The sequence below is a fragment of the Mustela nivalis genome (assembly GCF_964662115.1).
Source record: "Mustela nivalis genome assembly, chromosome: 15".
NCBI lineage: Eukaryota > Metazoa > Chordata > Mammalia > Carnivora > Mustelidae > Mustela > Mustela nivalis.
Window position 1 is genome coordinate 33,608,072 of NC_139034.1, and position 72,089 is coordinate 33,680,160.

The window sequence follows — 72,089 nt, forward strand, 5'->3', positions numbered from 1 at the left end:
ATATTTGAAGATACACATAATTGCCTTCCAATATTTCGACCTCAAAAACCCATGAGGTGCAACTTGGCTAGTCATAAAATTAAAACAATGGAATAAAGTCATTATCACATGCTGGTGAGGAGAATAAACATTGATAAAACATCTTTGGAAACATCTGTCAGTGGCAGTTTTTTAAAATTACTTCTGGGTTTTTGGTTGTTGTTGTTGTTGTTGTTGTTTTTAAGATTTTATGTATTTATTTGTCATAGAGAGCACAAGACCAGCAGGCAGGGGGAGAAGCAGACTCCCCACTGAGCAGGGAGCCTGATGTGGGACTCATTCCCAGGACCCCAAGATCATGACCTGAGCCAAAGGCGGCTGCCCAACTGACTGAGACACTCAGATGTCCCTCTTTGGGCTTTGTAAACAACTGGTAATCTTAAATATTAAAAAAAAAAATCTTTATATACAAAGATGTTCATCATGGGATACCAACAAACATTTGGAAGCAATTTAAGTCAGAACTATAGTAAACCTGTTTGATGGTCTACTAGGCAGTCATTTAATTTTTTTTTAATTTTGCTTATTTATATGACAGACAGAGATCACAAGTAGGCAGAGAGGCAGGCAGAGAGAGAGAGAGGGAAGCAGGCTCCCTGCTGAGCAGAGAGCCTGATGTGGGGCCTGATCCCAGCACCCTGGGATCATGACCTGAGCTGAAGGCAGAGGCTTAACCCACTGAGCCACCCAGGCGCCCCAACCATCATTTTAAACTGCTTCCATTTTACTTGTATTTTCTGTTTTTTAATATTGTTAAGTGTGTATTTGTCACAGTGTGCATATATTATTTACTCCTATATATTTTTATGTGTGTGTGGGGGTTGTGTGGGTGTCTTATAGGTGTGTGTTATAGTGTTAGGGATCTCAAACCATAACCAATTCATTCATGAACCCAACCACTTATTAAACATTTAGTGTGTATCTACTATGTGTCAGGCGTTGTGCTAACGAGTCTGAGTAGTCAATACTAAAGAACATTCCCTGCCTTCAAGGACCTTACAATCTAGTGAGAGAGACAGAGAAGTACTGGAAAGTACAATACAATACACGATTGTATAGATCATATATATTATTCCAATATATCATTGGAGTAAACATTGATGATATTATATAAGGCACTGAAGCAAAGCATCTAATCCATTCTTGGAAGGTAGGTTTATTTCCTGCAGGAAAGAACATCTAAGCACTGTGCTTGGCATACAGTAGATGCTCAATAAATGCATTTTGAATGAATTGGTATCAGAAGGGCAATGGGAACAAACAGAGGAGAAACCCTTTCAAGACAAAGGAAACATCACGTGCTCATGCCCAGAAGCCAGAGTATAGAACACTTTCAGGAAGTCACAAATTGTCCAGTATGGCTGGAAAGTGGAGTTGAGTTTAGAAAAGTGACAAGAGATGAAGCCCAAGGAGTGCATAGAGACAAATCTATAAAACCCTGGATGTCATGCTAAGGAGTCTGGCCTCTTCGCTGAAGAGAACGAGCAGGGAGGACATTGCCAGATGCATCATGTGGAAAGGTCCTGGACAGAAGGACACATGCAATGACAGGAGCCCAGTCGGGAGGTAGGGACGCAGCAGAGACTGTTTCAGTTGTCTAGAAGACCTGAATACAGGAAAGTCCATGGAGAAAGGCAGATGCCTGGAAGACATTTTAGGATAAAATCCACAGGGCTTGAAGTTTCACTGAGCGTGAAGTAAAATGGACAGGAGGAGAGGGGGCCTGGCAGTGGAACGTGGTACACAGGGGCACCATGGTTTCCACAGGATGGAGCACAGGCACTTGCTGGAGGCGTGAGGAGATGGCTCGGACTCCCCAGGCATGGGGTTCCGCTGCATGGCTTCCTTGCCTTCAAGCCACACCTGCGGCATCACTGGGATTTCCCTATGGCCAGAGGAAGGAAAGACCTAGGTCTGCTTATAGATGGTTTTGAGCCACACACAGGCACCAGCTAAAAGTGAACAGCTGCCAGGTGTCAGCCCCAGTCAGGAGCGTTGCTGGAAAAGAACTGGAGAAGAAAATCTTCTGACTGCTCAGACTTCCAACAGCACCTCTGTACCACCAAGCCTGGAGGTCTTGAATCCACGACCACAGCCCAGGTGGTTAGTCTTCATTGGTCCCCCCAGATCTTTTCCATCTCCTTGTGTCACGCTGTATTTGAAGAAATGTCTTTTAATCAGGTTTCCAGGGGCGCCTGGGTGGGTCAGTTGGTTGAGCGTCTGACTTTTGGTATCAGTTCAGGTCATGATCTCAGGAAGGTTAGATCAAGCCCTGTGTGGGGCTCCACACTCAGCTGGGGGTCTACTTGGGATTCTTTCTCCCCCTCCCTCTGCCTCTCTTCCCACTCATTCTCCTTCTGCCTCAAGTAAATAAATAAATCTTTTTTTTTTTTTTAATGGCAATTACTGGGACACCTGGATGGCTCAGTCAGTTAAGCATCTGCCTTTGGCTCAGCTCATGATCTCAGAGTCCTGGGATTAAGTCCTGCACTGGGCTCCTCACTCAGTGGGGAGTCTGCATCTCCCTCTGCCTGCTACTCCCCTTGCTTGTGTGCTCTCTGACACATAAATAAAATCTTAAAAAAAAAAAAAGCTTTAGTTTGTTTTGGCCACACAATGTACAAAGAAATTTGTGACATAAACAACCAAAAGGCTGAGGACAGAGCTGTAAAGAAGCAGAGTTTTTGTACATTATTAAATTTAAGCTGGTACAAATTCAAATTAAAGTGTTGTAATTTTAGAACGTTAAATGTAATCCCCATGGTAACCACAAAGAAAATTTCTGTAGAATATACAGAAAAGGAAACAAGAAAAGAAATAGAACATATTACTGCAAAAAGTCAAGTAAACATAAGATAAGACAGTCATGTGAGAAATGAGGGATAAAAAATTATAAGGCATACAGAAAACAACATAATGATATAAGTCCTTCCTTATCAATAATTGCTTTAAATGTAAATGGATTAAACTCTCCAGTCAAAAGACACAGATTGGAAGAGGGACGCCTGGGTGGCTCAATTGGTTAAGTGAATGCCTTCCACTCAGATCATGATCCTCGAGATCCGGGACTGAGTCCCACCTTGGGCTCCCTGCTTGGTGGCGAGTCTGCTTCTCCTTCCAAACCTCCCCTTCTGTGCTCGCTCTCTCTCTCATTCTCTCTCTTTCAAAAATAAATAAATATGTATATATTTAAGGGAAAAAAAAGACAAAGATTGGAAGAATGGATTGAAAACACAAGATCCAGGGCACCTGCGTGGCTCAGGTGGTTAAGCATCTGCCTTTGGCTTAGGTCATGATCCCAGGGTTCTAGGATCGAGTCCTGCATCAGGCTCCCTGGTCAGCAGGGAGCCTGCTTCTCCCTCGGCCTCTGCCTGCTGCTCCCCCTGCTCTGTCAAATAAATAAACAAAATCTTTAAAAAAAAAAAAAACCCACACACAAGATCCAAATATATGCTATATATAAGAGATTCATTGAGATCCAAAGACCAAACGAGCTGAAAATAGAAGGAAGAAGACAGTCCGTAGGAATAGTGACCGAGAGAGCAAGAATGGCTGTATTAATATCAGACAAAATAGACTTAAGTCGGAAGAGCTTACAAGAGAGAAAGAACATTGAATATTAATATAAGGTTAAATTTAGTAAGACAATATATAACAATTATAAACATTTACACACCTAATGACAAGCCATCAAAATTTTTGAAGCAAAAACTGACAGAACTGAAGGGAGAAAGAGACAGTTCTCCAGTAATAGTTGGAGATTTCAATACCCCACTCACGATAATAGATAAAACAACTAAACAGAAGATAAATAAGGAAATAAAGGACGTAACACAATAAAGCACTAGACCTAACAGGCATATATAGAACACTCTAACCAACAACAGAATACACATTCTATTTAAGTGCACATGAAGCATTTTCTAGGAAAACCGTCTTAGGTCACAAATTAAGTCTCAATAGATTTAAAAAAATAAATAAATGGCCATAGTAGGATGAAATTAGAAACCAGTAACAAGGGGTGCCTGGCTGCCTTAGTCAGTGGAGCATGTAACTCTTGATGTTAGAGTTGCAAATTCAATCCCCAGGTTGAGTGTACAGACTACATAAAATCTTTTACAAAGTAAGAAAGAAAGGAAAACAGAAAAATTCCTCAAAATTATAGAAATTTAACAACACACTTTTAAGCAACCAATAGATCAAAGAAATTAGAAAGGAAATTGGAAATACTTAGAAACAAATGAGGGTTCAGTCGGTTAAGCAACTGACTCGTGATTTCAGCTCAGGTCATGATCTCAGGGTCACGGGATCAAGCCCCGTGTCAGGCTCCATGCTGACAGGGAGCCTGCATTGGATTCTCTCTCCCTCTGCCCCTCTCTTTTGCTCCTCTCGCTCTGCTCATGCACACGTTCACTCTCTTTCTCTCAAAAGGACGGAAGGAAGGTAGAAGGGATGGAGGAAAGTAGAAAGGAAGGGAGGACGAGGGGAAGGGAAGGACTTAGAGATAAATGAAAGTGAAAATACAATTTGCCAAAACGTATGGGATGCAGTGAAAACAGTGCAAAAGGAGAAATTTATAGCTATAAACACATTCAAAAACAAGAAAAATCTCAGATCAACCACCTAACTTTATAACTTAGAGAACTAGAAAAGAAGAAAGAACTAAACTCAAAGCTAGCAAATCGAAGGAAATAATAAAGACTCCAGCAGAGATCAATGAAATTGAGACTAGAAAACGGGGCACCAGCCTGGCTTAGTTGTTGGAACATTCGACTCTTGCTCTCAGGGTTGAGTCTGAGTTCCACACTGGGCGTACAGTTTGCTTAAAAATAAAATTTAAGGGGCACCTGGGTGGCTCAGTTGGTTAAGCAACTGCCTTCAGCTCAGGTCATGATCCCAGGACCTTAGGATTGAGCCCGGTGTGGGGCTCCCTACTCCTCGGGAAGCCTGTTTCTCCCTCTCCCACTCCCCCTGCTTGTGTTCTCTCTCTTGTTGTCTCTCTCTCTGTCAAATAAATAAAATCTTTTAACAAGAATAAAAATTAAAAAAAATAAAATTTAAAAAATTAATTCAAGATGAACCACCAGCCTAAATCTAAAACAGTAAGACTCTTAAAAGAAACAGTACGGGGGCACCTGGGTGGCTCAGTGGGTTAAAGCCTCTGCCTTCGGCTCAGGTCATGATCTCAGGGTCAGCAGGGAGCCTGCTTCACCCCCCTCTTCTCTCTCTGTCTGCCTCTCTGCCTACTTGTGATCTGTCTGTAAAATAAATAAACAAAAAGTTAAAAAAGAAAGAAACAAACAAACAAACAAACAGTACAGGGGCGACTGGGTGGCTCAGTGGGTTGGGCCTCTGCCTTCAGCTCAGGTCATAATCTCAGGGTCCTGAGATCGAGTCCAGTATCGGGCTTCTCTGCTCAGCAGGGAGCCTGGTTCCCCCCCTCCCTCTCTGACTGCCTCTCTGCCTATTTGTGATCTCTCTCTCTGTCAAATAAATAAATAAGATCTTTCAAAAAATCATCTTTAAAAAAAAAAGTACAAAAGCTTTACCACATTGGATTCTGAAAATGATTTCTTAGATAGAACAGCAAAGGCACAGGTAACAATAAAAATAGCCAAATTAGATTTCATGAAAATTAAAAAATTTTGTGTATCAAAAGACACTGGCAATAAAGCAAAAAGGCAATTCACAGATTGGGAGAAAATATCTGCAAATCATGAAACTCCTGAAACACAACAACAAAAAACAACATAATTCAAAAATAAAGGACCTGAATAAACATTTCTCCAAAGAGGATATGCAAATGGCCATCAAGCCATGATATTCAATGTCACTAATCAGCCGAGAAATGCACATCACAAGATATCACCTCATACACAGTAGGATAGCTGCTCTCAAAAACACAAAAAAATAACAAGCATTAGCCAGGATGTAGAGAAATTAGAACCCTTGTGCACTACTGGTAGGAACATTAAAATGGTACAATCACCACAGTCTGCTGGCCTGTCCTCCTGATTTCGGACTCGGCAATCCCCCACAGTTGCATGAGCCTATTTCTGAAAATAAATCATGTATATATACATATACAGACATACACACACACACCCTGCTGGTTCTGTTTCTCTGGAGAACTCTAATACATACCCTTTAAATCCATTCCCTACAAACGTTAAGTTTGCTTTCTCCCTAAGAAGTGAGTTCATGGTATACACAGGAGCCTGCACCTTAAGTTTTTCCTACTTAATAATGTATTATGGATATCTTTCCAAGTCAGCCAGCTGAGATCTAATTCATTCTTCTCAAGAGCAATACAGTAAGCCATTGTATGGATTATTTAAGCAGAGGATATACAGACATAGAAGTTTCCAGGTTTTCTGTTCTTCATTCCGTTATTTGCATCAAACTTTCAAGAAACCTATTTATACACACTGTCCTTGTCTTGTATTCCTATTTTGCTTCAGAATGGATTTAGTTATACTCTACCAAAAATTTAGTGTCTCATCTTCCCAGTTGCCAGTTTAGAAATAAATAGCCTGGATTAAAAGCCAAATATGTCTTTTTTTTTTTTTTTAAGATTTTTATTTATTTGACAGACAGAGATCACAAGTAGGCAGAGAGGCAGGCAGAGAGAGAGAGAGGAAAAAGCAGGCTCCCCGTTGAGCAGAGAGCCCAATGCGGGGCTCGATCTCAGGACCCTGGGATCATGACCGGAGCTGAAGGCAGAGGCTTTAACCCACGGAGCCACCCAGGTGCCCCTAAAAGCCAAGTATGTCTTAACAGGTACCATAATGCGCATGACGGTTCTACTGTCCACAGGCCTTTGAGAAACACTAGCAGCCAGTGGTTCTTGCTAACCATCATACGAAGTCAATTGTGTGTGTCATTTAATCTCTCAGGTAAGAAAACTAAGAAAGTGCCCATTTTTCCCGGCTTTATTTTTTTTTCAATAAACCACCATCTTTAATTCAAAAGTTAGTAAGACAGGCACCTAGAAAAAAAGAAGTGTTATGTTTTTTATAATCTTATGGAGGTTTCTTTTTAATTTTTATTTTTGTTTAAGTAAGCTTTACGCCCAGTGTGGGGCCTGAACTCATGACCCTGAGATCAAGAGTCACATGCTCTACCGACTGAGCCAGCCAGGTGCCCCAAGAATATTTTTAGGTGAAAAATTTAATGAACTAGGTTTGTGTTCTAGCCCATGGCTCTTCTAAGCCAAACACAGGTGCCTTTGCCTGATCCACAGTTAATCAAACATCCCAGCCCGTCTCTTGCCAATGCCAAACGCTGGGAGGACAGAGGGAACCTGAAGGCTCAAGGCACCCATGCCATCACCCTGGTATTCCGCATTTCCAGAGGATTTTACCCAGCCAGTCCATGGATCAAAGTCACTGGCCTCTGCTGGGCTACAGAGGATTTCATATAGTGGGAGGTCACACAGATGTTCAGGCAATAAGGAGGGTGATCCTGGGGTACCTGGCTGGCTCACATGATAGAGCATGAAATTCTTGATCTCACGTTTTAAGTTCAAGCCCCACATTGAGTGTAGAGATTATTTTAAAATTAAAAAAAAAAAAAAAAAAGATGACTTCCCCCCCCAACAACTTCTCCATGAGGAGAAATGTCGGTAGCCACTTTCACAAGTGCCATTTATTTCTACTCCAACCTTCTGGACTCTTTGGAGCTTGTCTTTGCTTAAAGGTTTCTATTTATCCAAAATAAACACAAATCATTTGGATTGTTATGTATTATTCCAGTTTATTAAACAATGAAACAAAGCTTATGCCACATATGCCAACAATGCTTAAATAAAAGAGCTTGAGATATAAAGGCTTATGAAAAATGTATAGTCTTTACATAATACATACTATTTCTAGCTCATGAATAAATATGGAGAACAGGAGCCTTTTTATATCACAGATCGGCAACATTCAGCATCGATGATTATACAAATCCACGAGCAGACAAAAAAAAAATCCATGATCTTCATTTTAGTTATAAAAGCTAAAAATCCTTTTGCCACATTTAAGCAATATCCAAGGGGGCTGGGGGACTTGTAGTCACACCCCTGAAAATAAGGGCACTGACTCTCCAAGTCCTTAAGTTCTCTCTTGGTTAGAAGCTTAACAATTGCATGAACTCCTTCAGGAAGCAGAAAAACCAGAACAGGTGAAGATCCTGTTCTATATAACGTGTTTTATAAATCTACCCTGGAGAAATACTTCATTTTTGTCTTTAAAAAATGTGCTCAACTTTTATAGTGAGGTTTCCGTTTCTTTTCATCCTGGTATGAACATGTACATAATTTGAATAAATTGATACAATCAACATTGCATGACGTTGACTCTTGGTCTTCAAAATGAACTTGCTTCTACTATTTTAGAAATTTAATGTACACTTTAAAAATACAATGTTTTCTTCATTTAAAAAAAAAAAAAAAGTGGTTCTTAAAAAAGTAATCCTTTGAACTAGAGGAACCCAAAAGTGAAAGCCTTTCTGAGAAAGCCCTGACCAGGTCAATGGAATGTTTTGGTAAGAAGAAAAAAAATATCTGTCTAAAGATAATGGTTCAGTACCAGGAGCTAGGCCCCAGTGCGCCTGCTCTGCAGTCACGTCTAGAGTGGGCGAGGGGATCTGGACTTTCAACTCAGTCTTTAACCAAACACCTACACGCCACTCCACCACTTCTCTTCTTAATGACTTTGTCTCGAGTTTGGAAATAACCTTTCTACCTCACGAAATCTTTTTCAAAGTAAATGTTCATAGAGAAGGCCACGTGAAAGTGATTGGCAGGGAAAAGGCCCCATCCGGAAGAGAAACCTACACCCCTTCAATGCTGGGTACAAGGAAGGTGGTGATCCAGGGCGGGAACAAACTGAGAACCTGCCCCGCAAATACTTTAGTAGGAGGGTCCATCCCAGAGCCCCCCACGTCAGTGTGGCATGTTCTCGAATGGAAGAACTGAAGGTACCCAAGTAAATATGTCCCCTTCCCTGGGCTGTCTTCGAGAAGTGTAAAGTTCTTCGGGTTCTCAGAGTCACTTTGTAGTTTGAAAAGAACAAGACGAAGGTGAGAAAGAAGAGGGAGAACAATTTTTGTTGTCTTGGGGAAAGAAAGGAAGATGCTATATATTTTTTTCAGAAACCGGAAAACAGGTGCAGCACTGAGGAGATAGTTTCTAAATTTTCAAGCAAGTGTTTTCCAACCAAACTGAACAGGAAGTCTGAGGACTTCCTTAATATAACTTCCTTAATATAACAGGACATACCTTAATAGATAACCTGAACTAAAGTAAAAACTGAGAAATCCGGAAAAATCAACTCTGATTCCCTCACAACATCTTGCTACGGAAAACATAATAAAACTTAGACCGTGTTCTCTTTTTTCACAAGGCCTTGGCGAGGGGCTTTGCTAGGGATTCCAGTGAGAGTCCCATCATGAAACCACTCTCTCTTCTTTACACCAGCCTGTTGATGCTGGGATTCTGGCGGGACGACAGCAGGGCTGAGGTCCATCGCCGACCGCTATTCTTGTCTTCATTTGACCCTCCATATCAATACAGGTTATCGTCCCCATTTTACAGAAATAATAAACTTTGCTAAAAATCAGAGCAAACTGCTAGCATTACCTAAGACTGAACCCCAGCTGCCTCAAAGATCTTCCATCAACATGGACCCTGCCATGTTCAAAAGCCAACACATCCCACCGTCATGGATTTAGAGATTAATACTTCCTAACAATTCCTCACAAAGGTCAAGCCTTCAAAGGCCGAAAATCACTTATTTTAAGTGAAGGATCCTGCCAAAATAAGAAATTATAAAGCAGGGCAATGTTCCAGGGCTCTGTTTCCTGTACTGTTTCCACCTGGAGTTGAAAGGGCCAGGTCTCCATGTGTGAAGGTTCTTCAGCTGACGAGAAGGGACAGTCCCCAGTTCAGGAATAACAACACCCTCTTGGAGGCTCTATTCCATGGTTCCAATGAGCTTCTCTAGAGCAGCCTGGCATTCTCAGCTTTCCCCTGAAGAAAACGACACCGAGTTCCTGATCTTCTCGCAAGTTCTCTTTAGCAAGAAACGTATGTTCCACATGCGGTCTTTGATGTCGAAGGGCACTTGCATGGTAAGGACTCGTGTTTGGATGTTAGTTTCTAGCATGAAACAGTCAATGCACGGCGTCCACTGCCAACTCACAGCAATCTGAACTAACCCCTTCAGAATCTGTGGTGAACCAAGCAGTGAGAAGCAGCGTGACACGCAGGAAGCTTTATTGGTTCAAAAGGGAGTGTTTTCAGAGCGCTGTCTCATGCAGCCTTGACTTGTCACAAGTCCAATTTCTTCAACTGCTCATAGGTCACAAAGAACTGCGGTTACCGGTTAAGGCTCACAGAGAAGACGCCATCTTAACAACCCAGACCTCTAAAAACAGGGTCACAGACAGCACCTTTAACAGATACGTCTGGGCAGACCATGTGCCATGGGCAGAACTGAACACGAGGGACTCCATCCTTATCCATCCCATAAGAACTTCCCACCGGCCTCCCCAAGGTCAGCCTAAAACAGAACCACCACAGCAGAGATATCCAAATCCCTTAGCACCAGCTCCCAGAGCCCCTTTGTAGATGACATCCCCCCTGGCTAGCTCTGGTGACCACTGAGGTGGGCAGACTTTCCAGGACAGTAAATTCTGTGTGGAACAGAGACAGCAAGTCCTGGGAAGCTCTCCTCAAGGGTCACGGTGAGGCAGGCCTTCAGCAGGGGGAGGCACAGATAAAGAGAAAGGAGATGGTGAAAACCACATTCCCTTCTTTGTAATTCTGCCCTTCCCTGTCTGATGAACCTGCCTCCCACTTGGCATACAGGAAACAGTGCTAATCGGCCCAATAACTCAGGAGCTAATTCCCGTTTATCCTCAGGCATTCTCTAAAATAAGCTTTCTAGAACACCGCTGTCAAACCACATCCTTCCCCAGGGTGGCTTGGGATATCAAATCAATCCCTGTTTCTCCTTGTACTCTTAAGTATTCTCAGCTTCTAAAACAGAGTCTCAATAGAAATCTGTATTGATGTCATTCCCTTTCAATAATACCAGCACTAAATCAAGATTCATATAGTCCAGCCCAGAGATTTTATACCTGCTGAGATAAAAACTGAGTTATTATCTCTCAGAATCAGAGGAATTCAAAAGAAGCCACTTCTAAATTATCATGAATAACATGACAGTTTATACAATCTTCTTCGAGCTCCATCTTTCTTAAGATGTACTGGGGCAGAAAAGGATACAATGATATTCCAAGGACCAAGTCTCAACCAATTTGGCCAAAATCCTTTATACAGAGCAAAAAACCCTTCATTCTTCCATGTCTGTTACAAGGAGCGGGGAGAAAAACAAGTTAACTTGAACTTTCCAATTAGGTCAAATGTGTTAATAATTCATTAGGAGCCAGACCAAATTATCTGTGTTTCTTAAAAATAAAATCCTGTTTGAAAAGACTGTTTAAAACCTCATTGCCCCCTGCCCCTTTTTGTTCTTTAAAGGCTTCTGCGTTGAGGAAGACGTGTCAAACGCGCCCACACCCCAGCAGGCAGAAAGCAGCTGGAGGAGGGAGAAGGGAGACTGAGGCCCAGCTGGAGTCGCCTGCCTCTTGGCCACGTGGACTCACGAGCAGGTGGGAAAGAAGTGAAGCGATGGCGGTAAAGACCTAATTCAGAGCATCTACTTCACGTCTCTAGGTGGATAAAGACACGCCTCTCTGCTCTGCTACAGCAGCACTTGAAGCCTAGGCTGTGCCCGCATCACGCCAGAGAAAAGGAACAGCAAAGCAGACCCAGATGCTGGGCTGTTGGCAATCTAGTCGGGAGACAGCTGCGAACCTGCATCCCCTCGTGAACAGGAGCCCTCACTGTTCACACTGAAAAGTACAGTAAGAGCGACGTGTTCTTTTGAGAGATGTCTGAATGCGGGATATTCATTCCAGCAGCACTCGAGAGGAGGGAGGTACACTTTGGAAGGACACACAGTTCTACTATGATGGCAGAAAATCTGACTATTTTCTCTCCCTTTACAGCAGAGCAGCGGTATAAAGGAAATGAACTTTCATTTCTAAAGATTCATCAAGATTTTGTATTTATAAAATTAGCCCCAGTGTGGCCTAAACTGGGCACCTTCTCAAGGTTTTGGAGCATCATTCATGTTAGTTATAACACCCTGAAAATTTAGTCCCTTCTTCAGTTAAACAGATATATATAAATATGTGTGTGAATATGCAGGTCTATATTCACACACACACACACACACATTTGGGGGGCAGTTCCAATGACCGAAACAAACCACTAGAATAGTGAAGAGTAAGTAAAATATATTAGCTTATTTCATAAGAGTCCCTTATTATTATTATACTAACAAGGCTTACTACGCATAAATCCAGGCACTATCCTGTTTTGTAGGCATCATATCAATGATTTTTACAAGAACCCTATGACACACGTGCTATTATTGTCCCATTTCACTTATGAGGAAACTGAGGTAGAGTCTGAACCTCCGCCAAAGTCAGACAGTCACAAGTGTCCAACCCACAGGTTTGTCTTGCTTATCTAACCCTTGTTTTTTTCATGGTGATAAGAAAACTCTTCAGAGGGGAGCAAGGAAGCTAATAAGCCATGCAAGGACCACATGACCCTGCCCAGGGGCACATCCACTCTCACCTGTAATAAGCAGTCCAGGGTACCTGTGTAGCCAGAGCATGTGCCATCCCGTAGGACTCTCTGATTCATCATACGTGTTCTCACAACATCCACGGGGTTGGAGGCCAGGGCCCCAGCCAGACCACAGGTGAAACTTGAGCTGTGAAAAAAGATACCAATGGAAAAATGAACAGTTCACCACCACTGAGCCACAACCATCACTAGCAGAGGCAGGAAACAGCCTCCTCCCCAACATCGCCAAAGTGACATGTAACAGAAGGCAAGGTCCCCAGGAGGAGGCCCATCACTAGAGTGCTGCATCAACTTCTTAAATATGGCACTGACTATAGTGGCTTCTAAATTCTGGCCCCAACTAAGAACACCTTTGAGGTTCCAGAATGTCAAAGAATCATAGAAACATGAAGGAATGTCCTCCAATGATGATTTATCGCATCTGTTTGCTATAAGCAGGCATCAAAGTAATTTTAGCCCTATCATAACCATACTGTTCTGGGAGAGCAGAGAAAAAGTCCTCATTGTAATGCCTCCCCACCCCACCCCTCGAGGGGTCTCCGGGTCTACGAAACTTTCCATCTCACAAGACTAAGACCACACTTGGTATCCATCAACTCAGGGCAGTGTGTCTCAACTTTCACACTTCTAACATTTTGGGGATCAGGCAAGTCTGTGTCGTGGGGGGCTGTCCTGTGCACTGTAAGCTGTTGACCAGCTCCCTGGCCTCCACGAAGCACATGCCAACATCCTATCCATCTGAACAGTCTCCAGAAATTGCCGAAGATCCTTCGAGGGGCAAAAATCAGCCCTCAGTGGATGAAACCATGATACATCCATACTAACCTGCAGCTATTGTAAATTCATGAAGTCTGTCTGTATGTATATGGAAAGATAATTGGAGCATATTATTAAATTTAAAAAAGGAAGCAACCAACAAATACTGCATGGTACCACTTATATGTGGAATCTACGAACAAAAAATATAGAACCCTAGAAACAGAGTAGAAAAGTGTTGCAAGGGCTGAGGGATGGAGGAAATAGGGAGAGGCCGGTGAAGAGCCATAATCTTCAGCTCTAAAATGAACAAGGGCTGAGGATCTAATATGTAATAGGGTAACCATAGCTGAGAACACTGTCATATAACTGAAATTTGCCAGGAGAGTAAAAGTTAAATGTTTTCACACACACACACACACACACACACATACATGGATAAACATGTGAGGTAACGTCAATGAACTCTGGGGGCAGAGTCTTTCACATTGTGTATGCTATCAATCATTACGTCATATGCTTTTAATAGCTCACAGATTTGTCAGTTATAGCTCAATAAAACTAAAAAATTAAAATAATAAAAATAAAAAGAGAATGCTGAGCATGATCTTGCTTGTGTAATAAGTACACATGATATACATTTATAGACATATCTGCATGTGCCCAAAAACCAAGCTGTTGACCGTGGTTACCTATGTAAACAGATAATAAGAACTTTCACTTTTTCTTGGTTTACTTTTGAATTGTAACTTTTCAAATATGAGGATATATTCATAAACCTTCTTTAAAATTTCTATACATTTATAGCAAACTGCCACCCTGAATTAATGCATCCCTAAAATATCATTAAAAAAAAAATCTCTAGGGGGCCTGGGTGGCTCAGTGGGTTAAAGCCTCTGCCTTCAGCTCAGGTCATGATCTCAGGGTCCTGGGATCGAGCCCCGCATCGGGCTCTCTGCTCAGCCGGGAACCTGCTTCCTCCTCTCTCTCTGCCTGCTTTTCTGCCTACTTGTGATCTCTGTCAAATAAATAAACAAAATCTTAAAAAAAAAAAAAATCCCTAAACATACAGGAAGTGGGTATACACAGTGTCTCCCATGAGGCCCGAGAGAATCAGATGCTTCTTGGTGAGGTCATAGACGGGCAGCTCCACACCAACAACGATGGCAGCCCTCTGGGCCGTAAGGGACACGCCCTGCATAAAAATAAGAACAACCAAGTTTTAGACAGCTCTCCGTGGAACCAGCCTTGGGAAAAAACTACACAGTGACAGAGTAGAAAAGTCCAGACGATTAAGAAGTCCCACGCCCGGTTCTGATTCTGGCACTAACTGTACGACTTTGGCCAGAACTTGGCCAGGCCAAGTCGCCTCACAGAGGCTCCGGTTTCCAAGTACATACAGAGGACCCTACTGGATGACCTTTAGGGTCTACTCTGTGAACGGACGGGTCACTGGAATACCAGGGAGCAGTAGCCCATACCAGCACTTGCCTATTCACGGTCTTCACTTCAGGACCAAGAAATTACACAGATCAAAAAATCCACCATAACTATGACCTAGAAAACCCTACTCTATAAGAATTTTTTTTAAACAAACAAAAAAATGCTCCATCTTCACAGAATTTCTTATCCATGAATTATTCAAAAGGTACTTTGAAACTATGACATATTCCTTGTAATTTCCATTCTACAGACAATAAAATTAAGGAAGAAAGCAATTTTGAGTGGCAGACGTCACTCTTCTTCCTATATGCCATTTTGCCATTCGGATTAAAGATGATGGAAATAGGAAAAATAAATTCAAAGAAGGAAAACAGGGAAGAACGAAGTCAGGAAGTTGGCTCTGTTTTGCGGACGTACCTTCCACAGGCCCCTTGCTCCCTCTTGCTGGTAAATGTTAACGAAGTTGCCTATCATCCCTCCTTGAATCGTGCTGCTCTGTGCCTGCATCCGAATCTGGAGGTTATTTTAAAGACGAGCATGAGAAGGAAAGCACATTTCTCTCCAAATGTAGACTTCTCAAAACCATTCAATCTGTTGTTTACTAACCATTAAAAGAACTGCAGTATACATAGGACCGTAATGCTAGTTTAAAATGCCCCGGTAGGATTTATAAGGATTTCTATTTATGAGGATTTAACATTCATAAGGATTGGTTCTGAGACACTCTGGAATCAACAAAATGCATCCAGTGGAGTCCAGAGCTCATTAAGTGTCCCCAAAAATGGATTTTTTAAAGTAGTCTTTTGAAAAGGGAAAAAAAAAATTAGATTATTTTCTTCTAAGTTACTGAACAGGAAAGAGAATGTGATGGTATGCTAAGATTTCATGTAACTGGTAAGAGTATCCAGCATACGTGGCAGTACAAAGCATGGGCAAGGATATTCCTTAAATTAGTTACTTCAAGCCTCTACTCTTTCCAACCAGCTGAACCAAAAGGTATGCAAGCGAGCTGAGCACGAGATGACCACACAATGCCCATCACACTCAGTTACACCTGAATGTACAAATAACCTTGACAACAGCCACAGAATTTTTATGACCAAGATTCCAACATAAACATAATGTTTGATGTAGCTCTCCAAATTTCTTTAAAATTAAAAGGGATTTCCCACTAAAAATTTGTTCCTTACTTTTGTTTAGGGAGCAATTATCTCTAACTTCTAAAGGAAAGTGTTACTACCATGCTAACATGGGAAAATAAACCAAAATACAGGAACTGCCTTTCTACAAACCCGTATGTATGTCTGAGAGATTAAGGGACGTATGGATATTTCTCTCCATTCTTTCCCAACAAAATCTCAGCAAAAGCACCTTCACACATGCTGTACTCTACACACTATTGCACAAAACTCTGATGTCTATCAGAATCTCTAATTAGAATGAAGGCTCTGAGGGCAGGGTCCTTATCTTATTTGCTTTTGGATCCTAAACACGTAGTATGTCAACTAATAGAAGGCAGAAGCAGCGAATGCTGGTTAGCTAATAGGAACAAAAAAGGAGAGAGAGGGACAAAGACAAACATCCTGAGAGCCTTGACAAAATAAATCCTGGGGCACCTAGGTGGCTCAGGTTCAGCATCGGCCTTCGGCTCAGGTCATGATCCCAGGGTCCTGGGATTAAGCCCTGCATCGGGCTCTCTGCAGCAGGGAGCCTTCCTTTCCCTCTCCCCACTGCTCATGCTCTCTTTCTCTCTAATAAAAATCTTAAAAAAAAAAAAAAAAAGGAAAGAAAAGAAAAAGGAAGTTCTGACTAATTTCTATTTTGTTTAATTAATTTATTTCTTTGTCTTATTCCAGAAAGAATTTAAGGAGGCTGTACCCTGGTGTTGGCAACAAGGTCATCCAATACGTAATGTCTAACTGCAGTAAGGAAATACTTCCATTTGTATTTCCTGAAATCAAGTTAACGGATAACATCACGCATTCAGAAATGGTCATCAGTGAGCCAACTTGTGTAGAACCTGCAGCCCATCCATTTTAAATGAACCAATAAAACCTGGAAGATTTTCAGTGAAAAATGAAATTCAAATGTATCCAAGCCCAAATTCTTTTTCTGCTTAATCACCAAAAACCTTGTCTCCATGAGCTCTACTTTTGAGTTCCTTCCAGATCAGTGGGAAATCCACCTAGTGGAGGTTTCGAAGTTACAGTCTTCATGACATTTAAATTATAAACAAGTTCACATATACATTATGTTATATTCACAGCTTTTCATTATCTGAATGTTGTTGTCAATAAGAAAACGTGGAGTATGCCTGAAAGATATGGATTGTGGGGCGCCTGGGTGGCTCAGTGGGTTAAAGCCTCCGTCTTCAGCTCAGGTTATGATCCCAGGGTCCTGGGACCGAGTTCAGCATCAAGCTCTCTGCTCAGGAGGGAGCTGCTTTCTCCTCTCTCTCTGCCTGCCTCTCTGCCTACTTGTGATCTCTGTCAAATAAATAAATAAAATCTTAAAAAAAAAAAAGGAGAGATAATGGATCGCACTGCTTACTTTCAAAACATCAGTTGGATTAGCGATGGTTGAGGATATGACTCCAGAGAGAATTCCACACACCACATTTATCAGTAGAGTTTCATCTATAAACAAACACATATTATTCAGCTTTTCATATACACAAAGCTCTTTGTATCAATCGCTCAAATATAGGTGTAACTCGTTTACATACTGCTTGTACATCTTCAGAGAATAGTAAAATCTCTGCTTTACAAATAAAGCAATTTTTTTAAAGATTTTTAATTTTTTTTAAAGAATCTCTATACCCAGTGTGGGTCTTGAACTTATGACCCTAAGATCAAGAGTCACATGTTCCAGTGACTGAGCCAGCCAGTAGCCCCTGAATCAAGCAATTTTTAAAATATTAGGAATTTGGGGGCACCTGGGTGGCTCAGCGGGTTAAGGCCACTGCCTTCAGCTCAGGTCACGATCTCAGGGTCCTGGGATCGAGTCCCGCGTCGGGCTCTCTGCTAGGCAGGGAGCCTGCTTCCCTCTCTCTCTCTGCCTGCCTCTCTGTCTACTTGTGATCTCTGTCAAATAAATAAATAAAATCTAATAAATAAATTAATTAATTAATTAAAATATTAGGAATTTTGCTGGCTTAATGGGATTTTGCCTAGCAAAATGACTTGATACCAAAAAAGGAATGTGAATTCTCATGCAAAGTAGACAACCATATACCAATACACTCTTGTGTTAAATGCAGACCACTCTAGTAATTAAGATGAGGTACATCTCATAGGAGAATAAAAAAGATACACTCCTGGAGCCCCTAGGTGGTTCAGCTGGTTAAGCATGCAACTCTTGATTTCCGCTCAGGTTATGATCTAAAGGTCCTGGATCGAACCCCAAGTCAGACTCCATGCTCAGCTGAGCAAAGTCTGCTTGAGATTCTCCCTGTCCCTCTGCCCCTTCCCCCACTAGGGCATGTGAGCACACACACTCTCTCTCTCCAATAAATAAATAAATCTTAAAAAACAAAAACAAACAAACAAGCAAAAAACACTCCTAGAAGATACCCAGAAGATAAAGTTGTAAAAAAAAAAAAACAGAAAAAGTTGTATGGATTAAAGCAAAGTCACAGAGTCAACAAGCAATAGAGTATTAGAATTCAGTTCATGATACTAAGGAGGGTATTCACTGCTTTCCTGAAAAATAGGCCATAATTCCTGATTTTGGAAATTTTTAACTACAACAACATACCCTCCAGTCTGGGTGTTTTGGAGATGGGGACAACTAAAAATTTGTTGAGACTGCCCCTTCTTTAACCATCACCATCACTCCCCTAAGTTCAGGTAAGAACAGACTGGCTTTAAGCACTATACATTCAGACTTTCCATCCAGTTTTCTCCTCAGCAGTAGTAAAGTCACAATTAGGCTCAAGAAAATCTGATCTCACCTTGACTAGAGACACACAACCCACCCAGCTCCTATCCACAAGTGGAAAAAAGACTCCCCACTCACCTTCTTGGTGTTCCACAAACAGTCGCTTCAAGCTCTGGTAAGTGCCTATCTTGATAGTGCCATAGGAAGCCTGGCGTAACATCGCAGGGGCGATCCTGTCACACCAACATACAAAAGGACAAAGATCCTAAAAATCACTTTAAATCCTCTAGAAGACACACGCACACACACACACACGCACACGCACACACGCATATACACACACAGATGCAACCATGTGTTTGCCTTCTACAATCAAACTATGCTAAACCAGGTTTCTCACAATTCAAAATCCAACAAAAAATATAGTTGTGTTCAGTTAAATTTATGCAAATTATTAGTTTATTAAGTGAAAGCTCAACCCCTTGTAGTCATCCTTCCAGAAAAGGTAAGTGACCGTGGAGTTCTGTTTGCTCACCGGTGTTCAAGGGAAATGGGACCAAACTCCTGGTGAAACCCGCCCTCTGCAAGCAGCCAGCATTCTTCACTACTTCTCTGGAGCACCTCTCCCACCTCGTTGGAGGCCCTGTTCTAGTCCTTTCCCTCTCTTAGCCTTCTGGAGCCCAGAACCACCCGGGGGCAGTTGTCCACCCAGCTGTTCCTGAATTTCCCAGCTCCTCCTCAAAATGCAGTCCCCCTTCCTTCTCCATCAAAACTGCCCTCACCCAGGTGACCAGTTGACATCTCTGTCACTAAATTCATCAGGTGTTCCACTCAGTACCTTACATGACCTCTCTGTGGTATCTGCTACTGTCCACCCTGCCCTCCGGCCCCTGTCTCCTCCCTGAACTCCACAACATCCCCTTCTCGTTTGTTTCCTTTTCTCCTCTGCCTCCTACTTCTGTCCTCTGGGGGATCCCCAGAATTCCATCCTGTGCTTTCTTCTCTCCCCGCTCCACACACTCCCCAGACGATCTCATCCACTCCCACGTTTCCAGCACCATACAGACTCAGGACGCCTAATTCCTGCTTCCAACACTGATCCAACCATGCATTTCCAACCACTTTGCAGATTTCTCAGTGCACATCCTACACCCAGACTGTCTCCAGATCCAGAATTCCACAGTGGACTCAATGTTCTTCCACTTCAACTGATCAGCTCTCCTCTCTATTTCCCGGACCAGGGAAGGGATTTGGGCCCTCTGATGGACCAGATGAAATCAGGATGCCTAGCCCATCCGGAGGCTGTCCACGCCCTGACCCTTTACTATGGCTCCAGCTCTTCCTGCTCACTGCCTCCCACACCATACCCACACCACCTTACTTGCAGTTCCTAGAATGTACCGAGCTTTCCTGCACATTCTACCGGCTCTGTAGAAACACAATTCCCTTCTAACTACACCTGGTTAACTCACTCTTCTTGATCCTTCAAGCTCACACTGGGCACTACCTGGATCAAGCAGCCTTCCCGAAACACACCCTCCCCTGTCCTCATAGTCTGGGCTTGATGGCCTGCCTCTACCAGACCCTAGCACTCATTATGCGAATCCATCATACCCCCTCTTCACACATCTGCAGCCCCAACTAAGCAACAGCTCCTTCGCGACTGTGTATTGCTGCTGATCTCCTTCTGTGCTCCCAGATCCAGTCTCAGCCTTCTCGGTGATGCTCTGCACCCTGAGAGGGAGGTGCTCACGGATGAGTCATTCAGCTCCCCCGACTGACTTCCAGGTGGATTCCACCAGCCGACAGTGGGATGGAGGGAGCAGGAAGAAGAGGGATTCTCCTCTCCCTGGGCGCTACGGAAGCATCATCCCCCCACAACTACTGTTTGCTCCTTCAAGGCTCTCGTCCTAACAGGCTCTGCTAACACCATTCCTGTGCTTGTCCTTTTGGTCCTAGGGTTGGTAACAACTTCTCACTTTGATCATTTCTAGGTACCTCAATATTCTTCCTTTTTGTTCCCTTAACCCTCAAGTAACCCCTCCATTAAAGTCTCCTCACTGAAACCACCCAAGTGAATTCTGTTTTCTCCAGAACTCGGGCTGACAGAGGCACCTGTCTTACTTACTTTCCTATCCCCTGCCTTCAGCACACTGTTCCCTAAATGTTGAACTAAAGAAACGTTGTTCACAACCCTTACCCACAGAGAACACGCCATCATTTTCCTTAGAGCAAAAACCTTGGTAATTCAGAATAGCCAAGGGGAAGGGCTTTTCTCAGAATGAAACACTGAATTATGAAATTTTTTTGAAACTTAATTTTTGCATTAGTATCTGTATTTGAAAATAATAAAAACATACTTTCACCACAACGTTCACTACTTAAGAGATACACAGAAAATAAAATTGAAATGAAACATGAAAAATCTCCCAAACTACTCTTTTCAAATATACCTCAAATTTCTACTTTTTCTCAGTCTTTTCAGTCTATTTCATTTGGAAGATCAATAATCAAATATAAACGTACAGAAGTCTACTTACCCTGAGTACAGAGCTTTCAGCCCTTCTTCTTTGCCTATCCGCACTAACGCGTGCAACATTCCTCGATACCTGATTTCTTTGAAGTTTGCATCATTTGTCTGGCCTTGAATCTGGAGCCGGGTCTTGGTTAAGTCAATTGGAAAAGTACCTTAAAATTAAAAAAAAAAAAAAATATTTCACTCAATAAAAAGAAATTCCACTAAATAAAGGAAACATGATGACCTATTACTGAGGAAACATTTCGACTATAACATAAATAAAGAAACAGAATTAAGAAATAGCAAATACTTTTGCAATCTTTTCTCTATTTGGGAAAAAAACTAGGAACCAAAAGATTAAAAAGACCCCGAAGATTCATAAACATACCTTCCTTTTTTTATGTAGTTTCCCATATTATTCGACATGGGATTTGAGAAAGCTGCACTACTGCTGTGAAAGGTAGCTACGCGGAATGATTTACACAAGCAGGAAATTTTAAAATGTTATTATTTTTTTGCATCTCCGAAAGCTAAAATCGGGTTCAATATGAATGAAGAGAGAGACGTTCCTTTAGAAAGGAACATCTCACTTTGTATTCTGTAGTGTAAAAGCCAATCTGTTTCATGCAGGTAAAAATGTTTAACCCAGAGGCGCCTGGGTGGCTCAGTGGGTAAAGCCTCTGCCTTCATGATCTCAGGGTCCTGGGCCTGAGCCCTTCATCGAGCTCTCTGGTCAGCAGGGAGCCTGCTTCCCCCTCTCTCTCTGCCTGCCTCTCTGCCTACTTGTGATCTCCGTTTGTCAAATAAATAAATAAAATCTTAAAAAAAAAAAAAAAGTTTAACCCAGTGCCTCACGGAGAGTTCACAGAAACATGTAACACTCATTCTCAGCAAAGGTGACCCACCGAGGCCATGGGAGAGCCGACCCACACAGGCAGCGAAGTGGGTGGGTGGTTCAAACACCTTCACCCCCCAGCCCTGGTCCTCACAGACCCTTCAGGGGCAGCCCCTGTCCCAGGACGGCAGCGACCGAGCCTTGGGAGCCAACCGCGTGTCCAGCCCAGCACCTGGCACTCGGGAGCGGCTCACAATATGTGAGTGAATTATGCCAGGACACAGACAGTGCTAACCAGAATGCGACGTGGAGCTCAGCAGAGAAGGAAGTCCCAGACACAGTGTGGCTAATGGGCTCGGGGAAGACCAGGGGCTCCGCAAGGTTACTAGCCCCAGGCGCTCACGGGGGCACAGCGGGGAAGGACAAGGCACACCCAGACAGACGTAATCTACAAATGACTGATAAGACCTGCTGTTTGATTAACAAGTTCTACTTTCTCCACACTGAACTCTGAACTCTTAAACTCCTGGCAGCCAGATGACCATGTGTCGGAAAAACATACCAAAAGAAGACAATTTTGAAATCGGAGATTAATGTTTTCTATTCTCACATGCTGTGCTGGAACTACGGTCACATCAAACACCACAAAGAGGAGCAAGCAAGGGACCTGAGTGCCCCCCACCCCAGGGGGTTCCTTACCGCATTCCGCTGTAATGGAGGCCAGCCCTCCGTACACAAAGGGCTTCCAGTTGAGGGCAGACATCTTCACCACCGTCCCTTCTCCTGGATCAGAGAAACATAGCCTCCGACAGGGTCTTCCCTGGACACAAAAGGAAGGCATGTCGAAGTCATAACTCCATGCACAAGCAGTTTCTTCTTTAAAACCTGTGTTCCAGGGCGCCTGGGTGGCTCAGCGGGTTAAGCCGCTGCCTTCGGCTCAGGTCATGATCTCAGGGTCCTGGGATCGAGTCCCACATCGGGCTCTCTGCTCAGCGGGGGGCCTGCTTCCCTTCCTCTCTCTGTGATCTCTTCCCTTCCTCTCTCCTACTGTGATCTCTCTCTGTCAAATGAATAAATAAAATCTTAAAAAAAAAAAAAACAAAAAAACCCTGTGTTCCATCTGGAGACTGCCATCAGATGCTGTATGTGAACCACGCCCCTCACCCCCACCCCAGTAGCTCAGGGGAGCCTCACCTTCAGAAAGCAAAGCTCAGCTACCTACAAATCTCATTTTATCAGTTGCCTGAAATCGCATTCAGCCCTTAAGTAACGCAATATGCTGTTCCCATGATATAGTGAATGTATTTAGTGGAACACAGGGGAGGCTATTTTCTGGGTAGTCCATTTTATCTAAAATCCACTCATTTTCACTCAACAACTATGCGCCATTTGTCACCACTGTCTTTGTCCACTAGAGCAAAGAAAATGTTGCAACCCAGTGTCCCAAGATAAAATGACAATTACTCCAAAGTACCACAGTGTACTTCTAGTTCACACTCCATAAATGTTAGTTTTCTTTTCTTATCCACCTCACGTTAAGAGCTGGGAGGTGTCTTGGTTTGAAGGAAAGGGGTGGACTCTAGGGTCAGAGTCACCCGTCATCCTTCCTAGGGAAGTTCCTACTAACCTCTAGGGTTTTTCCTCAACAACGTCATCACCTTCCAAGCAGCGAACACAACCAGTTAGAGGTGGGGCCCACGCTTTTATTGACTACGCTAAGTAAAATGCCTAGTTTGTACTCCCATAGTGGGGAATAAATATACACCTTCAAACTAGCACAAAAAATACAGTCAACAATTGTCACCTTCCATCTGCCTTTCACTTAAAAGGTGCTCACACGCTGTGACACGTAGTTACACACCTGCAATGCCCGGTCCCACACATTTATTACACATTCTGCAGTTTTATGCACTTTCAGTTGGTAAATCTGGCCTCTGCCAATAACAGGAGAAAACATGCAAATTAACACATATTTGCATGTGTACCATCAGCCATAATTATTGTGATTTGAAATAAAATTCCTAATTTATTATAATCATTACTGGTGAGCGATATGCCCAGGGTTTTTACTGGTTTTACAAGTTTCCTAAGACTACATTTCTCAAGAAAGGCCTGCCACAAGTCATTATTGCCAAAAATGGCAGTTTGCAACAAGGCCCAGGGGCTTGCTTAAACTAAGAAAAAGCACAAGGAACCCAAAGGAGACTCTAAATACATCTACATTTACAGACATTAACCGAATTCAGACTGGTTACAAGTGAGTAAGATAGGGGCGCCTGGGTGGCTCAGTCTTTAAGCATCTGCCTTGGGCTCAGGTCATGTATGATCCCAGGGTTCTGGGATCAAGTCCCACATCCAGCTCTCTGATTGTCAGAAGGGAAGCCTGCTTCTCCCACTCCTACTCCCCCTGCTTGTGTTTCCTCTCCTGCAGTCTCTCTCTCTGTTAAGTAAGTAAAATCTTTAAAAAAAAAAAAGAAAAAAGAAAAAAGTAAGATAAAGGGCTCTATAAGCATGGAACCTGAAAAATCATCATTTGCTTTATGTTTCAGGACCAAGAACAAGTCCTGCCCCCAAAAACTCATCTCAACTCCCTATCATCCTTACAAACATTTAATAATATCTGTACATAACTAATTCTTAACCTAATGATATTAATAATATAATGATTAATACTATGAGCTATATACACTGTCAGAACACGTTAATAATAAATTTAATAACTCATTAAATTCCACTAGTACCACTCTTAATCCATTCTAGGATTCTGCTGAATTCAAATTAAAAAAAACAAAGCAGTAACTATGTAACAGTGACACGCGGAAGCACTATAATTTGCCATTATAAAAGTGTCTGATACAAACAATATCACTGGATCCCCCAACAAGTTTGGGATGGGAGAACAGAAAAACAGACTAGGAAACAGAGTCTCAAGCAAGGTGCCTTGCCCAAGGGCACACAGCTGACGGTGTAAGAATTGGGCCTCCAACCCAAGGCTTCTGATTCCAAATACAGTGTTCCTTCTGCTACAACTTGAGGCTGTATGCAACCATAAAGGAGCGATGATGTTTTAATTAAGGAGAAAAAAATGCTAAGCACCCTCAAAAAGGTAGTACTGATAAGCAGCATCTTATAAAAAACAAAAATGTACTTAATTTAAAAGTCTTAAGAGAGACTATAATATTCAGAAGGTAGGCAGTCAACCTAAACAGCAATAGTTGTTTTTTTTTTTCCAATACACAGTATACAAAGAGAGTATTCAAATAAATTTTGGGAGTTGTTCACGGTGGTGAAATTCTCATACTAATAAAATAAGCCATTTGGTAAACAATTCAGAGGCACATTACACATTCAGGATGCTGGTGGTGGTGGTGAGCGCCTGGGGCTCTCTAGTTCCAAAATCTCATCCCCAGAAAAGAAAACCATTACCCAGCTGATCCCCACTCCCCCCCCCCCCAACAGCCCCTTCCGGTCTGTGATACTATGTACCCGGTAAGCATCTGTGTGGCACACAAAACTCCTTATTAGGAGTTCCTAAGCTGACGACCAAGCTTCTGAAAAGTTCAGACCCTAGGGCCCCACCTAAGGAATGAGGACGTCGGGGACATCCAAAGCATCTGTGCTGTTACTGAAAATCAGAGAGTTATATCCGTGGTGCCCAATTCGCACCTTGGAACACTTACCACTTAGATGCCCACTTTACGTAGTTAATTCTCAGTGATGATGTTAAAGCTTATCCTTCTCCTTACTCATTCATTTATTTATTTATTTATTTATTTTAATTTACTTATTTGACAGAGAGACAGAACAGAGGGAACACAAGCAGAGGGAGTGGGCGAGGGAGAAGTAGGCTTCCTGCTGAGCAGGGAGCTCAATGTGGGACTTGATCCAAGGACCCTGGGATCATGACCTGAGTGGAAGGCAGACGCTTAACGACTGAGCCCCACAGGCGCCCCTTACTCATCTTATTTAGTAGTGACTCTTTTTCTACACACATGTATGTTCAGAAAGTTTCCTGCAAACTGTCAGCAAAACTTTAAAGGAAATGGAATCATAACTAATCTCAAATTTAGAAGCAAAACAAACATTTTTTTTAAAGACTCTAATGCCATATGGCCTCATGCCATCTCAGCAATTAACCTTCTGGTTTCCTGCCACTACTTATTTGTTTTACTAGCTTAGTTTTAATGGCTACTTTTGGTGACTTTGTCTTACATCAGTTTGTTTTTTTTTCCCCAAGATTTTATTTATTTGAGAGAGAGCTAGAGCAAGGGAGTGAGCAAGAAAGCACGAGTTGGGGTAGGGGGGGAGGGAAGGAACAGAGGGCAGAGGAGGAGGAGAAGGCGGCTCCCAGCTGAGCAGACGCTGGGCCAGGACCAGGACCTGAGCAGGGATCACGATCACGACCTGAGCCGACCTGAGCGGGGATCACGACCTGAGCCAGGATTATGACCTGACCTGAACCAGACGCTTTACCAACTAAGCCACCCAGGTGCCCCTCCCTGCCCACCTGCCGCCCCCACCCCCCACCTTCTGTCAGTTTTGATATTAACTTTTCGGTTAGATCAAAACCCAAAAGCTCTGGGTTCAAATGCAAATACTCAACTAGAACTCAAAACTGCTGTAGAAGTGCCTCTCCAGGGTTTTAAATCAAGTGGGCGGAGCACACACCCAGCTGTTCCCATTCAGATGCGCCTGGACCATAAACTCATCTTCCCCAAGTGAGTGTCCATTCCTGCATCCCCAGGTTAAACTCTGAGACAGCACTTACTTTCTATTCAATTACAATTTTTAAAAGTTAGCTAGGAATAGGGTAAAAATCTTTCGCTTTCCTAATGCTAGGACTAGATTACTGGGGAGTTAAGCCTGCTGCCTGCCTTCCCACGTTAATGTTTGCTGTGTCAAAGAAAGAATATCTTAGGGACGCCTCGGTGGCTCAGTCAAGCAGCTGCCTTCGGCTAAGGTCATGATCTCAGGGTTCTGGGATCCAGTCCCGCATTGGGCTCCTTGCTTCTCCCTCTGCCTGCTGCTCCCCCTGCTTGCGTTCTATCTCTCTGACAAATAAGTAAATAGACTCTTAAAAAAAAAAGAAGAAGAAGAAGAAAAGAAAGACTACTCTGGCTAATCAGACAGTATCAGTTGTTGATCCAACTAGAAAAGGTTCTAGTTAAAGCTGGAATAGGAGACATTATGTTCAGTATGGTATGCTGGCCACCGCAGGCAGAGACAGGGTTGCGGCTATCTCAAGCTGAAATCTCTTTTCAGTAAACTGAACCATTTCTTTGTTTTGGAGCACTCTTTGGAAGAGTTTTTCTTACATACGTTACTTAACTTCCTAGCACAATTCTTTGCGAAAATCCCAAATCTACTCAAGCCCCAAGCACGACAGTCCAGCACAGTCAGGGAGCCTTCTGTCCTTAGCAGTCACTAGTGTCTGGATGACATCTCAGCCTGAGACCCAGGGAAGGGATTACAACTTTGGAAAAACTCCAGTGTCGGGCATACCAGTGCCTGTGATCACTTCCCACCCTGCACTCCTCTTTAGGGCCATACCCTTTAGCCCTACTAAATCTTGGGACCACTTCTCTGCTGCGTTTTAAACACCATGCTAATAACCACAGCCATCTTTGCTGAGTATCTTCCATGCCAGACATTGCTATAGATTTTCCACACAAATAATTTCATTTAATCCTTACAACCCTATGAAATCGGGAACGTTAGCCACATTTCACAATTGAGGAAAGACAGCCTCAGAGAGGAAAAGTGAGTTTTCCTGGTCACACAGCTACCAAGTATGCTCCCTGAAGGAACACATGATCTTTCTCCTCTCTGTACTACAAAGCCAGATGTTATTTTCCAAAGGCTGTTAAAAAAATATTAGCGGGTGGCAGTGCTGAAATTCTGCACAATCGGAATAAATGTACGATTTTCCTGCAAAGGATATACAAACTTTCCACCTATTTTTTTAAAGTGTTTCCTGAGTGGAAATGCCTACAAAATTAAGGATTCCAAATCTTTAGATATGTACTAAGTTACTATATCCTCTCTCACTTAGTACTTATTCTCTCCTTACCTCATTTGCACAGCTGCAAAAAGAGGTAAAATATACGACAGTAATTGCTTCTGGAACTTCTGAAAGCTTTCCAAGTTTCTGTTTTATAATTAATTCTGAATAAGTTCTTTCAGATTTACTTAGGTTTCCTTTTCAGTCTGCAGTCTTAAACTGGAATCACAGTCTCTAAACTACTGTGCCCTCTTAAATCTTTGTTCCTCATGTTTGCCTTTCATAGACTTTCATTTCCCATTCTCTTTCAAGGTACAGTATGGAAAATAAACTCATTACAGCCTTATGAAACGTGGAATTTAAAAGGAATCTTAGAAGTCATACCTCATTTCATACGAATTAACTGAGCCCATGATCACAAAATTTGGCAGCGGCAAAGCCAAGACCACCGTTCAGGCCTTTCAATTTTTTCAGTACCCGAGGAAGACGAAAACTAGAATCTGTAGGACAGTCCCAACACTGTTCTGCTCTTCTGGCGCAGGAGCAGCAATGATGAACACCGCAAACGCTTTATACGAATTTACACCTAGAAAGACTCTAAGATCCAGACCTACATTAACCTTCCAAGCAAATGAAGTGCACCCGTCCCTACAAACGTGAGCCAACCTGCAGGAGCAATTCAAAGAAAGCCCAGTGTGCCCTTTCCCAGAGTAAGACGCTCTCGGGCACCGGTGCCGCACACTCCGAGTGAAACGCGAGTGGGAAGGATGCAGAGGCAGGAGAAACACACCGTGGGGACCAGGCCGCACAGTTGGGACCTGTGACGCGGGGGCATAAGTCACCCCCGCAGCCAAGTGATGAGGCCCTGCAGCCGGCGCTCCCGCCGCCGGCGCCCCTGCCGGAAGAGCGCGGCCCAGCCCCGGAACCTCGCGCCCCAGGGAGCCGGGCTCCGCAAGCAAACCGGGTAGCAGCGGCAGACGCTGAGCACGCCCGGCCCCGTCGGCGCTCTCCCGGGCCGCCTTCCGACCGCAGTCCCAGCCCCGGCCGAGGCCGACCGGAGGGGCAGCACCGCCCGCGGCCGGGCAGGGAGTCCCACGCCGACCAGTTCAGGACGCCGCGGCGAAAGACGGACGGGCCGGTGGAGGGGAGACCCGGAGCAGGCACTGAGCGGTCAGCGCGACCGCAGCGCGGTGCTCAGACACTTACCCAGCGGCGGCGACTTCCTCCAGCCCCGCTACCTGCGCTCCAGCGCGCCCGTAGCCAACCCGCACCGCAGCTGGAGAAAAAGCTCCCGAGCCGCGAGCGGCCCCGCCCATTTCACCCCGCGGGGCTCCGCCCTCTGCCGCGGCTCCCATTGGCAGCCCGGGCCGCGGCCACGCCCATGACAGCCGGCGACTGGCTGACCGCGGAGGGACGGGGCACTGAGTAGCCGGCTCCCGGCTGACCAGGCGGGGAGCTGTGGGAACTCGGTGACTCCCACGGCCTCCCGGGTCCACTCCGCAGTGCAAGAGAAACTTTAGGGAATGCACCGGGAGCCTCAGAACTGGAGACTTCTTGGGGTGCTGCTTCCCTATGTGAACCTCCGCAGTCGGAGAAAGGGAGAGCTCACTAATTTTTTTTTAATCCCAGTTTTTTTAATTTGAAAATTTACGGACCGATGAAGAGTTGCAAAACTAGGGGCGCCTGGGTGGCTCAGTGGGTTAAAGCCTCTGCTTTTGGCTCAGGTCATGATCCCAGAGTCCTAGGATCCAGCCCCGCACGGGGATCTCTGTTCACTGGGGAGCCTGCTTCCCCGCCCCCGCCTGCCTCTCTGTCTACTTGTAATTTCTGTCTTCAAATAAATAAATAAAATCTTTTAAAAAATTAAAAGAGTTGCAAAAATAGTACTATGAAGCGTATAACCTTCACTCAAGACCACCATTTCACATTTGCGTCCTCTCACAATGTAGGCCCCACCCCCAACCTTTGGAAAGTCGCACACAACCCTGCCTCGCCCCTAAACATCTCACTATTATCATGTATAAGAAACTTAATACCATTTCTGTCATATCATTCAACATACTGTCTTTATTTAAATTTCCTTTATTGCCCCAAAATGTCATACAATTGCACACTCGGGATCTACCCAAGATTCACCCGTTCCGTTTAACACTGTGCCTCTCTAGAAACTCCTTTTATCTACTAGGACTTTCACTTTGTCAAAATCTTTCGTAACTTCCACATATTGGAAAAGTCCAGGCCAAATGTCTTGTAGACTGCATCATTTTGGATTTTTCGAATTGCTCCCTTATGATCAGATTCAGACCAAACATTTTAGTAGAAGTGGGAGGTGATGTGTATCTCCCATGTTCTTTTGTCCCATCATCTGTACCACCAAGTTGGATCACTTGATCAAGGCATGGGCTGGCCAATCTCTCCACAAAGATACTGTCAGAAGCTCAGAAATGATAGAGGTGACACCAAGGAATCACTAAGCCAGTAACCAGTAAAAGTTTATTGTGTACACATCAGAAAGACAGTTTGCAAACTGGGAGCACTCAAACCAGAACACGGAAGGAGGCTCAGAATTACATTATAAACAGCTTCTATAGCCAGGAAGCAGTGGCTATTCTTCACAGCGATTGGTTATAATATTAGAATTTTCTTAAACAGGGAGCTGGTCAGTGATTACCTCTTACCAACCTTAACAAACAGCTCAAGACTTGCTTAGGATTTTCAGAGGCATAAGCAAGACATTATCCAGGTGAAGTTAGTCTTGCAAATTAAGCTTTGTATGATTAAACTGGTTTTTTTCGTTTTGTTTTGGTTTGGTTTGGTTTTTTTGTCCATGCAGAGAATTTTCAGGCCTGGGCTCCCTTTCTTTTTTATTTCAACCATACCTCTCTCCTACTGCAGCAGAGACTGTCCATAGCGATAGGCTGAACCACATGAATTGTTTTGCGCAAGGGGTATAAGCACACACCAATGAATGCTTATTGAATTGTTTATAAAATGGTGATTTTCTAATGCTATCTTTCTTCTACCCATCTAAAGAAGAGTACCCCCTTTTTTCTCCTTTTCTCATTTTTTCCCCTGCTTCTCATCCTTTTTCCCTTCCCAGCTCCCCTTCCTGACCTTCCCCTTTTTGAGTTAACAGTGTCGACTCAGTGTGGACTCCTGCATTTTGAAATCCAACTTAATTCACTTACTATAATTACTATTACTATTACTGCACCACTATTATTACTTTTGGTGTTCAAATTCCTGATATTTGATCAGTGGAAGCCCCCTCACCTGGTTCCTTTGATTTTACCTGTATAATACCCTATCAATCTTTGAGCACTTCCTTGTTTCCTGACCCAAGACCTACTAACATTTCATTGAATCTTCTCTGCCCTTGGCAGGAAAACCCTCGCTGCTTTTAGGAGGAAATGGCACTTAGAAAATTAGATCAGGGGTGCCTGGGTGGGCTCAGCGAGTTAAAGCCTCCGCCTTGGGCTCAGGTCATGATCCCAGCGTCCTGGAATCGAGCCCTGCATAGGGCTTTCTACTCAGCAGGCAGCCTGCTTCCCTTCCTCTCTCTCTCTCTCTCTCTCTCTCTCTCTGCCTGCCTCTCTGCCTACTTGTGATCTCTGTCTGTCACATAAATAAAAATAAAATCTTAAAAAAAAAAAAGAAAATTAGATCAGAGTTCTTGTGCTCACTGTCACTGGGATGTCATTCTTCCAGGCCCTTACAATGGACAAAGATATATATATTTGCATAAATATATCTATGGAGATATAGATGTAATGCAGTAAACAGTATACCTTTCACTCAGATATAGTTTTAAATCATGAATTCATACCTCCATGTCAAAATCCAACATCAGAAAGTCTCCTTCTTTCCATATTTATATCTTCCTTCTCCCTCAGTGAAAACCCTAGTTCATGACAGCATCAATGTATTTGATCATTTGTTCTATAATATACAGAAACCAGATGAGAATCACATACCAGTACTACCACCGCAACAAATCTTCTAAACTTAAGATTTCTTGGCAGTTTCTCATATCTTGATCATACATCCTTCTAAATTATGTGCAGGTAGAGCACTGTGTTCAAAGTTTACTTGAATTCATTGCTTTTTGCTATGGTTATGTTCTCTCTTTGATATATTGTCAGGTTGGTCATTTTCATTTTCATCAATTTTAGATTTTTGTTTTCATCTTTTTTTATTCAATTTCATTTTTTGAATGTACAAAGCATCCACATGGTTCAAAATAAAATCTTACAAAGGTGTAACTCCCTCCCATTCCCTATACTCTGGTTCCACTCACCTCCTAGCAGTAATCCTGTTCCTCAGTTTCTAGTATATTCTTCCACTGTCCCCAAGTTAAAAATATATAGAACTATATGGATTTTTTAGTTATCGATTGCTATATAACTAAGCTTACCAGCTTAAAACAACAAGCACATATGAGCTCACAGTTTCGGTGGGTCAAAAGTCCAGAGGGGCTCCCATAGGCAGTGTACCAGGCCTCCCAAGATTGCAGTCAGGGTGGCACCTGGGGCTCCAGGCACATCAGGGGCTTGAGTCAGGGAGAATCTGCTCCTGAGTGCGCGCAGCCTGGCCGTTGGCAGGCCTCAGGAGATCCTGTTTCAAGCTCACTCACATGGCTATTGGCAGGCCTCAGGTCCTCACTGGCCACTGGCCAGTGTATTTGTTTCCTGGGGCTGACATAACAAATGACCAGAAAACCAGAAACTAGATGGCTTTGAGAAACAAGAATCCATTCTCTTTCTCACAGTTCTGAAGGCTAGGAATCCAAAATCGAGATGAAGGAAGGCCATGTTCTCTCTGCAGCCCCCAAAGGAAAGTCCTTCCTTGTCTCTCTCCTAACTCTGAGCCATTGCCAGCCACCCTTGGCATTCCCTGGCGTGCAACTGTATACCTTCAGTTTCTGCGTCTGTTTTTACACGATGTTCTTCCGTCGGTGTATGTGTCTCTGTGTCCCACTTTACTTTTTTTTTTTTAAGATTTTATTTATTTATTTGAGAGAGAGAGAGCATGAGAGGGTAGAAGAAGGTCAGCGGGAGAAGCAGACTCCCCGAAGAGCTGGGAGCCCGATGTGGGACTCGATCCCAGGACTCTGGGATCATGACCTAAGTCAAAGGCAGTTGCTCAACCAACTGAGTCACCCAGGTGCCCTCCCAGTTTCCTTCTTATACTGACATAAGTCATGGGAATAGGGCCCGCCCTAAGCCAACATGGCCTCATCTTAACTTGATTATATCTGAGGGGCACCTGGGTGACTGAGTCGTTAAGTGTCTGTCTTCAACTCAGGTCATGATCCCAGAGTCCTAGGATGGAGTCCTACATCAGGCTCCCTGGTCTTCAGGAAACCTGTTTCTCCCTCTCCCACTCCCCCTGCCTGTATTCCCTCTCTTGCTGTGTCTTTCTCTGTCAAATAAATAAATAAAATCTTTTTTTTTAAGTGGGGGGAAAAACCTTGATTATCTCTGCAAAGACCCTATTTCCAATATGGTCATATTCATAGGTACCAGTTGGGTTAGGACATTGACATATCTTTCTGGAGGGCACAATTCAACCCGCAAGAGCCAGAATTCTGTTTCTTGCATTGTGGCCCCTTCATGTAACTACTCACAACATGGAGCTTGCTTTGCCCTGGAGAGGGAGAGAGCGGAGAGAGCCAGGGAAATCAACTCCAAGATGGAAGCCAATCGTCTCTTTGGAACCCAATTTAACACTTCTGCTAGATTCTGTCTGCTGGAACCAGTTGATAAGTCCAGCCCAGACTCAAAGGGAAAAGATTATATAAGATTATACGGAAGAGGCAAGGATCATGGGGGACTATCTTCAAGGCTGCCTTCCATAATATATGTATTGTTTTTCCTATTTCCCCTTCTTCCTTATGTGAAAGGTAGCACACTTTATTTAACCTTGCTTTTTTCAGGTACCAGTATATAATGTATCCTGGAAGTCATGTTAGAGTAGCTCACAGAGGCCTCTCTCATCACTTCTCATGACAGCATCGTTCTTTGTCGTGTGGATGGACACAGCATATGTACTCAGCTTCCGGTGTGTGATGGACAGGGTCCTAAGACGGGCTCCAGGATTCTTGGCCACTGGTACACACACACCTTCTCCCAGCCGATTGATCAAACACTCCTCTAGGTATGGCAGTGAAAGGATTTTGCATGCATGTAAAGAAAGTCCCAAATCAGCAGATCCCATGATAGTGAGATTGTCCAGGGGGATGAGCTAATCACACAGGCCCTTTAAAAGCAGGGTTTTATCTAGCTGCTCTTAGAAGGAACGTGAGAGCTTCGAATCACAAGAAGGATTTGATGGATCGGTTTGAAGGTGAAAGAGGTGTGTGGCAAAAAATGGAGGTTGCCTGGAGGAGCGGAGAGTGGCCCCCGGCTGACACCAACAAGGAAGTGGGATCCTCAGTCCTGCTGCCACAAGCAGCACCTTGATTTTGCCCCGTGATACCCTGAGGAGAGAACTTAGCCACCATGTCAGGCTTCTGATGGACACGGTTATGAGCTAATAAGTAGGTGTTGCTTTCAGTTAAATGTCTAGAAATATATCAGGTAGCCACAGAAAACAAATAGATATGACATGCAGGTATAGTGAATAAACTTTTGCATGTATTGTGTTAACTGGAGGAGACAGAGCTTCAAGGTAAACTTCTGGGAGAATCGCTGGGTCAAAGAGTAAACACGTATGTACAGAACCTGCATTTATTGTTTCAAAGAGCCCCGGCAGCGATCTTGACATTCATGGGTTTATTCGGGCCAAAGAGGCATCAATTCCATTTACCAATGAGGGAATGAGACTCCCAGAGGTAACTGGCCTATGCCAGGGCCCAGGGCTCCCAGCCTTTCTTTCCCTTTTCCTGTTTCTCCAGCAGCCCCAGGCTTGGGCTCACACAGTCTTTTTTTAACTCTCCAACTTGAACTCTACATGAGTCCTTGGAGTTTTGTCCATACACGGTTTTGTTATTGATACAGTTGGGACATGCTTCGGGTATCACCTGAATCCTGACTTAAAATCAAATGCAGTCCCCAGCCTGTGGGGGAAAGTCATTGAAATGCTTCTGTTCCTAGGGCAGAGAAAGAAGTGCATGACTTTTGCTACCCACACGTGCATCTCACCATGTCTAGTCCCTCCAGACTCACAACTGTATGGCATCTGAATACAAAGTTACCAGACTTCCCCCTTCCTAGTTATCTCTATAGCCCAAACTCCACTGTTACCCTATGCCCCATCAGCCTCTATTGATATACATCTAATCCTTAGAAGCACACACAAAGCATCTGGTAATTTATATTTAATATTTAGTGGCACACAATTCCCAACCTTCCAAGAATTCTATTGTCAAGTAAACTAAATTTTTTAAAACTTTGGAGTCCCTGTCAAATAGATGGTAGTATTTTCAGCTTCCATCAAGAAAATGCACACTGAACCTGAGGACCCTCCAAATAATCATGGGTCCCCCAAAGTGTCTTGATCCACAGGTTGGAAATCACTACTGGATTACTGGAGAGCAGTAACTTTGTTACATCATTATGATTAGTTTTTTTTTTTTTTTAAGATTTTATTTATTTATTTGACAGACAGAGATCACAAGTAGGCAGAGAGGCAGGCAGAGGGAGAGGAGGAAGCAGGCTTTCCACTGAGCAGACAGCCCGATGCGGGGCCTGATCCCAGGACCCTGGGATCATGACCTGAGCCGAAGGCAGAGGCTTCAACCCACTGAGCCACCCAGGTGCCCCTTATGATTAGTTTAGAAACAAGTATACGGTGTTGACAATATTGACTCCATCTTTGGCCCTCTATCTTGTTCATGTCCGTGTGATGACCTCCCTTGGGGCTTCATGTTCTAGATCCACTGGAGGTTAATGTATGCCCTGACTAGAATGTGGAAAGACTTCTTCTGGTCTTCCCTAGAGTTGTTTAGATAACTAATAGAGATGATGTAACTCACCCCCCTCCATCCCCACATCATGCACAAACAGTACCACGAGGTCTGTTTAATGCTAATTATCAGTTTAGGTGTATGCAGACCCCCTGACTTCATCACAATGCCCTCTGTACATTCCCTTGCTCTATACAATCTGTAGATAACGGTCTGGACTTGGTGGAGAACATCTGCACAGTGTCTGGATTGTCATCCCCCTGATGTCCCCATCAGTAAGTTACCCTGAATAAAACTCTTGTGTAAATTGTATGGAGTTGCTTGCTTTGTTATTCAATCGCAAAATGCCTTCTCAGTTCTGAGGCTACTTGATTGCCCCTCCTCCACCCTCTAAAAACAAGAATAGCAAAAACAGAAGTGGTAAGCCTCAAAAAAAATCTACTGACTACTCAGTGCACAGCTAACTTTTCTTCTACTCTTTGCCTTCACTTGCCCTTACCAGCTCTTCGTGGACAGTGTTTTTCTCTCTACAGTAAACACACCCACAGGGCAGTGTGGAAACGGAGACCTAGGTTCTACTCAGTCCCGGCCACAACTTTATTAGCTCTCTGCCGTTGATTAATCAGTAACATCTCTAAGTCTTTATTTGCCAAATGGAAACAATCTCTACCAGCAGAACATTAAATGAGGTGAAGGGTGCCCAGATGCACTTTGTAAAATGTAAGTGCTCTAGAAATATATTCTAAATTCATCTGGCTATGTCACTTACCAGCTTACAACTCTTCTCAGCTCCCCAGAGTCTTCAGGATTAAGGACAAAACCCTCAGCCTGGCACAGAGGCCCCTCACTGTGTGGCCTTCATGGCTCCGCAGTCCAGGAATCTGGTTCCTCCTTCTCCTCACCTGTTTGCCTGCCTCCCAACCAGTCATCTTAAGTAGCTGGACTTTTATCCTTATTTCCAATTAGGACTTTTATTAGCACACTGGGTTTGTCACTGTTCAGAGCAGTAAAGTGCTTGGGAGCCAGCAGGGCACTCCATGAGGGGACTGTCCCAGTCCCCATGAAGAGCCGGGCAGGAGGGTCCATCCCCCACCCACATCGTGTTTCTCTTCATCTTGGCAGTTGTGTTTGCATTGTGCCCTAATGAGAAACAAATGCTGTAGAATCATCTGGAATTTAACAAATGTGTGTGCAACGACACTGAATAATAAGAATGGCACTGACACATTGTTCTGTGGCCCTAGATCTTGTCAGGAAAGAGTCTCCTGTTTTCTTCTGCATGCTTGGCACCAAACCAAACCACTTTTAGGGAGAGCCTTCAGTGGTTGGTGGCAGGGGGGTGTTGTAGGGGAGGCGGAGAGGAGGAGGAGAAGGAAGAGGGGGAGGTTGTATCTGAGACATTTTATTACCTCCCCACCCGTCTTTGCAAAGAGAAGCAGTAATGCTCCTCCCAACAAGAACACCAGGACTGGCAAACATTCCCAGCTGGGACACTGGGAATGAGCCAGTACAACTCTTTATCATTTTATTTTTTTTTAAAGATTTTATTCATTTATTTGACAGAGATCTCAAGTAAGCAGAGAGGCAGGCAGAGAGATAGGGGGAAGCAGGCTCCCCGGCTGAGCAGAGAGCCCAATGCGGGGCTCGATCCCAGGACCCTGGGATCATGATCTGAGCCAAAGGCAGAGGCTTGAACCCAGTGAGCCACCCAGGCTCCCCTTTTATCGTTATATCTTATGCCAGTGGTTCTCAACCAGATTCTGTCACCTCGGGGGACACTCGGCAATGTCTGGAGACATTTCCGGTTGTTAACTGCACAGTTGTGACTGGCATCTATTGGGTAGGGACCAAGGATGCTGCCAAACTTCCTACAATGCCCAGGCAACTTTTTGTTGCCCTCCAGCAACAAAAAGTCATCAAAATGCAATAGTGCTGAGGTTTAAGAAATTCCGTTTGTAGGACTGTGCTTTGGCATAGGTTTTTCTTGGTCACAGGAGCTTTTCTGAGAACACATTTGTGGGGTTGGTTTACATGGGGGGTATTTGTATGAGACCCTTGCTGCTCTCCAAACACACCAGGGCTCCCTTTCACTGCTAGGAACTCGTATGAGCTAAACTCCTCCCCTTGCTTATTCCCTCTTCTCCTTCCTGCCTCAGTTTGGGGGTCATCTCCTCCAGGAAATCTCTCCTAATCCCTCCTTTCTCTAAGAGGCCGCTGTGATGGGCAAAACAATGACCCCCAAAAAAGGTCTATGTCCTAATCCCTGGAATCTGTGAACACGTTAAGTTACACAGTAGAGGAGAATTAGATTACAAGTAGAATTAATGTTACTAACCAGCTGACTTTTAGATGAGGGCTTCTTGGATTATCCAGAAGGCCCAATGTAATCACTGGAGTCCTTATTAGTGGAAAAAGCAGGCAGAAAAGTCAGAGAAGGAGATAGACTGTGAAGACAGTTTGGAGGGATTTGATATAAGAACTCAACCCTCCATTGTTGGCTTTGAGATGAAAGGAGCTGGGAAAGTCACAGAAATGGATTCTCTCCCAGAGCCTCCAGAAAGGAGCACCACCCTGCCCAACATCTTATTTTGGCACAGTGAGTCCCATCTCAGACTTCCGACCTCTAGAGCTACAAGCTAATAAATGTGTGCTGCTTTAGGTCCCCAAGTCTGTGGTCCTTTGTTCTAGAAGCTAGAGAACACTATTGCACCTTCCTGACTCCCTGGCTGCCCCATCTCCGTGCTATCCTAACTGGGTCTACACCGAATTTCTCTCACACAAGCCCCTAGTTCTCCGCTGGCAGCCCCACATCTCAGGCAGGCCCTTGCCTGGGTCTCCCGGGGCATGCTCCTAGAAACCTGACCTTCACTTCCTGTGGTCTCCCTATAAACATTCAGGAATAGGTTGAGTTTTCACCACCCCCTTCTGTTAATTTGCGCCTGTTGAGCTGATGGGCAGCATGGTCACACAGGAGGGGGAAAAGTAAAGGTACACCTGCTCCCTCCCGCCACCAGCAATATGGCTGACAGGGCTCCTCCTGGTTAACTCCTCTCCCTCCACAGAGAGTGCCTGAAGATCTGGCATCTTATTAGTGAGAACTGAAAGAGTTATGTATCTTCTTTATAATTCTCAGTGCCCTTAAAAGTAAAATCGACGTCATGCTTTCCTCAGAGCATTTTTGGAGTAATAAGGAAATAAATGAAATAATGAATATGGTGCCAGTGTATGGTTCAGCATATACTGAGCATTGCTATCGCCACTGTCCTTAGTGTCATCACAATCGCCGTTGGTCTGAACATTCTCTTGCAGCTTATACACACAAAAGGCTCCCTGCCTTTAGGTAAAACCAGTATTGCTGGATAGTTAAGAGTCTAAAAGTGCAGACTTTTAACATTTCCTAGTGGTTTTGTCCTGAGGCTTCTACTCAGTACTTTCAACGAACTTTTATTGAGTAATACAGTTTCAAAACTACAGTAGGAACATGGGATGACTGGCTGGCTCAATCAGGAGAGCAGGCGACTCTTAATCTCAGGATTGTGGGTTCAAGCCCCAGGTTGGGTGTAGAGATTACTTTTTAAAAAAAAATTAAAAATACAATAGGAACAGAAACCAAAATGGCTACTCACTTGCTATGATGGCTAGTTATATCTATGCGACACTAAGAAAATGAACCCAATTCGACATGTTAAAAAAAAAAAATCAAGCTGAGCTTTGATTGGAATTGTCTGTATTTTTTAATAGTCATTCATTTGACCAAATACTTTACCTCTAATTTTCTGGGTTGCCTTCATGTAGACCTTACCTAAGAAAATGACCAGATTTAAGTTTATCCGAAACAAAATTTAAAAAGGTAAATTACAATTCCAACAAATGGAGGGGCACCTGGGTGGCACAGTCAGTTAAGGGTCTGACTCTTGGTTTTGGCTCAGGTTGTGACCTCAGAGTCCTGAGATCGAGTCCCACCTCAGGCTTGGCACTGAGTGTTGAGTTCCCTCTTCCTCTCCCTCTGCCCCTCCCCCCTTAAAATAAATAAATCAACCTTTAAAACAAAACAAAACAAAAAAAACTCCACCAGATGGAATAGTGGCTTTTTCCATGAAAAAGAATTTGGGACAAGTGATCTGGGACACCTAATGCTGAGAGGCACAAGTATAAAAGGAACTAAACAGGTGGCTTCTGCGGGATAATTTTAGCCAGAGCACTCTGCAGCCTGCTTCTTAGGAGTGTAAGGGAGGTCAGCACCGTGGCCTGTGGCTCCAGAAATGCCCTAGAATGTTCAAGTACGTTCTCAAAGTAACTGGGGACAGCAAAGCCAGGGCCAACCCTGTTCCTACAGTTGAAAAGTAATACAGCCCTCTGAGGGCTGTGTTCTTAGTTCTTACAACTTGCCTTCAGGGCAGACTGTCAGGCTCCAGTTTTGCCTCCAATAGAGTACCCATGAACTTGGCACAAGGACTCTAAACACCCCCATTATCATCCCGGTATTTGAAGGGTCAGGGCAGCAGGCGAGGCCTGAGGCTGCCCATGCCTAGTTCTGACAGGACCATAGTCATTTATGTCCGTAGCTTTCAAACTTGTTAAACTATAACCTACATGAGGAAACACATTTTACCTCTCAACCCAGTACACACACACACACACACACACACACACAACTAAAGCAAACATTCCAGGAGAAAATGCTTCCTACGAGCACCGTGTACTCTGATATTTATTCCTCTGTTCTCTCTCATTTGTTGTCGTCATAGGCCCCCAAATTGAAGCACATCAGTTAAAAAACACGGGTGTTAAAAGTCAAATCCGAGCTATCCTGTAATTGGAGGGACCTGTGCGGCTCTCCCCTTTATCCTTGTACAGTTAGGGGGGGTGGGAGGTCCGGAGAGAGGCAGGCAATGCCCTCAGAGTCTCTGGTCTCATAGGATGGTCATACCTGCCCGCCTCCTTGATGGGCCTGTTGTGAAGATCCAGCAAGCTGATTCTGTGTCCGTGCCAAGGAGGGGGAAAGGGCTCTGCTGTAAAACTTGTTGTTGAGGTTGAATAGTGGCCTGACCCACTGATAATTCATCCTGAGGCCTTAATTTGGAAAATTCCTCTCCCAGTGAGTGGATGGGAGGAGAGGCTCTATTTTCATGTAGGAACCAAGCCACCCACGGCCTTGTACCCGACTCAGTTTGGTCATCATTTGTTTGCTTTTGTGTGAACTTAAGTGCTATCTAAACCACCATAAAATGATTAAACAATAAATCCTCAGCCAACAAGCTTCTCACTGTGTCTTCTGCAGATGAGGGACATCTGAGAGAGGGCAGACAGGTTTCTGAGAACTGGGAGAGCTGTCTCATAACACTAGTCAGGAGGGTGTCTTCTTATGTGAACTCTATAGCTCCTGGGGTCAGTCTTTCTTTTCACCACAGAGGACCGGCTGGCTCATCCTGACACTCACACGCACTTGTTCAAAAACAGGACATTTGGGTCTGGACAGAGGCGACAGTTACACAGTCACACAGCATTACAATGGTCGGTAAACTCATGAGCTGAAGACAACCTCAAATGAGTCCATCTGAGGTGAATTTTACCTCAGTTTCTAAAAAACAGAAACAAAACCAAAAAAAAAGAAAAAAAAATAAGAACAATATATAGGAACACATACCACCCAAACAATGAAAATGTAGGGGTTTGGGGTTTTTTATTCTACTTTTCTGGCATTCTGGACCAGCAAAGCAAAAAACCTTCAGGGCTTTAACTTTGAGTAAATGAGAGAATTCTTGATAAAGAGCAAAACAGCTCACACCACCCCCTCCCCCAATAGGCAGTTTGACACCACGCAGCAGATGGCCTAGAAAGAGGGATCCAGGAGTGAACGCTGTTTCATAACTTCCTCTGTTGCCTCAGGGAGCCTACCTCACCCGTTCTCCCGGCCCTTCTGAATGTATTCAGGTGTGACCAAGAGTCGGAGTCCATGACCCATCACCCTGCTCACACTTATAGGCCAAGGAAGCCATTGCTAGGCCAGCCAGAGGCCTGGGGTGGCTGTTGGCTAGCACCCTGCCCACAGCGGCACCTCCAGCGGACAGGGAAGGCCGTCCAACAGATGCCCCCTCAGAACATTTGTTATAAGATACAAAGAGAAAGTCTGCCAGTTAAGGCAGGAGCCATAGGTTTAGAGACAAAAGATCTGAGTCGCAGAATCCACAAGTGTCCGACTCTGAAGAGCCACCTACTGCGTACCATTGTGACAGTGCCCCCAGAGCAGGAGCACTGATCACAGACTGTTCCACATGACCTGACCACAAAGGTCAGACCACGTGGCCTGAGACAACCTCCTGTCTCCTTTCTTTCTTTCTGCAGCCTTATAATTAGCCCTCCTAATTGTGGGAGAACCAGAGCAGGTGTCTGTGTCATGAAACCGAGAAGAATCTAATTCATATGCACGTGCCACAAGGGGAGCCATCAAATGGATTCTGACTACTCCTTGCTTCCCTAAAGGAGGAGTGGTAACTCCTCTTCCACTATTGGTAGGGTGGCTTATGCCTAAACCTCTTCTGCTTTGCTGGCCTCCACTACCCAGCTGAGAAAGCCAGATACTTCTTGCCCAGTCCCTCTGCAGCAAAGCATGACCACATGACCAGTTCTGGCCAATGAGACAAAGGGGGAACTCGTGGAGGCCAGGAGAGTTACCTCTGGGTAGCTTTTATTTCTATGTAAAAGGGCCAGGGCCAGGCATAGTGGCCACCCAAGTGCCCCCAGACTTCTTGTTCTATGAAAAAAATACCACTTCAAGAATTGTTACTTGAGGTTTTCCTAACCAACAACATTGTCCATGTAAAACGGACAACAAACTAAGGCTTACAGATCTATCATTTCCTTAAGTCGACTTTCCAGGAGGCCTCACAGTAGTCATTCCACAGTAGAATCCGGTCATTCCACCTACTTCTCATAAAATCTCCAATTTAAAAAATCACTTTGGGTTTTGTTAAGACGAGAAACTCAAGGGCCCCAGCTCCACACGGTTCAGCGCCTGTCCTTTGCCACAGCACCTAAAAGAGAAGGGTCGGTATTGGGCCGTGCCACCTCTTACACAGACGCCGTTGCTGAACAGTTTCATGCACTAAGAATGTGAAAAACTGAGTTACATCCCCAATTAAGTGTACTACATCCCTGCTCTGTGAAGCAGTTATTGTAGAACAGAGGCAACCCTACATAAAGTGGTTGGTTCTTGGAGAAATACACAGCCATACAGATATTAAACCTTTTCCCCCAGCGCTCAATAAATTCATGAGCTTAGGAGCCAATGCTTAGCTTACTCACGTAACACCAGCTCCAAATCAGACACTCAGTGAATACGCGTTAACTAATGAATTCCTTGGCAGAAGGGAGAACAAGTAGCAGCCATATTTCAACCCCGTGCTTGTGTGGGGACTGATAACAATGTCCTGTTTGGGTTTCTTTTATCGCCACTGTCCTTCTCCACAGGTCAAGGCCAGTTCTCCCTTGATGGCTTGAGTCACGTGAACATGCATTCCTCTTAGAGGGGAGAAATGCCAAGAAACAACAAGCATGATGTACTGACACCATGGAAGGGTTTTGAATTGACAGAGGTCTCTATATGACCAGGAGCCCTGTCCTTAATCTGGATTTTCCAGCAGCCTGGGAAAAATGCCACAGCCAGAGCTGTAAGGACCCACATTACCACCAACACCCTTTCACCTGCTTCCCAAAAAAGGGAAAACTAGACTTTGGCTGGGGCATATTGATCTATTCAAGAGGATGCCCTCCACACTTTGGCATGGTATCTCTCGCAAGCTGAGAAGAAAAAGTCCTACCTAAACAAACAGAATGACCCTTTCCCCAGATACATTTCCCTTAATCAGAGTTCAAAGAAAAATTAAGGTTTAGGATGATTTGGCAAATTGGTTTGCATGTGGTATTTGTGATCTTCTTTCCATTTAGGCTATAAAGATAAAGACCTTGATAGGATGGCCAGATGTTTTTCCAGTTGTAAATATATCCTACACAAATGCCGTGAGTGCTGAATAAGTGTTGGGTAATGTTTTTTAACTGAATTGCAATTGACATGCAACATATTAGTTTCAGGCTTAGAGCATAATGATGTTACACTTACATACATAGTGAAATGATCACCACAGTAAGTCTAGTTACCATCCATCACTCTACAAAGTTACAATTTTTTTTCAGTGTTAGGTAAATTCTAATCTGGGATTTTACAACCTGGGAATTTATAAGATTAGGCTGAGAATGATTCCTTGTCCTTCATTTCCTTCTGAGAATGCCATGATGAATGTCTCCAAGTTTGCATTTCATTACTTGCGCTCACCCACTAACAACACTTTACCTTAAAATGAACCACAACAGCTGACTCTCCTGCAAGGACAGGAGGGAGATAAGGTGTCTGACTGCGGTGTTTCCACAGCTAACCCATGGGGATGGGGGCGGGGGTTGTAAAATGACCCTGCTAGGCAGGACAATGGAATCTCCTATGGCTAATTTTGTCCGCTGTAGTTTACAAATTTAACTTCCTTTGAAGATGCTTTTTCACTTACTTTCCTGGTCCAGGAAACTGGATTGAATTTCCAGCCGCTGGTGTGTATCCTGAGTCTTGAGTCTCGTTTCCTTTTGTGTTTAGTAGAGAATGAAACAGAACAAGAGAAAATATGCCCAGGGAAAAAACCGGATAAAATCTGTGGAGCATGGTAGTTGTAATGGAAATAACCATATTTGACTGAGTCCCACATGTGGAAAATAAATATTATTACCTCACTTCATTCATTTGTATATTTCTGCATTCATGCAACTAACCGTCACTGATTAAGTGCCATGCTGGGTACAAGGTAGGGGAGTCTTTGCCTTTAGAGATTTATGGTCTGATGGAAGAGGAAAAAAAAAAAAAAGATAACCCATCAATTACATAACAGTCTGAACAGACTTTTGGAAGGCTTCCTGGGGGAGATGACACTTGAGCTGAACAAGTTTTGAAGCAGGAGTATAGGTTCTCAGTCGAAGAGCTAAATTAAGATGGCGATAGAAGGAATGAGGAGAGTAGAGTCCAGAGAGATGAAGGAGGTAGAATCCAGAGAACCTGACTGGTCTGCCGCAGGGCTGGAGGTGACGTGAGTGAGGCAGACACCCGGCTTATACCAAAACATATCTGATGGTGTCACTCACAGCACAGAGACTGCTGGAAAGGAGCTGGGTTAGACATTAAGGTGGTGATTCTGAGACATACCCGTTTAAAGTGTCGAGAGCCTTCACATGGGAGTGTCTAAGAGTCAGTTTGCTCTAGGGTCTAGAGCCCCGGAAATAGGTAGGAGCTGGAAATGAATGCAGGGTCACTGAAGTTCCATGAGCAGTAGGTGAGTCTGAAGATCTGGCTGTGTCTCTAGGGTCAGGGAGGGGAGCAGTGGCTAAGGACCCAATACATGGGATGCCGGCTGGGAGGCAGGACTGTAGAAGGGGTGGTGGCTAACATGTCACTTGCCAAAGGGACGAATGAGATAAACTCAGGGGAGGGGGTTACTACCTCTTCTTCTGTGAAAAAAGTGAAGGACCAAAGGAAGCATGATTTGAAGAGGAAGAAAAAGACAAATTATCATGTCAGCAACATGTGGAAATTGAGATCACCTAGAATGTGGCACACATTAGCTTAGGAGTTCAACAACATCACATTTCCATAAAGGCAAAAAGTGTGGTAGAAATCTGGGCTGGCTCTGTTACTACCAAGCCAGGTGATCTTGTGCATTCCACCATCTTGTAACAAAGAGGTTAACCTGGGTAAAAGAAGCCTAAGTTTCCTTCTTCCTTGATGAGGGGCTCCCTTAACTCAAATGGTGCCGGACTCTCTCTCCAGTCCGTTCTCAAAGGCCTCTCCTGCATCCCAGGCAGTGCAGTCATAGCAGGTGTGCTGGAGGGTGCAATGAGTCTATCACAGGGGTCTCCCACCCCTAAGGAGAGCCGGAGGTCCTGGCATTCTGGTTAGAACAGGAAGTGCCGGGGCACCTGGTTGGTTCAGTCGGTTAGGTGTCTGCCTTCAGCTCAGGTCACACGTGATCCCAGGGTCCTGGAATCGAGTCCCACATTGGGCTCCTTGCTTAGCAGGATTCCTGCTTCTTCCTCTACATGCTGCTCCCTTGCTTGTACTCTCTCTCTCTCTCTCTCTCTCTGTGACAAATAAATAAATAAAATCTTTTAAAAAAAATTAAAAAAAAAATCTCAACAGAAAAATCTTATCAGGGCCACCGCCAACTCCAGAGGGTGGCAGGTTGCTGGCACAGGTCCCGTGCCTGTGGGTCTGCAACACTGCAGAGGGGTCTAGCTCATGCAAAAGCACATCCATTCCCACAGTCCTTTCAGCTTTTCATAACTGTGCCCCAAGCTCGTCCCAGACCTTTATCCCCTATGTCATGCCAGGTTCCAGCGCAACAAGGGCCTTTCCAACCAGAAAGTGAAAGTGACAGATCTCATTTTGGAGAGCTCAGAGCAGCTCTACCAAAAACTAAGCCTCAGGGCGCCTGGGTGACCCAGTCAGTTAAGTGGCTGACTCTTGATTTCCACTCATGGTCGTGATCTCAGGGTTGTGGGATCGAGCCTCAAGCGGGGCTCCATGCTCAGTGGGGGGTCTGCTTGAGATTCTCTCCCTCTCTCTGTCCCTCTGCCTCTCCCCCCCCTCAAATAAATAAATAAATCTTTAAAAAAGATTAAGCCTCTTAACAATTTCCTTTTATGTCAGCTATTGAAGAGAACCACATCCAGCTGATAGCTTTGGAAGAAATAATTCCGGTGATTTAGTCACAGCCCCATAAATCTCTCCTGGATTTTGGTGTCTCTGTTTACACCATCATTTTGTCTTTCCTCTCCTGAGTTAGAATTGAAACCCAGGTCCTCTAAGAAGCCTGACTAAGTGACTTGTTCACTGCCACACCCCAGCTGCCTGGATGTCACACCTTAGAAATAAATGACTCTGACCTCATAAAAGGTTCTGTTGATGTTATTACTTCACTAATTAATAGCATTAATAATCAACCTATCTTGGTATTTGTCTTGTATTATGCAACTTTTCACAAGTATATATCTTATCTTCCAAATCTAGTGTTAATATTGTGTCTTTATGCTTCTCATTAGCATCAGTGCACACAATATTGTGTGCATAATGGCTGCTTGGTAGGCGTTTGAGTGAGAATCCAGAGTTTCGCCAAAGGGCTTCCTTCCCCTCGATTCCCTCTCGGCTCATCCTTATTCTGTACCTGTTTACCCTCTGACTCTACACACTGCACTCTAGTACAGTTTCTCCTCTCCAGAAAAACCCAGAACGGTCAAGAGAAAACAGCAAGATTCATGGAGGGCAATTAAATGGAGTTAAGTTCCCTGGGAAAACATTCCAAATGACTGAAGAAAACATGCTGAGAATAATTCTTCTAAGCCAAAAAAGTCCTGAGGCCAAATAACTACTTTGTACTGTGAACTGAATCATGAGGCACTATTAACTGGGAAGTGACCTTGACAGAGGACATAGTTAGAGCTGAAAATGGCAGTAAAATGCAAAAGCTACAGTGGGACTCATCTAATCAAGCTATTCTTTTTTTTTTTTTTTTAAGATTTTATTGATTGACTGATATGAGAGAGAGAGAGAGAGAGAGAGGCAGAGGGAGACAGGGCTGGATCCCAGGACCCTGAGAACATGACCTGAGCTGAAGGCAGACATTTAACCGACTGAGCCACCCAGATGTCCCAGAGCATACATTTTTTAAAAGATTTTTATTTATTTATTTGACAAAGAGAGACAGAGATCACACGAAGGCAGGAAAGCAGGCAGAGAGCTGGGGGGAAGCAGGCTCCCCACTGAGCAGAGAGCCAGATGTGGGGCTCGATCCTAGAACCCTGAGACCATGACCTGAGCGGGAGGCAGAGGCCTAACCCACAGAGTCACCCAGGCACTCCCCAGAGCATATACTTTTAAAGGCAGGAGACCAAGAATACAAACACTATAGCGAGGGAAAATATTACTCGGAGGAGGGTTTTACAGGACAGCTCGGATTCACAGCATTCACCATCCTCTATTTTACGTGTGGTCTTTGTGAGCTACGTTAGAATCAAGTTGGGTAAAAGTCTTGGTCAGTGTGGGCTGCTATCACAAAACACCACAGACTGGGTGGCTTACAACAGAAATTCATTTCTCCCAGTTCTGGAGGCTCGAAGAAGTCCAAGGTCAGGGGGCTGGCAAAGCCATCTTCCGGCTGAGTCCTCCCATGGCCGAGAGAGGGCAAGACAGCTCTGTGGGGCCCCATTTATAAGGGCACTCATCTTATTCACGAGGCCTCCACCGTCACGCCCTGATCACCTCCCAAATGCCTGTCCAAATGACATCATCTATACTCTGTATCCCAGTGAGTAGGGCTTTCAAAACAGAAAGCCTGCCCATCTCCCTCTCCTTCATGGTTCCCTGCTGCCTTCAGAACAAAGTCCAAATGCCTGGGTATGACACCCAAAGCCTTTGTTCATCCAGCTCTTGGCTTCAGCCCCTCTTTTCCATGCCAAGGCGGACTGAGCTTTGGCTCTGGTAAAGGTGAAGAGGTTTGCCCTTGTGCAGTTCCTATGCCTCCCCGTCTTGGTGCTCAGTGCTTCTGCTTTGTTTTGCTAACAACCTGTGGTAGATTATTTGCAAAAACTGCCCCAGTCATTCCCCTCTCAACATGCATTTCCCCTGTGAAATACCCTTGCACTGTCTCTTATCAAACATTGGCATCTGTTTCCACAACCACTGAAGCTGAGCTGGCCTGTGATTTGCTTTGACCATTAGAATGTTCTGGAAGTACACTGTGTGGTTTCTGAGCCTAAAACTCAAGAGACCTCCAGCTTATGTTCACCCTCTTGGATACTTACCCAGCCACTGTGTGAACCTAAACTTCACTTCTGGTTGTAAATGAAACACCACAACGTTGAGTCTTTGGGGTATGATTTCCTAAGCTGTCTTTGGGGAACTAGGCAGAATAAACTAGAAGTTCAGGGCATTACACCCCCACCCTGGATGAACTTCTAGCAGTTGGAAAGGAGAAACAAGAGGGAGCCAGACAGGTACACCCTCCCTCCTTTCTGTTTCCGGGACTACTCTGAGGTACAGCCCCTCTCTGGAACCTTCTACATGAGCCAATATGCCACTGAAGAGTGTCTTTACTGCTCACTGCAATAGCCTATCTCAGAGCAAATCTGGGCATCTTTCCTTGCTTCCTGTCCCTTTTCTTTCACCCTCCTTGCCCAGGCTTGCACACCTGAAGAAGGAGTGAGCATCCTAACCTTTCTAGAACCAGGTTCTGGTTTCTAGAAGATAAGGCTATGGCAGCAGCCAAGGTGCACAGATCACAGCTAGGAAGCTCATTCCTCATTCAGATGCTCTGGGCAAGAAGCCAAGACTTCCCAGCAAGCACAGGTCCTCATTTCCTGTTGCTTCTGTAACAAGTCATCGCCAACTTAGTGACTTAGAGCAACACAAAAGTCTATGAATGTTCATTAGGTCTTAAGTTTGAAATCAATTTCACTGAGCCAGAACCGAGTTGTTTGCAGGGCTGGTGCCTCTTACAGGCTCTGAGAGCTGACTTTGTTTGCCTGCCTTTCTCAGCTTCTAGTGGTGGCCTCTGCTCTCTGGCTTACGGCCTCCTCCCTCTTCAAAGCCCATTACTCTCATCTCTGCTTCCATGTCACATCACCTTCAAATCTCCTTGGCCTCCCTCTTACGAGGACCGTGTGGGCATGCCCAGATAATCCAGGATAACTGTCCATCTCAGGACCTTTAATCACAATGGCAAAGCCTCTTTTGCCATATAAGTTACCATCCCAAGTTCTGGGAATTCAGACCTGGATATCTGTGGGGGCCATGACTCAGCCTAGTGCAGCACGAGTCCTCAGGACTTAATTTCTACCAAAGTTTCAGGCCCTCATTTCATTTTTAAATGAAAGGCCAAGTGTATAACATAATTCATCATTAATTTGGACAGATATTCTAGCTCATTTTCTCACTGCTTAAATAAAGGATGCCTTTGAGAGTTTAACTGCATTTGGTTGTCACAGCATTAAATAGACACTTGGCAATTACCTGAATAATTTGGCCAGTTTGGATGTCAGATGCCCCTAATTTCATCTGGATAGGTGTTCAATCTCTCCTTCCCTTTGTGCTGGCTAGACCCAACTGGGTTCTGAGGCAATAACTTCCCATGGTTTCTAAGGAGAAACTGGAGCTTAATGCATCAACTGATACCATACTTTATCTCCCTCATTGCCTGTTTCTTTTTTTTTTTTTTTAAGATTTTTTATTTATTTATTTGACAGAGAGAGATCACAAGTAGATGGAGAGGCAGGCAGAGAGAGAGAGAGAGAGGGAAGCAGGCTCCCTGCTGAGCAGAGAGCCCTGATGAGGGACTCGATCCCAGGACCCTGAGATCATGACCCAAGCTAAAGGCAGCAGCTTAACCCACTGAGACACCCAGGCACCCCATCTTGTTTCTATGACTTACAGGAAACTGACTAGGCCCCAAGACAAGAAATGGGTGCAGGTGAGCAGATCACCCAATTGTTCATGTCTCATTTTCTTAATGCTTTATTTCTTAACGCTTTATTCCCATAAAATCTTATTCTTGGTGTAAACGAATTTAAATATGTAGAATGGGGACAAGTTGTGATGACAGCCTAGTTTTAAACATTCATTTGGCTGTGTTTTAAAAAAGTACATTCTTTCAGATAGATGATGTGTTTGTCCATTCTGCCAATAAATACTAATTTCATTGATATGCCAGAAACTCTACTGGGCACAGTGCTAGAAGCAAGGAGCAAATCCGAGTCTCCACCATCTTAGACCTTCCACTGTGCTAAGAGGGGGCAGACAATAAACACACACACAAGTACACAATGTCAGGTGAGACATCTTATAAAGAAAAATGAAACAGGACCAAGAGAAAGAGAGTATCAGGCACCATGTCAGATGGGGAGGTCATGTCTGAGAAGAGACTTGATGAAACAAGACGACAAACTCTACACACCTGACGTAAATGCAGAGGGAACAATCCACGTAAGAACTTGAGACACGGGTAGCAGGAAAGGCAGTGGTCTTGAGGCCAGTGTTACTGGCTTGATGAACAGCATGGGCTCCTGGGTGGCTGGAAATGAAGTCATGGCAGATGTTTGAATGTTTGTGTCCCTAAATTTATATGTTGAAATCACATTCCCCAGCATGATGGTATTAGGAGATAGGGCCTTTGGAAGGCTTTAGGAATGGGACATGAAAAGAAAAGAAACTCCAAAATAATGCAACATTGTGTGTCAAACATACTCAAATTAAAAAAAAAAAATTTTTTAATGGAAAAAAAAAAAAAAAGAAAAAAGAAAGAAGTTTAAAGAACACCAGAAATTTTCCTTGCCCCTTCTGCTATGTTAAGACACAGTGAGAAGACATTTTTGAACCAGTATGTGGTCTCTCCACAGACCCTGAACCTGCTGGGACCTTGTCTCATACTCCCCAGCCTCTAGAACTGTAAGCAATAAGTTTCTCAGTAAAGAAGTTTGCCCTTACCAATGCAGATGGGCATGATCTAAACCACTGAGGGCCTGAAGAGAGCAAAAAGGCAGAGGGAGGGTGAATTTGTCCTCTTGCTTGAGCTCAGACATCCACTCTCTCCTGCTCTCAGACATTAATGTTTCTGGTTTCTGGCCTTTAGACAGGGACTGAATTACAGTGGCCTTCCTAGGTCTCCAGCTTATAGAAGACAGACTGTAGACCTCCTCACCCTCCATAATGGCGTGAGCCAATTCCAATAATCAATGTCCTCTTATGTATATCTACATATACATCCTATTGGTTCTGCTTCTCCGGAGAACCCTGACTCATGCATCCATATATGACTAACACTACCTTGATCTTCTAGACTCCTTTCCATCTGACTGCCTCTGATATAATAGTAGGCTTCGAGCTTCCTCTCTGCCCTTTTGGTCTCTGGATGGGAAATTATATCCTTGATCCTAAACTAACACTTTCAGAGATCAATAATCAGAATTAAGTGTCACGCACATGTCTGGCTACAGAAAAATAACATAGAACTCACTTTGGATCCTACAGTTTAAGGCCTGAACTTGAGGTGGGTTTTTACATTATTAGAATGCCATGACTGAATATGGTAACTTTTGTATGTTCACGTTGAACAGGGAGAAAAGAAATTAGAACTGAATTTCTGAGCCTCATTTATCAGTTTTAAATTTACCTCATATTGCACATTGAGTGAATCAAGAGGAGCATTCTAGCCAATATATTTGCCATGACTATTTCAGAGATACCCCGATATCCAACAGTGAGTCTCCAAACATGAGAAGACACAACCCAAATTTACCTCTGAGAGAAGGGAAAGGGAGTTCCCACACAATGAGCATCACACCCGTCTCTTCCCTCTTGAGCACATTTGGCTTGGTCAGTCCAATCTCCCTGAGCTGGTAGGTACCAGAGCTATCTTTGGATCACTGTTTCTCTGTGACAGTCTCTGCTGGCCTGCAGTCTTCTTTCCAGATTTATTCCTGACCTTGCCGGCGGGGGGCAATCTGGGCCCAGCGCAAGCACCCTTGGGCGTAGGATCCCTCAAGGCCAGAGAAGCAGAAGGAGAGCTTCAAACAAAAGGGTTGGGTTTCCTCAGCAGCCACAAATTAAAAGCATCATTTCTATTTTTGTTTGGTATGTCTGTGAAACTGGTTTTGTGACAAGAGCTGATAAAAACAAAATAACAGAACAATTAATCATCCATACCGATTGTTATATATAGACTCCCAGACTGCCAAATATGCATTAAGAGAACAAATACAGCCAACGTAAGAGCAAATTATAAAACGTAGTATGTCCCTGGGAGGTGGCCTGCTGCTGTCCTGTGATGGACTGAATGTTTGTGTCTCCCCACAATTCATATGTTGAAGCTCTAATCCACAGTGTGATGGTATTTGGGGCTAGGGCCTTTGGAAGGTAACTAGGTCATGAAAGTAGTGCCCTCTTTCAAATTTTTTAAGAGGGCCCAGACAGCCTGTGCTTTCCAGTCAATACTGAAGCAGGTTTTGTTGTTCTCATTGGGGATGAGTAAAATGACAATTTTTCACCTCCTTGTCTAACTTCCACCCCAGGCCTTGGCACAAGTTTCCCGGAAGTGGGCTGGGGGTTCAGGGTCCAGAGTTCAACATATGAACAACATAGCTACATCACACTCAAAATGGCATCTTCCAGGTGACATCCACCCAGGGTCTGGTCTGTACCAGTGCACCCAGGCCTCTACCCTTTGTGTGAGCTTCCCACCCATGCAGCAGACTACCGAAGATGCTTTCCTTAGCCCCACATTTGCCTGAAGAACTTCCACTGGCACCTCTTGGAGTACAGGCCCGCTGGAGAGAGATACTCTCCATTTTCTTTTCTCTGAAAATGTCTTTATTTCACTTTTATTCTGGAATGTTAGTTTGTCTGGATATAAAATTCTGGGTTGACAGGGATTTTTTTTCTTTTTTTTTCCCTCAGCACTTTAAAGATATTGTTCTACCATTTCCTGGTCTCTGTGGTTTCAATGAGAAGTCAGAGAACTTTGGAATTATTGTTTTCCTGTGTGTAAAGTGACATTTTGCTCTGGGTGCTTTCAGAATTTTTGTGTTTGTTTCTTCACAGTTTGACTCTCATGGCATGGTTTACTCTGTATTTATTCTGTTTCACTGATCTTCTGGTATCTACAAATGGCTTTCACCAAATGTGGGAAATTTTCAACCATTATTTCAAATATTTTTTTCTGTTCCATTTTCTCCTATTTTTTGGGATTTCTATCACCGTATATAGCCATATGTCCTCAAGATAGGAGTCCTAGAACAGGAAACTCCCCTGAATGCCAAACCCCCCTTCTGAGTATTGACTCCTACAGAGCCTTCCTGCTTTTGACCATACTCAGCACCTCCAGGTGGTTTTCCTGGCCCCCAGGGTTTGGAGTTGTAGTCTGTGGGAGGAATAGTCCTTGGCTATTCCCAGAAGTGGACCCTGTTCAGGATGTTTAGAGGAAGTCACTTAATAGCCCTTGTTCACTACCCCCGGTGCCCATCTGACCTCCCAGGAAGTTTAGCCAATCAGTGGGAAAACAGAATTTCTCAACCTAAAAAGTCCAATCCCAGCAATGGTCATTCAGAAAAGGATTCCTTCTGTTATTCTCATATAAACATGATTTTAAAAATTAATGAAGCAGGGTACTTGGGTGGCTCAGTGGGTTAAGCCTCTGCCTTTGGCTCAGGTCATGATCTCAGGTCCTGGGATCAAGCCCCACATTGGGATCTCTGCTCAGCAGGGAGCCTGCTTCCTCCTCTCTCTCTGCCTGCCTCTCTGCCTACTTGTGATCTCTCTCGCTGTCAAATAAATAAATAAATAAAAGTTTTTTAAAAATTAATGAAATGGTTTTTAAAATAGTCCAGTCCTGACTTCATCCATTCTAAATCAAAAGGATTATGATCCCAGAGGAATCATAAAAGACCTGGGTGAGGCCTAGTTCTTCCACACCCCAGCTGTGTGACCTTGACAGGTAACATACCATCTCTAAGCCAGCTGCATACCAGGAGACCATAGTGCCCATTCCACCCTATCTCAGAGGCTGATTCTGAAGATCAAATGAGGTAACACATGGGAACATTATTATAGACTATGTCTGACATGATTATTCTATTGTGATTCCCTGAATTTCCAAAACTGACTTCTAATCCCGGGGCAATGGCTCATAGAGGGACTTGTGTAAATGTGTGAACAAATGGTGTAGATCTGATCACATTCTTCTGTAGGCAGTGCCTAAAGAGCAAGGTGAGGGAAATGACCCCTCAGGCAAGTCCCAAAGAGAACAGGGCCAGCTTTTTCCTTTTTGGAAACATAAAGCTGAGGTCATTTATTTGTAAACTCCAGATAAAATACAATCCTTTTGGCAAGTATTACTAGCTATGCTGCTGAGCATACCCCTGCCCCTCCAGCAGCCCCTTGGGAAGCCTTGGAGGGGAAGCAGGAGCCCAGAGACCACTGACCAGGAAACTGGATGGTGCCCTTAATAAACAGGGAGGAGAAAGAAACTCTGCTTACACTATGAGAGCCATTCACACAAAAGGAAACTGGCTTTAATTTTGATCAGAGTAAGGACCTGAGAATTAGGGATAATATGAGAGCCCCACTGAGCCCAGCTGAGCTAGGAGAGGCTGATGGGAGAGATGGTGGGGTGGGTGACACCCAGGGAAGGCAGACATGGGCTGGGGGGGAGGTAAGCCACAGGTACAAACAAAAGCAGGAAAACTAGAGGCAAGGTCTGGAAGGAAATGAGACCAAACCCACCATTCAATTGGTCTAGTGCCTTATCTATGCAATGAATGAAATACACCCACCTCTTAAAGTTGTGCAACTATTTTCCAAATGTTCCCCCTTCCTTCTCCCCCAAAGTCCTCCCTGCCTCCATGACATTTTGCCTAAGAGAAGGGAAAAGTGGCTATTGGTTTTAAGGTAAGTCACAGGGTAGGAGCTGGATGGGCAGGCTGGCTAAGCCTGGAAATGCCTTCTCCCCCTTCTCCAGATGTGTCCCTCCAGCAGTTGCCATGATTTGTCCCTCCTTCCACATCTTTGAACACCTCCTGGGAGAGGCCTTTCTGGACCCCAGGCCTCAGGTCCCCTGTGGGCCAGTCACTTACTATCACGGTGCCCTGTTTTTCTCAAAGCCCTGGATGTGATCTGAAGTTATCTTGTTGACTTGTGTGTTGTTGGTCTGCCATTCTCAGCAGAACACAGGCTGCATGGGAGCCTGTTTGCTCCCATGGCCTGTTTGCCCATTGCAGCATCCATGGGATCTGGAATCCTTTGAAGTCTTGACAAATATTTGATGAATGAATGAACAGGATAAACAAGATTACAGGTGATGGTGTGCCTAAGCACTTGAAGCACGCCCACCAGCTTCATGACGGTATTTACTGGTAACAATAGTCATTTTTCTGCTTTTGTTGCAAGTCTGTTTTGTTGGATAAGGCAGTAATAATGACCACGAAATGGTAGTGGAGGAAGCACTGAGTTTTCAAGAAAAGCACCCTTCTTTTTTCTAGAGGACAAGGGCAAGACCCAAATAGATTCACCACTAACCTTCCGGAGAGCACTGAGTGCTGGAGAGAGCACAGGCCCATGGCTTTGTGCTCATCAGCTGTGTGACCTTGGGAAGCCTCGACCTCTCTGAACCTGTTTCCCCACCTGAGAAATAAAGGGAATTGACCAGTTGCTGTCTACAAACCCTTTCTAACTAGAACCCTCCCTCATCTCCTTATACTGTTCTTTTTAGTGCCTGCTGGAAGAAAAGTGAATGAACTAAAGACAGGCAGAAGCAGAGAGTCCAGAACTAAATGTTGTTGATTTTCAAACGGTTGGATTGGACAGTCTCCTTTCTAGGGAGAGAGGAGGAGACCCAGGAGAAGTCTCAGAACACCTATGCCTTTGATTCAGCTTAGAGACTACCTTGTTTTGAACACTTACTAGTAGCTGCTTTACACCAGATGTCTTTTCATCTCTAAAACAACCTTACAGGGCGCCTGGGTGGCTCAGTGGGTTGAGGCCTCTGCCTTCCACTCGGGTCATGATCTCAGGGTCTTGGGATCAAGTCCCATATGGGGCTTTCTGCTCAGCGGGGAGCCTGCTTCCTTCTCTCTCTCTCTCTCTCTCTGCCTCTCTGTCCACTTGTGATCTCTCTCTGTCAAAAAAAAAAAAAAAAAAAGAGAGAGAAAAGAAAAAATCTTAAAACAAACAAACAAACAAAAACCAATCTTACACGGTAGGCATTGCCGGTCCATCCTACGAGGGGATGCTCCCAGAGGTCACAGAGCTAAAAACAACAAGCTTGGGAGGGAGAACCAGGTTTCTCTTCTCACTCGTTCAGCTTCCCGAGTTGGTGGGTGTTCCACCAACGGGTCCCAAATCGCTTGATCATGAAAATCAGCGAGAACAGCCTCAAGGGGGGGGTCGTACTAAACCAGAATTTTCAGGGGTGCTGCTGAGAAATCTGTGTTTTTCAAAAGCTCTCCATGTGCCACTGATACAGCCAGGCTAGGAAACCACTGCGCTCTACTGGGCCATGAAGCCGCCGAGCTGTTGGAAATTGTCCCAGGAACGGGCCAACACTTCCCAGGGCTGTCATCTAGAACGCCATTCCACGCTCCCCGCGCCCCTCCCCGCCGGGCTGCGCCTGCGCCCGCGGCAGCTGTGTCTCCGCAGCGCCCTCTGCTGGACACATAGCCAAACTTTAACTGCAAAGAACTTTCTCCGCGGGGAGGTATGCGGGCGTCAAGCAGCGCTCCCCAACCCTTTTGTAATATCAAAAAAAAATGTGATACAACAGCCTACCGTACTGTGAAGGTGAGTACTAATGATACCCGCTGACTGAGAAAATACATACTGATCATATGCTATTAATGGACAGATGGATTAAGAATTTGCTGTTAATTAGAATAGAACTGGGGCGGGAGGAACATGGGGTTTATTCAGTTTGGGGCACGAATAGGTAAAGAGTTGCTTCCCTAGGAGTTACCCAGACTTTCTTTATTCACGTACTCGGGCATTTCTTTCCAACAAGTATTCATTGAGTAATAAATACTACTAAACACCAAGCATTCTTCTAGCTTAGAACAAGACAAAAAGCCCTCTCTTCAGGGAGTTTCGAGTCTAGTGATGGAGACAGGAATTAAATAAATAGATAAATACCTACTTACACTTGGCGATGGATCCTATGAAGGAAAAGAACAAGGTCTGGGTGCCTGGCTGGCTCAGTCCCGCCCAGTCTGCGACTCTTGATCTGGGGGGTTGAGTTCAGGCTCCAGGCTGGGTATTAAGATTACTTCAAATAAAATCTTTTAAAAGAGAGAGAGAGAAAGAAAGAAAGAAAAGAACAGAACAGAACTAGGTTTTGAGAGCCCTATTTTGGGAAGGAAGGTCAAGGAAGGCCTCTCAATGGAGCTGACTTAAAGCTGAGATCTGACATTTGAGCTATAATGAGCCCAGCCGAGCAGGGAGGGGTTTCCAGGTGGTGTACAGAGGTCTTATTTAAGGTGCTCAAAGGAAGCAGGAGCACGTGAGTAAGGGTCTTGTGAAGTGAAATAAGACTGAAGGTGGGGCCCAATGGACACAGGGGAGAAGAGGACGGATTTAATACAGAAGGGACAGGACGGGAGGACCGATCAGGTGCAGGGTTTGTGAGAGGAAGCTGTGTGAAAGATGGCACCTGAACTCAGGAAACTGGCTATGGGCCACTGACTGGGACGGAGGTGGGAGCAAATGTAGGAGAGTGAGTATGGTTGGGTTTTGCATACGTTCAGTTTGGGATGCTGGTGATGCATCTAAGTGAAAAATCAAGTGGACTGTTGGAGGCTCACAGGCATCTCAAACAGTGTGTGTGTAACAGCAAACTGCTGGTTTACCTCTTTCTGAAATTCAGAGCAGACACCTAGGTTAGAAATGGAAATGTGTTGTTTTTAGCATAATAGGCCCTAGAAATAGAGGGCGCTGCCTAGGGAGGGAAGGGGTCCAAGGACCAAGCTGTCTGGAACTTGGGCATTTGGAGATTGGACCTGGAAAGAGAAGAAGCTGGAAGGAGGGAGACAGTCAGTGATTGAGAAGAGCCAAAAAGGAAGGAACGACAAAACAAAACCAGCCTAGGATTGCCCTCACAGTGTCCTCTGAAAAAGGAAGGGACACCTCCTTCCTGTTTCCTTACATGTGGGGTCGATTTGGCCCAGACCCAGAGGCAGCCAGCAGCTGAGTGTAGGGAGCCCATAGGCTTGGGTAAGTCCACGCATCAGTCTACATTAGGTCACAGTAGGTACACCCTGAAACAGTGCCAGTGTCACTTTCCCTGTCACTCCTCAGCCTCCTGTTGGGCTCACAGAGCGACACAGAGCCCGGGACAGGGTGTCACGTCAGGAGCAGATGCCTACAGACCACTGGAAGACGGATCTCACCTTGAGGCTGGGCGGGGCTCAGGCATTACTAGTCAAATTCCCGTTGTCATTTCCTGTGTTTTTTTTTTTTTTTTCCATCTTTCCCTGCCGCTGCCCATGATTTCAGCCACTTCTCTTTCTACTTTATTATCTTCACCCAGAAAGCATTATGATCTTAGCAATCATTTTGTCCCCATAATCTCATAATCATAGTCTAATCCTTAATTAATATGGTGATAAAATTGTCTCTTTTCCATCCCTTTTGGGTGCTGAGAATGGCTGCATACACGCTGAAGAGGTTCTTGTCTCTAGCAGGAAGAAAGGCCAAATCAGTCTTCACCCTGAGCTCTCAGCCTGTACAGGAAACACAATTCTGCACTGAATGCTCTCCAGCTTCTAGCCTGTCTGCCCGGAAATAGGGGTAACTAAGAGTCATTGGGGAAGCTCTATGATTTTTTTTTTTAATTTATTATTTTCTTAATCACGGAAGTGTATTTTACTATAGAGTTGGGCTTCTCAAATTTTAATGAGCCCATGAATCACCTGGGGACCTTGCTAAACTGCAGCTTCTGATTTGGGAGGTCTGGTGGGGAGGGAGATGCTGCCTTTCTAACAAGCTCCCACGTGATGCTGAGTGCTGGCAAATGGACCACATTTGAGTCTCAAGGATCTGCCAAGTAAACAACTAAAAAATAGGAAAACACAAATGAACTGGGAATGTGTCTCCTTGGATGAGACCTTCTGCTTCCCCTTCATGCCCCCCCCAACCCACCCCCACTCCTCCCCCCACCCCACCCCCACCCTTGGTGCTGAAATAGCGCAGGGCCCCCAGCTCCCTCCTCAACATCCCTCAGAGAACCTAGAGAGGCCAGGAGCCCCTGGGGAGGCAGGAGTCTGTTTGGAAGGTGGCTACAGGGTGGGGAGAGGGTGGCCGGGGAAGGCGTCTGGTCCTGCCATTGACCCTCCCCTGACACTGCCTGAGAGGTTGGAAGTTTGGCTTCTTCACCAGCTGCGAGGACTCCGGGATCCTCAGGATCAAGAGGGAAGTCAGTGAAGAGCAAGAATGGGGCATAAACAAGCAAGACTGACCAGACCCAGCGACTCAAGTCCCCCCACTTCCTTTCCCAGGCCCAAAGCAAGGCTTGAGGACTAGATTCCAAGGGATGCCTCCTCCTAAGACTGCCAGCACTCGGTGGGGGTGGGGGTGTTAGGGAGAGCCTTGACCTTGACTCAGGAGTGAGAAACCCTGGTTCTCAGAGCCTGGGGAACCCCCCCTCCCAATCCCGCCACAGCAGGGCATGTGTGCCATCATTTATCTCCTCATCCTCACCCTGCTGGAATCCCCGAACAAAAATGAGAAACCACACCAAAGATTCAAGTGGAGAGCTTAGAATGAAACACAGTGGGCCAGAAAGAGATCCCCATGGGATCGGGGGGAAACTGACATGGCCGAGAACAGAATGGGTGAAAATGAAAGACCAACTTGTGAACATGCTGCAGAAGGAAAAAGGAAAGGATGAAGGTCTTGAAAATAGAGAAGAACAGTTAGGTACAACAGAGGACAGAAACAGAAGTCTCAGGAAACAGGAGGCCTACCAAGAAAATAACTGGAGAGGATTTTTTTGTTTGTTTGTTTGAAGAAACCACCGAGATGATTTTCGCACAGAGATGTGGAATCTCAGACTGAGACCCATAGAGGCCAAAAGGGAGAGAAGGAACACCTGACACCTGCATATTCCACTAAATTCTAGAATATCAAACACAAGGAGAAATTCCTAAAAGTTTTCAGAGAAAGCAGACCATTAACAAAGCGCTGCTTTCAAAGCAAGCGTGACGGAGTATCCTTACACACGTATGCGTGCGTGCTCACACACATTCTCCAGAAGCCGACAGACCCTAGATTACGGCAGAAGAAGAGCCACATCCTTCCACACTAAAAACTCTTTTTCTTAATCACTCTTAAGGTTAGCCTCCTGAGAGAGGTTGGCCCTTATCTCCTTGAGCTTGGGAGAGCATCAGTCTACAGATGTCAGATGTCTGACGCTCAGACAAGGGTCCCAGTGATGGATTCCCACAGCTGGGAGCTGGGTCTCAGCTGTTCGGGTCAGTGCCCCAAGAGAGGAGTTGCCTCTGGCAACTGGCACCCATAGGGAGGGCTTAGGACTGAATCTCTTGGGAGAGCCCCAGCTGCTGGTGGCCAGGGGCCACATTTGTCCCTCCCTTGACTCCCAGCCACTGCTAACTGTGGTGGGGGCGGGAAGGATGGAAAACAGAGTAAGTAAGGCAGCTCCCCTCCTGAACATGGGAAGGTTAAGCTAGCTGACTGCTTTGAGCTCAGCTCACAGTTCTATGGAGATGGGACAAGCTGAGAGCAAACCGACAGCTGAGAGTGAACCATGAGACAGGGAGAGCACATGGGTGGTGGGAAGAGCAGCAAGGGTAGAGTTGCTACAGCTCTGCAGGGGTGGGCAGCAGGAGCACCCCAGCTTCTGACTCTGCTTCATTCATTCATTCATTCATTCATCAGGAGGGATGTTTCCCTATCACACCTGTCAGTTGGGGACCACTCTAGGTTCTGGAAATGCAGTGCAAAACCAACGAGTCAGTGACTTTGCCCTCTTGAAGCTCCGCTTCCAGGGGGAGCCAAAGAAGGGGTGAAAACACATGCAAACGGGTGCGGATGCGGTCACGGTCATGACAGGCTGTCTGGACAGAGCAGGGAGCAGGCTCAGTGGAGGGGGTGGTCTGGCAGGCCCCTCGGAATGGGGAGCATGTGCACTGTGACCCGGGGGTGAGAAGCAGCCCCAGGAAGGACTGCAGACAGAAGGGCCAGCAGAAGCCATGGTTTGTGGGGGGAATAAGAACGTGGTGTGTTTGGCAAAGAGAGAGGAAGCAATGAGGCAGCGGGAGGACCAGGTGGAGGAGAGATGAGGAAAAACACCCACTTGTCTAAGTGATGGTGAATTCAAGAAGATCCAATACCAAGAGCGGTTTGGAGAGAAAGAGCAGATCACTGACACAGAGGTAAGATTGGAGAGGTTGGCCAGAGCCCCATCAGAAGGGATTCATGAGGCCACCGGAGGAAGCTGGCTTTTATTCTAAATGAGGTGTGAACCATTCGAAGGAATTTTTTTAAAAGATTTAATTTATTTATTTGGCAGAGAGACAGCAAGAATGGGAAAATAAGCAGGGGGAGCAGGAGAGGGAGAAGCTGGCTTCCCACTGAGTTTGGAGCCCTACGCGGGGCTCAATTCCAGGACCTCTAGATCATGACCTGAGTTGAAGGCGGACACTTAAATGACTGAGCCACCCAGGCCACCCAAAGGAATTTATTTTTTTGAGTTTACATTCAACTCTCAATTCAGTGGGAAGTCACTTGGAAAGCTGTGAGTAGAGACGTGACTTGGTCACCCTCTGATCTATTAACGAGCAGCAGCTACCACAGAGTGCCTGACACTGGCCAGCAGCAGTGATGGACGTGATAGACGGCGGAGGAGGAGCGGCCGCGGGAACCGGAGTGCTCCGTGACGGCTGGGCCCGCAGGGAGCACTGGGGACCTCGCCCCGGGCAGCCCAGGCAGTGCACACACAGAAGAGTATGGCTTTGAGATATGTGTCCCAGGCATAAGCAGCAGGACATGCTGAAGCTCCAATATGGAGGCAAGAGAGAGAGGCCATCCAAGGATGACTCGTCATTGAGGGGGGACTGAGATAGGGAAGTTGGGGGGGTGCCCATTTTGGACCATCCTGTGCTGCTTATTTGTGGTATCATTTCTCATCAAGGGGCAATTATCTTCTGGAGGGCTGGCTGGGTCACTTGCTATGCCATTAAGCCTCTAACCACACTCTTTGGTGAATCCATAAAGAAAAACGTGGCTGACAAAAAAGATTATTTGTAGATGCCTGGGTGGCTCAGTGGGTTAAGCACCTGCTCTTGGCTCAGATTCACAATCCCAGGGTCCTGGGCTCGAGTCCTGCATTGGGCTCCCTGCTCAGTGGGGTGTCTAGTTTTCCCTCTGCCTGTTGCTTTCTCTCTCTTTTTCTCTTTCTCTCTCTGACAAATAAGTAAATGAAATCTTCAAAAAAAAAAAAAAAAAGGATTGTTTGCTGTTGTAATTGTAGAATTATTCATCCCTTTGAGTCTTTTTTTTTTAATTAATAGTCTTATAATAAGAAAACCTCAAAAAACATAAAGTTGGGCAAATTTATTTCAGCAGCTAGCATTTTACCATGCCTCCTTCTGATGTGCCTGTGGGATGACTTAGTTGTTTATTAATCAGGAGACTCGGGGTGCCTGGGTGGCTCAGTGGGTTAAGCCTCTGCCTTCGGCTCAGGTCGTGATCTCAGGGTCCTGGGATCACGCGGCAGGGAGCCTGCTTCCCCCTCTCTCTGCCTGACTCTCTGCCTACTTGTGATCTCTCTCTCTCTCTCTCTCAAATAAATAAACAAAATCTTTACTAATCAGGAGACTCACAGCAGAGATGAGCAGAGGATCTTCTAGGCCACAGCTTCCAGCTTGCCCATCACACCCGCTGATGGCCACCCAGCCTGCCGCGTTACACCTTTCCTGACCTACAGTGAGCCTTTGTGTGCCCATTTCCGCCTCCATGGGACGTACCCATGGAAATACCAAGGCTGCACAGAGGATGAAGAGGACTTTGGTTCATTTTTAACAACCGAATCTGAAAAGTGCCAGGCAGGGAAAGCCAGAGGCTTTCCATCCATCTGTCAGCAGCTAGAACTGTGGGGCTCTTTAGTGTTGCTAATGAGCAGAGCCTTCTACTCCCACCGTGGCCCAGAGCCTGGCTGGAAGTCAGGCCTGTGTACGGCAATTGTCAGCTTGGCCTTCCGTGGGAGCCAACACAACTTCCGAGCAGCGTGATTCAGAGCTCCACATTTAGTGAGACTCCGGTAGACTCAGTAACAGTCCGAGAGAGGGCACCTTACTCTCTTTCGTGAGCATCCCACCGATCACAGGAAGACACGGGCTTCTGGCAAATGTATCGGCACAGGGATTCTAAACATAGGAGTGAGTCATGGTTAAGACAGTCCGTAAACATTTAATGTTGTGTGCAGAATGTGTGGGTATGTGCTCTTTTCTGGGGGAAAAGATCTATATCTTGAATCAGATTCTCACAGTGGGCCAGGATCTAAAATACCATGAACCATGAAAGGAATATGTCCTAGTCTACTTGGCTGTTCTAACAAAACTCCTGTAGACCAGGGGGCTTATACAACATTTCTTTCTCACAGTTCTAGTGGCTGGGAAGTCTAAGATCAAGGCACTGGCAGGTTTGGTGTCTGGTGATGGTCAACTTTCTGGTTCAGAAATGGTCTTCTTCTGGCTGGGTCCTCTCCTGGCAAAAGGGGAAATGTCTCTTTTGAGGATCTCTTTCATGAGGACACTAATCTCATTCACCCTTATGACCTAATCATTTTCCAAAGACCCCACCACACTGAGGATTAGGACTTCAACATGAGAAGTTTCAACACAAACATGGAGTCTACAACAGAATCAATTCCCAAGTAGTATGACAATGGGGCTCATTTAACGGAACACCAGGCATTTCCTGAGTGAGTCGATTCTCTTCTACCTGCCCCTTAATTGAGTATCTGTTCCCCAAAAGGAGCACATCATTTTGGGGATACACTTGGCCACTAATTCAGGAGTCAAGGACATATATCACATGTTTACAGTTTGCACATTAAGCCCCTTTCACCAGCCCTGAGGACCCGAACACTCACATGGCACACCAAGACAGAGGTCCTCTCCAGAATGTCCCCGGTCACCTGGCCGAAGGCCCTGGAGCATTAAGTCAGACATTTGATAATAAGACATGTCACAGGTATCACTGGTAGAGAAAACCAAATGAGATACTGTGAGAAATTAAAACCTGTACCTTAGATTCAACCGAGTAAACCCCATAAATGCATGAACTGGAAAAGCCTTTCGATATACCCTTCAACAAACAGCCAAACTATGTGTGAATGTGTGTGAGAATGTGTGTGTATCCCCTTCATTAAAGTCAATAAGGAGGATTCTGGGGAAATGGCCGTGGGGGTAAGGTAGTTTTTAAATGTCTCTGAATTCCCAATTGAAAAAATAGAGCAACTACAACAAAGTCAAAGTCTTATGGATGACACTTACGACAAAATTAGGAGTCAGAAATCTCCATGATGATCAAAATAGAGGCAGATAGGAGCAAACCTTGGCCAGCTCTCAGACTGCAAGGTTTTGACACCTGTGCAGGAGAAGGCAGAGGGTGCTGGTGGGTTGACAGACCTGAGAACAGTGACCAACAGGTACTCACAGGGAAGCATGGCAATGGGGAGAGGCTCTGCCGTGCCAAGGGTGAGGGAATGCCAGGAGTCTGCAGTAAGCTTGAAGAAGCTGGATAGCCTAGCTCCTGTGAACTCTAGGAATGAGGAACAAAAGAAACAGAAAGGCCACATAGAGGTAGGGGAGCGGAGGGGTGCATGGGTGGCTGTGTGGCTTAAACATCTGCCTTTGGCTCAGATATTGAATCCAGGGTCTCGGGATCTAGCCCCTTTTCAGACAGGGAGCCTGCTTCTTCCTCTCCTGCTGCTTGAGCTCTCTCTCTCTCTCTCTGTTAAATAAATTTTCTTTTAAAATGGGGGAGGAGAGCAGAGCCAGGAAACCCCAGAGAGGAAGTTGCCTACGTATCTGAATCCTATCCAAAAACACCAGAAGAGGGAACTCTGTGAGGACAGCCAAGCCACTCTAGAGCACACCTCGTTCCAAAGGCTCAGGGAAACTAATGTTCACACAATAACAGATAACAGCAAAGCACCGAGGTAAGATTCAATACACTATTTGATGATACCAAACTTATAAAAATTTTATGGGGTGCCAGGGTGGCTCAGTGGGTTAAAGCCTCTGCCTTCAGCTCAGGTCATGAACCCAGGGTCTTGGGATTGAGTCCCGCATTGGGCTCTCTGCTCAGTGGGGAGCCTGCTTCCTCCTCTCTCTCTCTCTGCCTGCCTCTTGTGACCTCTCTCTCTGTATCAAATAAATAAAATCGTAAAATATATATATATATATAAATTTTAAAAAGAGCAACAGCCAGACCATATGGACCCCCATATGGAATGAGAGCATTTAACCCCATGATGGTCTTACCGAAGGGATTGAGTCTTCTTAATCTTAGTCTTCTTAAAGGGATTGAGTCTTCCTGAATCCAGGAAGACAACTTTGTGGGAAATACAGAGGCCAGAGGAACATGAACCACACAGAATCCAGACCACGAGAAGCAGGACAAATGATGTGAATTCTCCAACAGATGAACCTGAGGGGAAGAACTGAAAGGAACCACGTGAACCAGAAATAAACTTAGAAGAACAATCAGATTTTTCAAAAAGCCAACACTAAATTCTTATATCTATGGATGCTATTTGGCTTAAAACCTGTAAAAAGGAGGAAGTGATCAGTATAGAATCAGGAGAGTATCTACTTTAGGGAAAGGGTAGACTTGAGATGGGATAGCACTCATTTGAGGGCTACAGAATGGCGATACTATATATGTAGTATACCATATATATAGAATACCATATACGGTACGTATATGTACAATACCGTATATGTAAAATACCATAATTCTACCATATGTGTAGATAAAATTAACCATTTTAGACATTTTTAAGCACATAATTCAGTAGCATTAAGCGTATGCACAACATTGTACAACCATCACCACTATCCATTTCCAGAATTTTTGTAACATCCCAAATAGAAACCCTGGTATCTACCATTTCTTTTTATTTTTTAAGATTTATTTATTTATTTATTTGTCAGAGAGAGAGAATGAGCACAAGTAGGCTGAGTGGCAGGCAGAGGGATAGAGAGAAGCAAACGCCCCACTGAGCAAGGAGCCTGATGCAGGACTCAATCCCAGGACCCTGGGATCATGACCTGAGGCAAAGGCAGTGGCTTAACCAACTGAGCCACCCACTGTCCCATCTACCATTTCTTTTTAAAAATGTAAAAATTTCTAAAAAGACACTTTCTTGCATCCATGGTTTGGTTACCCGGGGTAGGGTTCATAAGCAAAGGCCAGATAAAGGCTTGATGGGGATGGGGCACGAGGGGCAGCTTTTGGGGTGGCCCCAGCCGGTTTTGTTTCTTGTCCTGGGAAGCGATGACAAGCGCATTTGCAGGGCTCTGAGATCACTATGTAAGTCAAGGGAGAAAGAGAAGGAGATGGGAGGGCCAGGCAAAAAAAGGAAGGAAATCTGCTACCACAAAAAAGTACATACAATATGATGACTTTTATGCATTTCCTCAAATGAATTACGTGTGGTTCTCTACACCTAGAAATAAATAAAAAGGGAGCATGTCCCTCTGTTAGGTGGATTTAGGCATAGGCCTACTTATGGGCAGATGGGTATATAAAATAACTTCTTAGAAGTCCTTCTGGGAGCAAGACAGGCTTCTGGGGTGCTGGTCATGATCTGATTATAGATCTGGGTATGGTTGCATGCATGTGACCAGTTTGTGAAAAATTATTGGGCTGTACGCTCACAATATGTGCATTTTTCAGTATGTATGTTTTCATAGAATCTTTTCTAAAAGACAAAAAAAAAAAAAAAAAACGGAACTTTTTCTTATAGTCCTAAGATCCTACTTTAGGGAAATACCCAATCCTCATTTAGGTTGTTAGAAGAATGCATTCTGACATGTAGAACTAGATTTGTAGTCCTAGCTACTCATTGATTCCCCACAAAAATGAAGTTAGACCTGACTCATCCCCCTGCTTGTTCTTGACTGAAAGAGAGAGCCTCTACCTCTGGTCACTGGGCCTAGGAATGGCTTAGTGGCACCCACATCTTGGTCCACCCCTACAGGACCCAAGCAAAGCTGGTGCAGCTGATGGCTGAGTCTGACACCAGTGAATGGGTCCAAGATGGAAGTTGAAATATATCTCACCACTGGCAGACTCTAAGAAATGGAGGGAGGATGAGGAGGGGAGAAAGAAGAGAATCTAAATAAAAGTGTTTCTACCTCATGCCCACTGTAATACCGATCTTAGAGCTATAGGCTACAATATTGCTACAAAGCATAGATCACCCTGTGTTTTATAACAGAGGGACATGAAAACTAGCCCTTGAATGGGATTTCCCCTTAAATTCTCTGGTCCCATTAGCTCTGAGATTCTAGATTCTCTTGAAGAAATAATTACCTAATGGAATTTGCTGTAACTACCATCCTTGATTCCTATAGACTAGGAAGTGTGCCTGGAAGGAAGTGGTAATTCTTGTTCCCTGAGAACATTGATGAGTAGTCATTTGAGCTCATTGGCCAGAAAATTCTTTGGAAATACCAAGTCCCTGAAAATTCATTCCTTAAACAAATGACTTGTAAGAAGATGATGTCCCCTTACTGTGAAAAACTGACTGCTGTTTTTCCACAACTATGAAGCATTATTCTACCACAAAGTTCTAGACTCAATGTTCTGGGAAATCATTCTACTGAAGGAGAGGACAGTACTGGCAATTGAAGGGAGAAAGACATAAAAATATATAGGACTCAAGGTACCTCAGAGTTTGTCACTTTACAAATGAGTTTCCCAGAATTTCCTTTTGGATGACTTGCGCTTTTCTATATGTATATTAGTCAATAAAGCAAAAACAGTGGGTGATCCCAGATGCAAATTCACTCACAAAAGCAGGGAGGGAGCCAGCATTTGATGAATGCATAGAGTAAGTCAGCAGTGTGGTAGTCACTGGGTTTTTTCATTTGTTTTATTTTGGTAAAGTATACATAATAGAAAATTTGCCACCCTCCACCATCCATCTCCAGAACTTTGAGTCATCCCAAATGGAAATTCCATACCCACTACACAAGAATGAGGCAGAAGGGCACCTTTACCGTGCACTTCAGAGACCCTAGCAGGGTCACATCGAAAAGTGTTAGCAATTCTAGGTCACTGCTTAAAGTAGTCTACAAGTTATAAAACTTACCTTGGGGGGGGGGGTGCCTGGGTGGCTCTGTGGGTTAAAGCCTCTGCCTTCAGCTCAGGTCATGATCTCAGGGTCCTGGCATGGAGCCTCACATGGGGGGGGGGGGTCTCTGCTCAGCAGGGAGCCTACTTTCCCCCACCCCCGCCTGCCTCTCTGCCTACTTGTGATTTCTCTCTCTGTCAAGTAAATAAATAAAATCTTTTAAAAAAAGAAAAAAAAACTTGCTTTGGGTATTATCTTCAGAAACTTTTATTATCCTTTAAGGAAATGACTTGATATTTTGATTGACTTATCTGAGATGCCACCTGCAACGTTCCCATCTTCCCCTGGGCAAGGTTTATTGCTCTATTGCAATTTGCATATTTAATTACACACCTGGACCACTTTCCTTCCAGGGGAAGGACTCTGCCCCTTTCATGTTGTATGTCTAGCAGCTGCTAGTCGGCCTGGCACATATTAATTGTTCCACACGCATGTGCTGAATGAATGAATACAAAATTAATACTACTCAATTCTTACCAAAAGCTCAGGCGCAAATAAACTTTTTTTCCTTTTTGGGAAAGAACTGCCTCTCGGAAAATAATGCATGGCCATGTCATAGAAGTGAAAGACACCTTGAAGGCAAGAAAGAGAGATGGTTACGCTGCCTCGGTATAACAAAACAAGTAATTTGGTTTTTTTTTTCCTCCTGAAGAGGGTGGGGAGCAGATCCAGGAAGGGAGAAAAGAGAACAGCCAGTGAGGGGCGCTTGGGTGGCTCAGTGGGTTAAAGCCTCTGCTTTTGGCTCAGGACACGATATCAGGGTCTAGGGGCACCTGCGTGGCTCAGTGTGTTAAAGCCTCTGCCCTCAGCTCAGGTCATGATCTCAGGGTCCTGGGATCGAGCCCCGCAGAGCCCCGCAGAGCCCCGCAGAGCCCCCGCAGAGCCCCGCATCAGGCTCCCTGCTCAGCGGCGAACTTCCTCCCTTTAAAAAAAAAAGAGAGAGAGAGAAAGCGAGCAGCCAGTGAGCAGGTGGGAGATGGGGGATCGTACAAAGTCGTGGCTGGTAGTTAAGTGTACTTTAAGAACAGGGACACCCAGACATCACCCCGTGATGTAATATGCTCTCTTCCTTCCCATGTATTGTCTGTGACTTATATAAACACCAACAGAAATCTTGGAGAGGGTTTTGATTTTCTCAGAAGGTATGTACCAACCTCCTCTAGATTTCATGGGGACAGGAGAGCCCAGCTGACATCTGTGTTGCAGAAACATACTTATGCTAGATCGCCTGAGCAGTGTTCTAGCCATTCCAGATCATAATAAAATAATTTTATCTTTGGATGGGTCCTGACCTTGGAAAACTGTAAGGCAGGATCTCTTCGTTCTGCCAGCCACTAGAATTATTTTTACTTTTATTTTTTTTAAAGATTTTATTTATTTATTTGACAGAGATCACAAGTAGGCAGAGAGGCAGGCAGAGAGGGGGGGGTGAAGCAGGCTCCCTGCTGAGCAGAGAGCCTGGATGTGGGGCTAGATCCCAGGACCCTGGGATCATGACCTGAGCTGAAGGCAGAGGCTTTAACCCACTGAGCCACCCAGGCGCCCCTAGAATTATTTTTATTGAGTTGAATTTGAAGATGAGGCCTACACTGAAGGAGATCATAAAAAATAAGGCACAGGGAGCCCATTGCTGGATTTACTGTAGGGCTACTTACTGATGAGGGCTTGTGTGTCTCATCACCAGACACTAATTAAAGTTTTCCCTCGGAAAAAAAAAAAACACAGAAATGATGGCGAATCTTAGAACTAATTCTATTCTTTCTTCTCTTCAGTTGTGAAGATCTCCTGACTAAATTACGGTCCCACCTCTAATGACTGTGCAGGATCAGACATACCCAGGTCGATACCATCCCGACCCCTGGCTTCATACTCTCATTCTCATTTTCCATTTTCACCTATGGCCTCATTGATTTTTGAAGGCGCTACAGAGACCTCCATAAGTTGCTACCAATGATTTTTGAAGCAAGGCAAAGTGGAAAGAAAAGAAATTCACATACTCTCCAAATTATGTTCTGTCTAGTTCCCACCCCATCTTGCATCTGCACTTGAATGAGTGGAAAGCAGAAGATAAGCTATCTTCCTCCCACAGCCTGATGGCTGGCTTGGCCCATCCCTCTCGATTCCTCCGTTGAAAGTACTGGCTGCCATTTCTAGCAAAGTTATTTATAGGTCAGTTTTTTGGATCAAAATCAAGCTCGCTCTTTCTCTCTCTTTCTCTCACACACACACACACACATATGCCCTGTACCTATTAAGTGATCAGAAAACTCACTGCCTCCCAGCCACACAATCTAAAGACAGAACTCCCTTAGCTCTTCTCAGGTATAACATGCTTCTTATTTCTTTAGGGCATTTCCTTATAAATTGTCTATATATGACAGAAATATTTCCCCCATTCTCTACTTGAGTCACTATAATACCATGTTAGGTATCTGCGAGAAAAAGAGCTCCAGAAACTAAACGTGAACTTGCACGTGAAACATCATTGGGGTAGGTTACAAGGCAAGTGATAATGGCACTAATGTTCCCCTTGACCACACTTTCCCTTTGCGCCCCTGCAGTCCAGAGTTAGCCGCTGTTACCAGGCTGATGCAATCCTTCTAGATTGTTGTCTATGCTTTTGCAAATATACACATGTATCCATAACAATATACTGCTTTTAGTATGTGTGTCTGTGTTAAATGGATGGTATGTTTTATGTGTTACACTGTTCTACAACTTGCTTTTTTCACTTAAGGATATGTCTTAGAGCCCATTTCCTACTCTGAGGGAAGAGCTTTTGTCTATGTTAACTTACGTTAACTAGTGTTCTAGTCACTAGTGGCTGGTCTTCCATCTTTACTTTTCAGTCACCAGCACTGCCAAAGACCTGAGTCGAAGGCCATAAAGGCCTTCAGAAAATCTGAATATACAAGGAGAACTATCTCATAGGCTGCTAGGCTGAGATACGGTGCTAAACTTACCATTTGCCTCAGTCGCAAGTTCATTCCTTTAC

General features: G+C 44.7%; 1 protein-coding gene across 3 annotated transcripts; it reads right to left on the reverse strand.

Annotated features, from left to right (window-relative positions):
- Positions 1–7,768: 7,768 nt before the first annotated feature.
- On the reverse strand, positions 7,769–29,510 carry SLC25A30 (solute carrier family 25 member 30). Of its 3 annotated transcripts, none has more exons than XM_082700648.1 (10): positions 29,387–29,510; positions 22,879–22,999; positions 21,367–21,514; positions 18,965–19,059; positions 17,498–17,583; positions 15,365–15,460; positions 14,575–14,699; positions 12,737–12,875; positions 11,315–11,395; positions 7,769–10,396 (listed from the first exon to the last, which is right to left on the reverse strand). In XM_082700648.1, the coding sequence occupies exons 2-10, from the start codon at positions 22,940–22,942 to the stop codon at positions 10,355–10,357; spliced, it is 876 nt and encodes a 291-aa protein (XP_082556774.1). In that variant the 5' UTR covers positions 22,943–22,999; positions 29,387–29,510; the 3' UTR covers positions 7,769–10,354. The 3 variants fall into 3 exon arrangements, with proteins under 3 accessions (XP_082556774.1, XP_082556773.1, XP_082556775.1); XM_082700647.1 differs by lacking the exon at positions 29,387–29,510 and adding an exon at positions 28,971–29,380; XM_082700649.1 differs by lacking the exon at positions 15,365–15,460.
- Positions 29,511–72,089: the final 42,579 nt, after the last annotated feature.

Excerpts from the sequence above, each read along its gene's own strand:
- SLC25A30 (XM_082700647.1), bottom strand. The coding sequence starts at position 29,015 with ATGCCCCCGCGTCACAGGTCCCAACTGTGCGGCCTGGTCCCCACG. Across the intron at positions 21,515-22,878 it reads CTCCATTACAGCGGAATGCG|GTACTTTTCCAATTGACTTA; the intron begins GTAAGGAACCCC and ends TTTAATTTTAAG. Across the intron at positions 17,584-18,964 it reads GTTTGTGGAACACCAAGAAG|ATGAAACTCTACTGATAAAT; the intron begins GTGAGTGGGGAG and ends GTTTGTTTATAG.